This window comes from Artemia sp. Qi Xiang Cuo, unplaced genomic scaffold (genome assembly GCF_049724085.1).
Source record: "Artemia sp. Qi Xiang Cuo unplaced genomic scaffold, ASM4972408v1 HiC_scaffold_3023, whole genome shotgun sequence".
NCBI lineage: Eukaryota > Metazoa > Arthropoda > Branchiopoda > Anostraca > Artemiidae > Artemia > Artemia sp. Qi Xiang Cuo.
The window spans coordinates 710,102-776,632 of NW_028300418.1; the positions used below are offsets into that span (position 1 = coordinate 710,102).

The 66,531-nt window shown below is 32.7% G+C and overlaps 1 long non-coding RNA gene across 2 annotated transcripts; it reads right to left on the reverse strand.

Annotated features, from left to right (window-relative positions):
- Positions 1–50,771: 50,771 nt before the first annotated feature.
- Positions 50,772–59,996, reverse strand: LOC148938697 (uncharacterized). Of its 2 annotated transcripts, none has more exons than XR_016143646.1 (3): positions 59,640–59,996; positions 57,965–58,049; positions 50,772–50,881 (listed from the first exon to the last, which is right to left on the reverse strand). It is a non-coding gene; the product is annotated as an uncharacterized LOC148938697 (long non-coding RNA). The 2 variants fall into 2 exon arrangements; XR_016143647.1 differs by lacking the exon at positions 50,772–50,881 and adding an exon at positions 52,564–52,679.
- Positions 59,997–66,531: the final 6,535 nt, after the last annotated feature.

A 66,531-nucleotide genomic window follows, 5' to 3' on the forward strand; every position in this document is an offset into this window, starting at 1 on the left:
GAAGGGAACCAAATCCGTATTAGAAGCTTATTGTCAGGATCATCCCAATTCTTAGGATACTTATTTACCTTTCGTTGAGAATGTATTAAATTCTACTATTTCTTCCACAACTAAATATTCACCACATCACGTAATTTTTGGTAGGCAGCCTCTTTCGTTTTTGGATATTCAACTATCATTGCCTTCAATTGACTATTTTGACAATTATGAGGATTATATGGTTAATTTAGTTAGGAATTTATTCCCGATTTACAGGATTTGTGGTGAACAAATAGGAAAACAGAGAAAATCTCAAAGAATATAATACAATAAAAATGTTGTAGTACTACCAGTTTTTTGAGAAGGGGACTTAGTTTATGACCAAGATAAGGCTCAGAATCCAAGGGAAATAAAGGGTTTAAAGCTTAAATTTCGTGGACCTTATATAATTTTAGAAGTTTTAAAAGATTCCCCATTGTTGGTACTTTCAGGGACTTCTGTAAAAAGAACAGTGAACGGTCGTCTGATAAAGCCTGTAAAGGATTCAGAAACTTTCTTACGTTTGAATCCTATTTTTAAGAAAAAATTGATATGATTAATAAATTTAATATTGCTAATAGTAAAGTAAAATCTAATGACGAAGAGAAAAGCAGCAACGGTTATAGCTTACGTCAACGTCCGGGTGAGAAACTTCTGGTTGTTCAAAATTGTCTTGAGCAACCAGCAATAACAAATAAATCAATATCGGAGGAATCAAGAATTTTAGAGTTGGAGTTAGAGAATCGTGGGCATAGGAGAATCGATTCAACATCATCTGTATACCAGCTTCCAGTGGAGACTCCAGTAGTAACTTCAGAAATAATGGAGGATAGCTCCGTTTCTAGCGAACAACATGAGGTTCAAATGGAGCCTAGTCTAGTTAGTGTAGAAGTAGATAAAGGGGAAATAGAGGTTAAGGCAGTTATTATAGTTGAAACAATTATAGAGATAAGTAGAGTAAGATGATTGTAGAGATTAGTATCTTATTGCAGTACAAACGGTGTTGGGAATTGATGTTAAGTCAAAATGAGGATGTAGCTAGTTTTTATGCTGATTAACTGGACAGGAGAAATGCTTTCTTTGAAATAGGAAAAATAGAAAGATAAAAATGACAAGCGAAAGATGTGTGACCAACCTTTCTCAAATGATGTATTTACTTCCTTTTGATATCTTATGAATAGCAAAATAACCGAATAATTTGGAAAAAAAAGAATTAAAGCTTTGGTAAAAGGAAAGTAAAAGAAAATCTCATTGTGTTTCTGTTGAAGATTGCCATTTTTGTTTAAGTGTTCTGTTCAAATTTAAGTTCTCTTAAAAGATATTCTGATGATGTGCAAATTTTCCTATTAGGTGTAGCTATGCGACTTTTATGCGAACTTAGCATGACAATATAAAGTGAAATGAAAGTGCCAATTGGAAAAATATAATATCTTGTGTCTTGTTGATTCAGTTTTAGTGTCAGTATTTTATTTTATGTTCTTGTTAAGTGAACCTTTGTTTGAGGATAGAAAATCGTTTTTTTTTTTTTTTAAAACAAAAAAGATTTTTTAAAGACCAGGGAAAATATGTAAACTTTGGAAGTGGGTTTTTCTAGGTTGAAACCTATAAATAAAATTGTATATATATGTCAAAAGGTCCATTTCCTAGTTAAATCTCATTTCCTTGATAGCTATATTAATTCTGAATATTCCGTCAAAAGGTCCAGTTCCTAATCAAATCCCATTTCCTTGATAAATATATTAATTCTGAATATTTTCTGTAATTTTTTGAAGTTGACAGATTAAAATAGAGCAGTTCTGTCAAATGTCCCAATGTGTATCTGCATATTGTGCTGAATATAAGTTACCAATTTAGATTATTTGAGTCAGTTCTAATTCTGTATCCGTCCTCGCCATATGTATAGTCACTGTATTATATGTACAAATAAATATTTTATACTCTAAACATAAACTATGTGACGGTTAGAGATTTTAGACATCCTCCACCGGTAGAATCCAGATAATAGGCCAACGCTACCATAAGGCCCCAAGAAAAAGAAGTCTTACTTCACAGAGAAGTAGATAATTCACAGAGAAGTGAACACAGAAAGTTTACACCCTCCTAATGGGCAAATATATAGCCCAAATTTGTTTCTAAACTATTATATATTCATCCTATTTTATTTTATTTCATTAGCTTGTATTAACCAAACTTGAGTTCTTTCGCGGTGCCCGCACAATGCATAAGTACCACTTTTTTTTTTTACTGCGATCCAAAACAGAAGTTAACTTAACGTTCACGCACAATAAAGTATGTGACATCACAAACAATTTGCGAAGTCACATTGGAAATCCTTGGCTGGTATGTCTGATTGAAAGGAAACTTCTCTGACTGTTCTAGAAAATACAAAAAGACTTTATTTACAAAAAAACAAGCTTTTATTTGTTCAAACCGAAATTATAGGAAAAAGTAAAGAAATAAATTCACAAAACTGTTGTTTTGTCGGAATTTTCAATACGGAAAATTTTTCTAGCTTGATCCAAAACAGAAGTGAACTGAATATTCAGGAACAAAACAATATGTAACGTCGCTTAAAAATAGGGCGATGTCAACATTGAAATCCTTGGCTGGTGGGTCTGATTTAAAGCAGATATCGGTACTCTTGCATTATGCGGGCCTTTCGGGTTAACCACTATAGAGTAGGCAAAATTAAACTATTATATATTCATCCTATTTTATTTTGTTTCATTAGCATTAACCAAACTTGACTTTTAAGAAAGGCCCGCATTATGCAAGAGTACCCAGATATCTCTGGTTGTTCGACACAATGTCGGTACTTTTAAATTAGTTGGTTCCCACGCGAGAAGTCAAGTTTGGTTAATGCTAATGAAATAAAACAAAATACGAGGAAAATAAAATAGTTTAGAAACAAATTTCGGCTATATATTTGCACACTAGGGGAGTGGGGGTAAAGCATAGCATATATTAAATACGTAACCTAACCTAGGGACCTTCCCCCCCCCCTAAACCAAAAAAAGTAGTTTAAATGCTGTAAAGGCAATGACAAACCACGGTTTGCGATCCAATTCTCTATTGACAGATACCCGTTTGACTAGTTTCTTTTAGGATCTTCCCTTTTTTAAAAGACAAAATTTCTTTTTAAAAAAAGACATGTTGCGTAAACGAAAACTTTTATTATTTTAGTTTTGGAATTTTTATGAGAAAGTATATCAAAATTATGGAAAAAATTTTCGACTGTTATTTGAAACAAAAATGAATCAAATATTCACCCGTAAAATAAAAATATTTTGTTGATTGACGTGAAATCTGACAACCGAAACGATTTGGGGCTCCTATCAGAATTTAGTTCGATTCTGGTAATAATACAAATTCGTCATTGTGTTAAGGCATCTAAAGTAGTTGCACCGATAGACAGTCCTCCTCCATCACACCCTGTGTAAGCTTCTAGTTCATTAGTCTTATAATTAAACTTCAAAGTTTTACATCGTTGGTTTTATAATTTCGTTAGAATCGACAATATTTGTGAGCTGTTCTGTAAAACTGTTCAAAATTAAAACTATTAGCAACATAAGCAACAACAAGACATTTTTCTGCTTCTTAAGAAGCGAAACCAAATGCTTATTGTTTAAATCAGAAGAAAATATGTATGTCGACATATCTAGATATCATTATTTACGACTATTATTTCAGTTGATCTATTCCTTTACAACTGAACAATTTTGTGTACTGTTTGACTTTTCTTCTTGACGTCAGTTGCGACCTTAAAATTGATAAAGGGATCGATCCTATAAGGATTTTAAAGTTTTCAACTGAATCAAGCCAGTACTAAGAATAAAATAACAAAAGATTTGAAAAACGAGAATAGAGTTTTCTAAGACCAACGAAAATACTGGACGAAACAAAATGGATATTTCGGGAGGACAACCACTTTCCATCTTCAGCGTTGTAAAAGAAAGTTTCAAAAAAATACTTTTTCCATTTTCTAAGCAAAAACGCGAACGAAAAAAGCCAGCTAAAATGAAAAAACAAAACAACACGGAGAACAAACAGAAACAAAAATCTAAATTGGAAGAAATAAGAAAAACAAAATAACGACAAGGAAAAATAAAACAAAAACAGGTGTAGTCAAAATTAACAGAATTAAAATCAAAAATCCCAACTCAGAAACCTATCCAAGGCCAAAATCCAACGACTAACATTAAAATAATGCTCAGGGACTTTGCAATGCTCAACCCTCAGAATACATTTTTAACCTTAAAATCATAATTTTCAAATTCTGAGGAGGAAGTCTAATCGTGTTCCTCCCTTATTCCTCTTGTAAACAGATACACTATAATTTTTTCTAAACAATGACCCTGACGACAAAATAACCTATTTTAGTCACAAATTTTTGGATGTCATCTGTTTCAATCGCTACAGTTGGTATTCAGATACGGGGCATTTAGAAGTCATCCAGCAACAGTCCCTTAATGAGGCCAGAAACTGGCACAATAAATTTCGAAAGCCCATCAAAGATAGGCAACCAGTTAGAGACAAGCCGCTCATAATTAGTCAGCAATTTTATTGTCATCTTTTTCTTCTACTTAATTTCCCACACCCAACTTCCCTACGTCTACTGCGCCCCTTTTCTCCTTTTTCTGTGTTCATTTTTAATTTTCCTCTGTTCTTTATTCCCCTTCCAGTAGCTATAGTCTAATTGGAATGTTAATAGGGGAGTCATTTCAGTTATACGTAGTACTTTCTTAACTATTACTAAAACTGCTATTAACTATTATTAAAACTGCTATTACTAAAACTTTTATGATAAGTTTTATAATTAAATTATATTATGACAAGTCGAAATTGTAAAATCTAAATTTGGAATGAATATGGTTAATTAAGTTATGAAACTTTTGTCAGGTTTGGTTTTAACAATCAATGCAAACAAACATACAATAGATATTAATGTAAATTAATAAATAAATCTTAAAACGAGTGAAACTTAAATTGAATATGAAAATCAAGCTTGAAACGAGCAAAAATCACCACAATGTTTGCATTGATTGTTTATTCTAAAACCATGTCATAATTTGACCAGTGACATGACCAATGGTTTAATGACATATACCATGTCATTATGACAAATTTATTTGTCATAAAAACCAATTTTATGACAACTGTTTTCTTTTGTACTTATTATTGAAAATAAACATTAAAATTATTGTAACATTTTGAACTGATGAGCTTTCAGCAACTAATCAAGGAGGCACACTTGTGTCTCTATAAAGAGGCGACCCACCACAATGTTAAGTGATTTCAGGTCCTAGAGGTCGCAGAGAGACGGTAGTAATCGCATTTTGTAGCCCAAGCTCAAACTAAGAAACTTGCAAAATTTCATCCTCCTCCGACTTTATCTTCATGGGGTAAACTGGGCCGGAAGTTTCGACCCTCCCACCACAGCCCCCCTTTAACGTTGTCTGACTGGGCTGAAATTTAGAGGTTAAGCTTTCCTAGGGCCCGGGAGCTTATCCTCGAAATTTCAGCTCAATCCGATCACTCCTTCCCTATTTTCAAAAAACCAAATATAGCCACTTAAAGTTCATTTCTCTTTTTTTTTGTTATCCACGCCTACAGGCCACAGTTGGTAACTGATCCGGGTGAATGAGGACTCATTCGAAGCAGAATTCGACCTGTTAGGGCCTTTTGATATTTTCAGACCGAAAAAATTATCCCCCGAATTTACATTTACCAAAAACCTCGTTTTCCTATAAGAGCCCGCTATAAGCGGGCTCTTATCGTTTTCCTATAAGAGCCCGCGAAAACGCGGGCTCGTTTTCCTATAAGAGTCCGTAAGCGATTTCTGGTCCTAGCGGTCGCAGAGAGAGAGTGGTAATCGAATTTTGTAGCCCAAGCTCAAACTAAGAAACCTGTAATATTTCACCCTCCTCCGACTTTATCTTCATGGGTAAAAGTGGGCCGGAAGTTTCGACCCTCCGACCACAGCCCCTCTTTAACGTTGTCCGATTGGGCTGAAATTTAGAGGTTAAGCTTTGCTAGGGCCCAGGAGCTTATCCTCGAAATTTCAGCTCAATTCGATCACTCCTTCCCTGTTTTCCAAAAACCAAATATAGCCACTTAAAGTTCAAATTTTTTTCTTGTTATCCACGCCTACAGGCCACAGTTGGCAACTGATCCGGGTGAATGAGGACTCATTCGAAGCAGAATTTGACCTGTTAGGGCCTTTTGATATTTTCAGACCGAAAAAATTATCCCCCGAATTTATATTTACGAAAAACCTCGTTTTCCTATAAGAGCCCATGTTAATATTTCCCACCACAGCCCCCCTTTAACGTTGTCTGATCGGGCTGAAATTTAGAGGATAAGCTTTCCTGGGGCCTGAGAACTTATCCTCGAAAATTCAGCTCAATCTGATCACTCTTTCCCTGTTTTCCAAAAACCAAATATCAAGTTTTGTGGGGATTTGCTTGCGTCAAAAATAGATTCCCCTTACTAAAAACGATTACAATTGTGTCTCTTTAGTACAGCGGTTGATACTCCTGACTGTCAGGCGGAAGATCCGGGTTCGATTCACCGTCAGAGCAAATTTTTTATATACTGAATTTAAAGTTTAAAAAAGAAACTCAGTTTTTGTTTTTAATTATTTGAAAAAAATTACATTTTCTAAAGAGTTAAAGAGGCTGAGTTACAAGGTCAACCTTTAAAACACCCTGTCGAGAAAGAAAAGAATAATACACAATCATCTAACAGTTAGTCAAGCAATAATAAGTAATAAACTGTACAAAAACGTGCAGAAATTATTTGAAAAAACTACGTTTTCTAAAGAGTTAAAGAGGCTGAGTTAAAAGGTCGAACCTTAAAACGTACAGGGATTAAGAGGCACAGTTGGGGGGCTGCCGCCCCCAAACCCCCGCTTTCGCAGCCTTTAAATAAAAAAAAATTTTAAACTGAAAGTAAGGAGCGACATTAAATCTTAAAACGAACAGATATTATTCCGTATATGAAAGGGGCTGTGCCCTCCTCAACGCCTCGCTCTTTACGCTAAAGTTTTTATTGTTTAAAAAAAGAGTTGTGAGAAAGTCAAACTTTAGCGAAAAGAGCGAGGCTTTGAGGAGGGCACAGCCCTTTCATATATGGAATAATTTCTGTTCGTTTTAAGATTTAATGTCGCTCCTTACTTTCAGTTTAAAAAACTTTTTTTATTTAAAGGCTGCGAAAGCAGGGGGTTTGGGGGGCGGCAACCCTCCAACTGTGCCTCCTAATCCCTGTACGTTTTAAGGTTCGACCTTGTAACTCAGCCTCTTTAACTCTTTAGAAAACGTAGTTTTTTTCAAATAATATCATTATACATCAAATACTCAGTTTAATTTTTTAGCTCTTTTTAAAGTTGTTAAAGACGAATATAGTTATACAAAAGTACGAATAAAGACGAATATAAATATTCAATTTCAGTTTCACTTGTTTTAAGATTTATTTATTAATTTACATTAATATCTATTGTATGTTTGTTTGCATTGATTGCTTATTTAATTTCTGTTCGTTTTCAGTTTCATTTATACTTCAATAGGAAAATATTTTTTTTCGTTTTAAGCTTGATATTCATGATCAATCTAAGCATTACTCGCCTTAGGATCTATTTATTTATTTATATTATTACTTGTTGTATGTTTTTGCTATGATTTTTTATTTAATTTCTGTTCGTTTTGGGTTTCATTTATTCTTTAATAGTATTTCTGGTCGTTTTTAGTTTGTATTTTAAAATGTAATTTTATATGCTGAGAAAAATTGCCTTTAATTTTCTTTGAAAAATTTTTTTTTCGGAAAGTTTTTTTTTAATTAATAACATGAAAAGATAACAAACCCTGTCAAAGGCAAAATTAGAAATAGTTTTTGGGTTTCAAAGCCCAGTTTAGACTAACATTTTTATATTTTCAGAAGTTTTACTATGAAAAATACTTTGCAACATATGGTAACTAATTGTAAAACCAAAATTTATTTATTTAGAAGCATTATGTGAACCGAAAGAAAATTCTAACCCGACTACATAGTTTCAGGGTTGCCAACTTGCCAACTTTTCGAGTGAAATGCACCTTTTTTTTTTCATTGCACTCCTTCACACCACGGACCGGATTTTCACTCTTTTTGCCCATTATTTGCCCTTTGCACTCTGTTTTGCACACTTTTATGAAATAATGATAGAAAAAGTATCTAGCGAAATTAAAATTAAACTATGTAAGTGTCAAAGATAAAACAGCTTGCCAGTATGATCTCTGTTATCTATATTTGGGGCCATGGGCGTAGGGAGGGGGGGCAGCTTCCCTCCCCCCCCCCTAGACCTTCAAATTTACATTAGATATGGCTGAAAAAGCAGATGGTTGGAAAAGCAGTTGATAAAAGGCCCTCCATCACACTATTGACCCCCCCCCTAGACAATATACTGCCTACTCCCATGCCTGGGCCGTCCCCCAGGCATCTTTCTCGTTTTTTCAACCATTTACCAAGAAGTAGATCAAAGCGTAGATAACCAGTGAAAACGTCGTAAATTCAAATCAAGTTTCATAGAAGGAAGTTGAAAGCTGTTGGGCCCAACTGTTCTTCATGAAAATTGAAAAATGAGTATGAAGCATGAAGTAGGGCGATGTAGAAGCAACAACCAAAATGAACCTACTAAAGTCTAATCTCAAACTGATAAAATTCTGCAAAGACTTTAGGCCTCTGCACCATTTTAAAGTGTAAATTATTTGAAAAAAACTACGTTTTCTAAAGAGCTAAAGAGGCTGAGTTACAAGGTCGAACCTTAAAACGTACAGGGATTAGGAGGCACAGTTGGGGGGCTGCCGCCCCCCAAACTCCCCGCTTTCGCAGCCTTTAAATTTAAAAAAAAAGTTTTTTAAACTGAAAGTAATGAGCAACATTAAATCTTAAAACGAACAGAAATTATTCCGTATATGAAAGGGGCTGTGCCCTCCTCAACGCCTCGTTCTTTGCGCTAAAGTTTGACTTTCTCACAACTCTTTTTTTTAAACAATAAAAACTTAAGCGTAAAGAGCGAGGCGTTGAGGAGGGCACAGCCCTTTTCATATACAGAATAATATCTGTTCCTTTTAAGATTTAATGTCGCTCCCTACTTTCAGTTTAAAAAAACTTTTTTTTATTTAAAGGCTGCGAAAGCGGGGGTTTGGGGGTGGCAGCCCCCAACTGTGCCTCCTAATCCCTGTACGTTTTAAGGTTCGACCTTGTAACTCAGCCTCTTTAACTCTTTAGAAAACGTAGTTTTTTTCTAATAATTTCTGCACGTTTTTGTACAGTTTATTACTTATTATTGCTTGACTAACTGTTAGAAAATTGTGTATTATTCTTTTCTTTCTCGACAGGCGCTCACACACAGAACCAACTCACGCACAGAGAGGACAAACACACAGAGACGACAGACACAAAGAGACAACTCACACGCAGAGATGACAAACACACAGAAACGACACACACAGAGACGACACATACAAAGACACGAAACACAAACAGAGTCATAGTGAGAGAAATATCCAAAAAGTTGGGTTTATCTAGGTTCACGGTATTCATATCAAATTGAGCATAGTCACCTAAGAAAGAAACGTATTGACTGCATGCAACCTCCATATGGAGATATAGTCGTCTTAACTTACTTGACTTAAGTCCCAACCGGCCTTTGTGGCTGTATTGGAGCTTCTTCTTTTCTGAGAAAGTGATGAATATGGCAACGGTAGTTCGATCTATCTGGCGCTAGACGGAATAGCTGGGGGAGGTTATGGGCCGGGAAATTATCGGTCCATCTCCTATGAGGTTGGTCGCAAAAGCGCGTGCCGTGAACCTGTCCTTCAAATTTGATTTTTGGAAGCTGGTTGGCCGACATTCACTGGATATGGCCAAGCCAGTGGAGATGTTGGCTTCTGACCTGGTCCATGATGCTGCGGGGACAACGGAGTAGTTTTCGGAGGTCTTTAATTAAGACTCGGTTAATGTTGGTAGTCCCCGGAATGCATCTAAGGCATTTAATTTCAAATGTGGAGATTCTTCGCTCATCATCAGCTTTTAGTGACCAAGTTTCACTTGAGTATAAAGCGATTGGGATTATAAGAGAGTTTAAATGTCGCACCTTTAGATAAGTTGACGGAGTCTTGTTTTTCCAGATTAGCAAGAGGTTCTTGAAGCTGGCGCTTGCCCGGCCGAGTCTTCGTTTAATTGATTTCAAGCACAGTTATCAGAAGTTAGGAGGCTCCCTAGGTAGACGAAGGAGTCAACATTTTCTACTGGCTCTCCTTTTATTGTTAGCTGAGCGTTTCTTAAAGCAGGGTCTCCAGACACTCGCAAACCTTGGTTTTGTGACCATCCCAAAGGCCTCAGTTGTTGACACTAGCTCGTCATAGTCCACCAAGCCTTAATTGTGAAAATGCACTATCTCAGAATAGTGGTTTTAGTTCACCAGACTGAATGATTGAAATTCACTAGTTCCGAATTGGGGTCTTAATCAGTGTTCAGATTGGAGCGTTTGGATCCGACTATCTGGGCTTTATTTGTCAAGGCCTGAATGCTAAGCGATGGACATGAGCACGATTGGGACCCCATTGTGAAAATGGAAAACAAAAAATATATTGTTGGTATGTGTGTAGAGCATGGCATGGTTACCGCTTGGGCAACAGTCTAACCGTTGACGGTTTTAGGTATCCGTGAATAAGTTCTAAGGCGAGAGTGGAAGTTGGGACAAATTTTTGGAAGTGCCCACCTCACCTGCCCAGAGTCTCAAGCATGTGACCCTAAATTTGAAAAAGTGGAAATTGGCTAAAATTTTCTAAACTGAGCTGAGACAATAAATAGATTGAGACGCTGATTGAGAAAATCAGTGAATAGATTGAGACAGGAAAATGATTGGAGACACTGGGCATCCGTGAACAAGTGCTAAATTGAGAGAGGAATTTGGGGCAATATTTGGGAGCGCCCACCCACCCCGAGTCTCCGGTAGGTGACCCAAAAATTTAAAAACCACACAGAGACGATAAAAACACAGAGATGAGACGCATAGAGAGACGACACACACACAGAGACGACAAACACACAGAGACAACACACACACAAAGAGACGACACACACACACATACACACACACACACAGATACGAAACACACAAAGAGACGACACACGCACAGAGCCAACTCACGCACAGAGAGGACAAACACACAGAGACTACAGACACAAAGAGACGACTCACACGCAAAGAGGACAAACACACAGAAACGACACACACAGAGACGACACATACAAAGACACGAAACACAAACAGAGTCATAGTGAGAGAAATATCCAAAAAGTTGGGTTTATCTAGGTTCATGGTATTCTTATCAAATTGAGCATAGTCACCTAAGAAAGAAATGTATTGACTGCATGCAACCTCCATATGGAGATATAGTCGTCTTGACTTACTTGACTTAAGTCCCACCCGGCCTTTGTGGCTGTATTGGAGCTTCTTCTCTTCTGAGAAAGTGATGAATATGGCGACGGTAGTTCGATCTATCTGGTGCTAGACGAAGTAGCTGGGGCAGGTTATGGGGCAGGAAGTTATGAGTCCGTCTCCTATGAAGTTGATCTCAAAAGCGCGTGCCGTGAACCTGTCCTTCAAATTTGATTTTTGGAAGCTGGTTGGCCGAAATTCGCTGGATATGGCCAAGCCAGTGGAGATTTTGGCTTCTTACCTGGTCCATGATGGTGAGGGGACAACGGAGTAGTTTTCGGAGGTCTTCAATTAAGACTCGGTTAATTTTGGTAGTCCCCGCAATGCATCTAAGGGAATTAATTTCAAATGTCGAGATTATTCGCTCATAATCAGCTTTTAGTGACCAAGTCTCACTTGAGTATAAGGCGATTGGGATTACAAGAAAGTTGAAGTGTCACACCTTTAGATAAGTTGACGGAGACTTGTTTTTACAGATTAGGAAGAGATTCTTGTAGCTGGTGCTTGCCCGGCCGAGTCTTCGTTTAATCGATTTCAAGCTCAGTTATCAGAAGTTAGGAGGCTCCCTAGGTAGACGAAGGAGTCAACTTTTTCTACTGGCTCTCCTTTTATTATTAGCTGAGCGTTTCTTAAAGCAGGGTCTCCAGACACTCGCATAACCTTGGTTTTGTGACCATCCCAAAGGCCTCGGTTGTTGACACTAGCTCGTCTTAGTCCACCAAGCCTTAATTGTGAAAATGCACTATCTCAGAATAGTGGTTTTAGTTCACCAGACTGAATGATTGAAATTCACTAGTTCCGAATTGGGGTCTTAATCAGTGTTCATATTGGAGTGTTTGCGTCTGAATATCTGGGCTTTATTTGTCAAGGCCTGAATGCTAAGCGATGGACATGAGCACGATTGGGACCCCATTATGAAAATGGAAAACAAAAAATATATTGTTGGTATGTGTGTAGAGCATGGCATGGTTACCGCTTGGGCAACAGTCTAACCGTTGACGGTTTTAGGTATCCGTGAATAAGTTCTAAAGCGAGAGTGAAAGTTGGGACAAATTTTTGGAAGTGCCCACCTCACCTGCCCAGAGTCTCAGGCATGTGACCCTAAATTTGAAAAAGTGGAAATTGGCTAAGATTTTCTAAACTGAGCTGAGACAATGAATAGGTTGAGACGCTGATTGAGACAATCAGTGAATAGATTGAGACAGGAAAATGATTGGAGACACTGGGCATCCGTGAACAAGTGCTAAATTGAGAGAGGAATTTGGGGCAATATTTGGGAGTGCCCACCCACCCCGAGTCTCCGGCAGGTGACCCAAAAATTTAAAAAACATACAGAGACGATAAACACACAGAGATGAGACGCATAGAGAGACGACACACACACAGAGACGACAAATACACAGAGACAACACACACACAAAGAGACGACATACACACACATACACACACACACACACACGCAGATACGAAACACACAAAGAGACGACACACGCACAGAACCAACTCACACACAGAGAGGACAAACACACAGAGACGACAGACACAAAGAGACGACTCACACACAAAGAGGACAAACACACAGAAACGACACACACAGAGACGACACATACACAGACACGACACACAAACAGACTCATAGTGAGAGAAATATCCAAAAAGTTGGGTTGATCTAGGTTCACTTAGAGTGGCGCGCCACTCTAAGTAAACCTGGGCCGAACTCGGTCGAACTGGACCGGAGACTCTGGGCGGGTGGGCGCTCCCAAATATTGCCCCAAATTCCTCTCTCAATTTAGCACTTGTTCACGGATGTCCAGCGCCTCAAATCACTTTCCTGTCTCAATCTATTCACTGATTGTCTCAATCAGCGTCTCAATCTATTCATTGTCTCAGCTCAGTTTAGAAAATCTGAGCCAATTTCCACTTTTTCAAATTTAGGGTCACATGCCTGAGACTCTGGGCAGGTGAGGTGGGCACTTCCAAAAATTTGTCCCAACTTCCACTTTCGCCTTAGAACTTATTCACGGATGCCTAAAACCGTCAACGGTTAGACTGTTGCCCAAGCGGTAACCGTGCCATGCTCTACACACATACCAACATTATATTTTTGTTTTTTGTTTTCCATTTTCACAATGGGGTCCCAATCGAGCTCATGTCAATCGCTTAGCATTCAGGCCTTGACAAATAAAGCCCAGATAGTCGGACCCCAACGCTCCAATCTGAACACTGACTAAGACCCCAATTCTAAGCTAGTGAATTTCAATCATTCAGGCTGGTGGACTAAGACCCCAATTCTGAGCTAGTGAATTTCCACAATTCAGGCTGGTGGACTAAGACCTCAATTCTGAGCTAGTGAATTTCCACCATTGAGGCTTGTGGGCTGAGACCCCAATACTGAGCAAGTGGATTTCCACCATTCAGGCTGGTGGACTAAGACCACAATACTGAGCTAGTGGATTTCCACCATTCTGGCTGGTGGAATAAGATCCCAATTCTGAGCTAGTGAATTTCCACCGTTCAGGCTGGTGGACTGGGACCCCAATTCTGAGCAAGTGGATTTCCACCATTCAGGCTGGTGGACTAAAATCCCAATTCTGAGCTAGTAAATTTCCACCGTTCAGGCTGGTGAACTGGGACCCTAATTCTGAGCTAGTGGATTTCAACCATTCAGGCTGGTGGACTAAGAGCCCACTTCTTTGTTAAAGATGGACCATTTTCTTAAGAAAACACTTACATTATAAAAAAAAACTAACTGTTCCTTTATTACCTAAGTAAAACGACAAAAAAATCAAGAATTTATGCGCAGTTTTAACTAGCTAAGGCTATATTTGTTAAAGATGCGCCATTTTCTTTGATTTTGAAAATCGTTCATTTTTATAGAAACTGCAATAATTTCACGGGAACCATCTTTTAGCGTATTTTAAGCTTAAATGAAAAGTATTCATATGAAAATTAAATTGATTTTGAAGTTCGTTCATTCTTATAGAAACTGCAATAATTTCATGGGGACCATCTTTTTGCGTATTTTAAGTTTAAATGAAAAGTGTTCAATGAAAATTCAATTTGATTTTGAAATTCATTCATTTTTATAGAAACTGCAATAGTTTCACGGGAACCATCTTTTAGCGTATTTTAAGCTTAAATGAAAAGTATTCAATGAAAATTAAATTGATTTTGAAATTCGTTCATTCTTATAGAAACTGCAATAGTTTCATGGGAAGGATCTTTTAGCGTATTTTAAGTTTAAATGAAAAGTATTCAATGAAAATTAAATTTGATTTTGAAATTCATTCATTTTTATAGAAACTGTAATAGTTTCACTGGAACCATCTTTTAGCGTATTTTAAGTTTAAATGAAAACTATTCAATGAAAATCAAATTTGATTTTGAAAATCGTTCATTCTTATAGAAACTGCCATAGTTTCACGGGAACCATCTTTTAGCGTATTTTAAGCTTAAATGAAAAGTATTCAATGAAAATTAAATTGATTTTGAAATTAGTTCATTCTTATAGAAACTGCAATAGTTTCATGGGGACCATCTTTTAGCGTATTTTAAGTTTAAATGAAAAGTATTCAATGAAAATTAAATTCGATTTTGAAATTCATTCATTTTTATAGAAACTGTAATAGTTTCACAAGAACCATCTTTTAGCGTATTTTAAGTTTAAATGAAAAGTATTCAATGAAAATTAAATTTGATTTTAAAAATCGTTCATTCTTATAGAAACTGCAATAATTTCACGGGAACCATCTTTTAGCGTAATTTAAGCATAAATGAAAAGTATTCAATGAAAATTAATTTTGATTTTGAAAATAGTTCATTTTTACAGAAACTGCAATAGTTTCACGGGAACTGTATTTTAGCGTATTTTAAGTTTAAATGAAAAGTATTCAATGAAAATTAAATTTGATTTTGAAAATCGTTCATTTTTATAGAAACTGCAATAGTTTCACAGGAACCATCTTTCAGTGTGTTTTAAGTTTAAAAGAAAGGCAATAAATGGAAACTGATTTTGATTTTGATGTTGGATGAAAATTTTATATAGACTTTATAGAAACTTCAATAGTTTAAACGAAATAATTTCAAATTTTTATAGAAACTGCAATAGTTTAAACGAAAAGTAGTAAATGAAATTTAATTTTGAAATACAGTAATTTTTATAGAAACTGCAATAGTTTTACGTGAAACTTCTTTTTTCGTATGTTAAGTTTGAAAGGAAAGTATGAAATGAAAATTCATTTTGATTTTGAAGTTCAGTCATTTTTAAAGAAACTGCAATAGTTTCACGGGAACAATATTTTAGTGTATTTTAAGTTTAAATGAATAGTATTCAATGAAAATTAAATTTGATTTTGAAAATATTTCATTTTTATATAAACTGCAATAGTTTCAGGGGAACCATCTTTTAGCGTATTTTAAGCTTAAATGAAAAGTATTCAATGAACATTAAATTTGATCTTGAAAATCGTTCATTTTTATAGAAACTGCAATAGTTTCACGGGAACCATCTTTTATCGTATTTTAAGCTTAAATAAAAAGTATTCAATGAAAATTAAATTGATTTTGAAGTTCGTTCATTCTTATAGAAACTGCAATAGTTTCATGCGGACCATCTTTTAGCGTATTTTAAGTTTAAATGAAAAGTATTAAATGAAAATTAAATTTGATTTTGAAAATCGTTCATTTTTATAGAAACTGCAATAGTTTCAAGGGAACCATCTTTTAGCGTATTTTAAGCTTAAATGAAAAGTATTCAATAAAAATTAAATTTGATTTTGAAGATCGTTCATTTTTACAGAAACTGCAATAGTTTCACGGGAACCGTCTTTTAGCGTATTTTAAGTTTAAATGAAAAGTATTCAATGAAAATTAAATTTGATTTTGAAAATCGTTCATTTTTATAGAAACTGCAATAATTTCATGGGAACCATCTTTCAGCGTGTTTTAAGTTTAAAAGAAAGGCATTCAATGAAAATTAAATTGATTTTGAAATTCGTTCATTCTTATAGAAACTGCAATAGTTTCATGGGGACCATCTTTTAGCGTATTTTAAGTTTAAATGAAAAGTATTAAATGAAAATTAAATTTGATTTTGAAAATCGTTCATTTTTATAGAAACTGCAATAGTTTCACGGGAACCATCTTTTAGCGTATTTTAAGCTTAAATGAAAAGTATTCAATGAAAATTAAATTTGGTTTTGAAGATTGTTCATTTTTACAGAAACTGCAATAGTTTCACGGGAACCGTCTTTTAGCGTATTTTAAGTTTAAATGAAAAGTATTCAATGAAATTTAAATTTGATTTTAAATCGTTCATTTTTATAGAAACTGCAATAGTTTCACGGGAACCATCTTTTAGCGTGATTTAAGTTTAAAAGAAAGGCATTAAATGGAAACTGATTTTGATTTTGAGGTCGGATGAAAATTTTATTGAGACTTTATATAAACTACAATATTTTAAACGAAATAATTTCAAATTTTTATAGAAACTGCAATAGTTTAAACGAAAAGTAGTAAATGCAATTTAATTTTGATTTAGCGATTCAGTCATTTTTATAGAAACTGCAATAGTTTCACGAGAACCATCTTTTAGCGTATTTTAAGTTTAAACGAAAAGTATGAAATTCAAATTAATTATTATTTTGAAATTCAGTTATGTTTAAAGAAATTGCAATAGTTTCACGGGAACAGTCTTTTAGTGTATTTTAAGTTTAAATGAATAGTATTCAATGAAAATTAAATTTGATTTTGAAAATAGTTAATTTTTATAGAAATTACAATAGTTTCAGGGGAACCATCTTTTAGCGTATTTTAAGCTTAAATTAAAAGTATTCATTGAAAATTAAATTTGATTTTGAAAATAGTTAATTTTTAAAGAAACTGCTATAGTTTCAGGGGAACCATCTCATAGAGTAATTTAAGCTTAAATAAAAAGTATTCAATGAAAATTAAAGTTGATTTTGAAAATATTTAATTTTTAAAAAAAACTGCAATAGTTTCATGAAAACAATCTTTTAGCGTATTTTAAGTTTAAATGAAAAGTATTCAATGAAAATTAAATTTGATTTTGAAAATCGTTCATTTTTATAGAAACTGCAATAATTTCACGGGAACCATCTTTTTAGCTTATTTTAAGCTTAAATGAAAAGTATTCAATGAAAATTAAATTTGATGATGAAAATAGTTCATTTTCACAGAAACTGAAATAGTTTCAGGGAAACCATCATTTAGCGTATTTTAAGCTCAAACGAAAAGTATTCAATGAAAATTATATTTGATTTTGAAAATCGTTCATTTTTATAGAAACTGCAATAGTTTCACGGGAACCATCTTTCAGCGTGTTTTAAGTTTAAAAGAAAGGCATTAAATGGAAACTGATTTTGATTTTGATGTTGGATAAAAATTTTATAGACTTTATATAAACTTCAATAGTTTAAACGAAATAATTTAAAATTTTTATAGAAACTGCAATAGTTTCACGAGAACCTTCTTTTAGCGTATTTTAAGTTTAAACGAAAAGTATTAAATGCAAATTCATTTTGATTTTGAAATTCAGTCATTTTTAAAGAAATTGCAATAGTTTCACGAGAACCATCTTTTAGTGTATTTTAAGTTTAAATGAATAGTATTCAATGAAAATTAAATTTGATTTTGAAAATATTTCATTTTTATAGAAACTGCAATAGTTTCAGGGGAACCATCTTTTAGCGTATTTTAAGCTTAAATGAAAAGTATTCAATGAAAATTAAATTTGATTTTGAAAATCGTTAATTTTTATAGAAACTGCAATAGTTTCACGGGAACCATCTTTTAGCGTATTTTAAGCTTAAATAAAAAGTATTCAATGAAAATTAAATTGATTTTTAAATTCGTTCATTCTTATAGAAACTGCAATAGTTTCATGGGGACCATCTTTTAGCGTATTTTAAGTTTAAATGAAAAGTATTCAATGAAAATTAAATTTGATTTTGAAAATCGTTCATTTTTATAGAAACTGCAATAGTTTCACGGGAACCATCTTTCAGCGTGTTTTAAGTTTAAAAGAAAGGCATTAAATGAAAACTGATTTTGATTTTGAGGTCGGATAAAAATTTTATAGAGACTTTATAGAAACTTCAATAGTTTAAACGAAATAACTTCAAATTTTTATAGAAACTGCAATAGTTTAAACGAAAAGTAGTAAATGCAATTTAATTTTGATTTAGTGATTCAGTCATTTTTATAGAAACTGCAATAGTTTCACGAGAACCTTCTTTTAGCGTATTTTAAGTTTAAACGAAAAGTATTAAATGCAAATTCATTTTGATTTTGAAATTCAGTTATTTTTAAAGAAATTGCAGTAGTTTCACAGGAACAATCTTTTATTGTATTTCAAGTTTAAATGAATAGTATTCAATGAAAATTACATTTGATTTTGAAAATAGTTAATTTTTATAGAAATTACAATAGTTTCAGGGGAACCATCTTTTAGCGTATTTTAAGCTTAAATGAAAAGTATTCAATGAAAATTAAATTTGATTTTGAAAATCGTTCATTTTTATATATACTGCAATAGTTTCACGGGAACCATCTTTTAGCGTATTTTAAGCTTAAATGAAAAGTATTCAATGAAAATTAAATTGATTTTGAAATTCGTTCATTCTTACAGAAACTGCAATAGTTTCATTGGGACCATCTTTTAACGTGTTTTAAGTTTAAATGAAAAATATTCAATGAAAATTAAATTTGATTTTGAAATTCATTCATTTTTATAGGAACTGCAATAGTTTCACGAGAACCATCTTTTAGCGTATTTTAAATTTAAATGAAAAGTATTCAAGGAAAATTGAATTTTATTTTAAAAATCGTTCATTTTTACAGAAACTGTAATAGTTTCACGAGAACCATCTTTTAGCGTATTTTAAGTTTAAATGAAAAGTATTCAATGAAAATTAAATTTGATTTTGAAAATCGTTCATTTTTACAGAAACTGTAATAGTTTCACGAGAACCATCTTTTAGCTTATTTTCAATTTAAATGAAAAGTATTCAATGAAAATTCAATTTGATTTTGAAAATAGTTCATTTTTACAGAAACTGCAATAGCTTCATGAGAACCATCTTTTAGCGTATTTTCAATTCAAACGAAAAGTATTCAAGGAAAATTGAATTTGATTTTGAAAATCGTTCATTTTTATAGAAACTGTAATAGTTTCAGGAGAACCATCTTTTAGCGTATTTTCAGCTTAAACGAAAAGTATTCAATTAAAATTCAATTTGATGTTGAAAATAATTCATTTTTAAAGAAACTGTAATAGCTTTTTGAGAACACCCTGTGAGCGTATTTTCAGTTTAAATGAAAAGTATTCAATGAAAATTAAATTTGATTTTGAAAATCGTTCATTTTTATAGAAACTGAAATAGTTTCACGGGAACCATCTCTTAGCGTACTTTAAGCTTAAATGAAAAGTATTCAATGAAAATTAAATTTGATTTTGAAAATCGTTCATTTTTATAGAAACTGAAATAGTTTCACGAGAACCATCTTTTAGCGTATTTTAAGTTTAAATGAAAAGTATTCAATGAAAATTAAAGTTGATTTAGAAAATCGTTCATTTTTATAGAAACTGCAATAAATTCACGGGAACCACCTTTTAGTGCATTTTAAGCTTAAATGAAAAGTATTCAATGAAAATTAAATTGATTTTGAAATTTGTTAATTCTTATAGAAACTGCCATAGTTTCATGGGGAACCATCTTTTAGCGTATTTTAAGTTTAAATGAAAAGTATTCAATGAAAATTAAATTTGATTTTGAAATTCATTCATTATTATAGAAACTGCAATAGTTTCACGCACCTTCTCCTTTAGGCAGATCCCGTTTATTTTCGATTCTGAGTATTTTTGGTTTTTCCTCCAAAATTTACCCCCCCTCCCCGGCCCGCACAAATGGGGGAACGAAGGGCCTCTGAGCCTTGACCTTGAGGCAGATCACGCTTTATTTTCGATTCTGAGTATTTTTGGTTGTTCATCCAAAATTGACCCCCCCTCCCCTGCCCTCACAAAGGGGGGAACGAAGGGCCTCTGAGCCTTCCCCTTGATGCAGAGCATGCTTTATTTTCGATGATGTGTATTGTTGGTTTTCCGTCCAAAATTGACTCCCCCTCCCCGCTCCCCTGCCTTCAGAAATGGGGGAACGAGGGGCCTCTGTGCCTTCCCCTTGAGGCAGATCTCATTTATTTTTGATTCGGAGTCTTTTTGTTTTTACCGCCAAAATTTACCCCCCCCTCCCCGGTGCTCCCACCGGGGGGAACACAGGGACCGTTGGATCCTATTTTAAATTGACAATACTTATCAAACATCACTTGTGTATTATACAGACCACATCGGAAAGGTAAAGTTATGTCAAGTCACAATGTCATTCTATCATCGTTAGCCATTTTCAAAGGCTGATGTTGTTTCAAATTTATAACAAATTACCTGAGTTAACAGCTCCTTCGGGGTTACCTTAACTGCTAATCAGTTTAATCCTTTTTTTCTCCACTGATACAATCCAATCACTAATTACCACTTTTTTGCAAATGCTAAACAAAAAAAAACCTGTCTGCTTTTCAAAATGTTTGTATAAATTTTGATATTGTTTGACATTTTACTAAATTTTAAGGTTTTCTTTAGTTTCAAAATGTTTTTTTTGTCATCAAGTCGAACAATAAAGCAAAAACGAAAACAACTACAAAAATTTTTTTTTTTTATCATGAACCCTTTAATCACTAATTAGAGTCATTGACACTCCTATTATTCAAAGCATTAAATTAAATCGTTCATAGTATCCAATTTGCAAATCTCATTACCCCTTTTTAAATGTCAATCAAATAATTCTGAGTATAGTGTCCAATTTTTTAATAACAAAAAAAAAAATAAGCAAATAACATTGGGAATTGCTATTGGGCCAAGCAAATAGCATGCTCAGAATAACATGGTCCTATGGCAGTCTCAGAATAACATGGTCCTATGGCGGTCTCAGATCAAGTTATCAAAATATTTGAATATATTAAGTTATAGGCAATACTGGTTTAGAAAAACTAGAATAGTGACATAATTTCAAGAGCTTCTATAGAATAATGTTGAAATTGCTATACCTCCGAGCAAATCCAGAAGGTCATGTGAGGGAGCTCTGAATCTCTTTGAAAAGGTGTCGAAGGGCATCAGAATAACGTAGAAATTCCCAGGGGCGCAAGCAAATCCAGACGAAGCATACTACTGTCGCTGGCGCTTTACTGAAAACCAATTTTATTACAAATATTTTCTTTTGTACTTAATATTAAAAATGAACATTAAAATATAGTAAAATTTCGAACTGATGAGCTTTCAGCAATTAATATCATTATACATCAAATATTCAATTTAATTTATTAGTTCTTTCTAGAGTTCGCTAGATAAGCAACCGTGTATTGTAGGTCTTTGTGAGACATTTTTTTCTAGCAAGTCACTGCCATGGGATTTTTCTTTCCCAGGATATATTTGCGAGCGAAGAGAACGGACCACAATGGAGCGGGGAGGTCTAGGCCATTTGATTAATGAAGGTACCCAATATTGGGTTAGGGATGACCTTTCCCTGGGGCTTGAAGGTAGGAATCGAAACACTTTTAATTGAAATAAAAAATGAAGGGGAAAGGAACTTGATTTTGGGATTAATTTACAAAAATCCGTCATGTGATATTAGTTTTTTTCTTGATGAATTTGAACCATTGTTAGATAAAATTAATAATGAAAATAAAAACAAATTTATGATGAAAGATTTTAATTTAAATTTACTAGAGAGAGCGAAAAGCTCAACTTTTGTTTATATGGAGGTGTCACGTGATAGTTTTCCTCTTGTGACTATTCCAACTCGGATTTCGCATCTCTCGGAATTTTTAATTGGCAATATTTTAATTAAAGGTGAATTGTTTGTAAGATCCCAAGCAGATGTGATTGTGTCCGACGGCTCGGATCACCTTCTTTCAATAAGTAATATAAAGCTTAATCAGTCAAAGGAAAATAAACGAAATGAAAGGGCTTCGTTTTACCGTGAAATGAATAATAAAAACCTAAAGAGTTTTGAAAATATGATAGATGAAACACTTTTCTTGCTTTTAATAAAGGAAAAGTGTTTAAATGCTGCATATAACTTCTTTAGTAAGATATTGACGAATGTATTGAATGAAACATGTCCCTTGCAAAGAATAAAACCTAATAGAAATTTTCCTAATAAACCATGGATAACAGTAGCAATTTTAGTTTTAACAAAGCAGAAAAGCAAACTGTTTGTGAACTATATAAAGGATTCTTCAGATGATAGTTTTATAAAATTCAAGAGGTTTTGGAATATGTTTAATTCAGTAAAACAAAATGTTCAGAAGCTTTATTTCTAAAATGGATTTCATGAAAATCAAGGGAATATGAAAAATACATGGAAATCAATAAATAAATTTTTTGGTAAATTTTATAGCAAGAAGAAGGTGAGAGTCATGGAGATAACAGGAGGTCGTATTACTGATTCTCAAGACATATCTGAATTTCTGTGTGGCTATTTTGCAAATAAAGGAAAAAGACTCTGCGATCAAGCGTGGGCTAAACTACGCACATCTGCGAGTTTTGGATCTGTCGTTGAAAGACAGCCTGCAAGTCAGAATTCCTTTGAGTTTGCAAGATATTCGGAACGGGAAGTGGCACAATTCTTGGCTACGATGAAGTCAGGCTCTAGCGGGATGGACGAGTTTTCCCTGAAACTCATAAAGGCCGCAAAAAAGAGTGTCTTACCTGTGTTGTCGCACCTCATCAACCTTTCTCTGGATCTTGGAGTCTTCCCGGAAGCAATAAAGATTGCAAGAGTGGTTCCTCTTCATAAAAGAGGGAAAAAAGATGACCCATCGAATCGATGACCTATATCTATTCTCCCATTTTTCCTAAGTTATATGAGAAAGTGGTACATGCCCAGTTAAGTTATTATATTGAAAAAAATAAAATTCTAATGGAAAATCAATTTGGGTTCAGAAAAGGGCTATCTACGGATATAGCAGTTCTGAAATTGGTTGATTGGATTAGTGATGCATTTGAAGCTGGTCTCATTCTCGCAGCTGTGTTTTTGGATATGAAAAAAGTGTTCGATACGGTGGACCACTCAGAGCTTATTCAAGCTCTTGACTCGATTGGGGTGAGGGGTTCAAGTCTGGAGTGGTTTTCATCGTATCTAAACAATCGGTATCAGATAGTTCAGAATGGGTCATTTTTATCTTCAAAAAAGAAAGTAGAGTGTGGGGTCCCACAAGGGTCAATCTTGGGACCTCTACTTTGCATTATTTTCATTGATCGAGTGAAAAACTACCTGTCTGAGGCTGGTGTCATCCTGTTTGCAGATGACACTTTGCTCTTTCTGGCAGCACCTTCACTTGATGTTTTAAATAATAAAATTCATAATGCAGTTTCTGAATTTCTAACTCTTTTTCAGCAAAATATGTTAACCCTAAACTTTTCTAAAACTTTTTTCATGATATTTTATAGACTTTCGTCTAGTGCTGGAAATGACCATATCACGGTGCAAGTAAATGTGATAAAGAGAGTAGCAACAACGAAGTATTTGGGGTTTTAATTGATGAAAACCTGTCGTGGAAAAACCATTTAAGTGCAATAGCTGAAAAATTAAGCAGAGGCCTTGAGGTGATGCGAAGAATTAAAAATTTAGTCCCAAAAAAGATCCTGAAAACTATTTATTTTTCTATATTTTACCCATATATTAGCTACGGATGCTCTATATGGGCAAGAAATTTTGTAACAAGTTTCAAAAGAGTACAAAAACTTCAGAATAGAGCTGTAAAATTATTATCTGAATTTGATGATTCTGATGAGGCTCCTGCTCATGAGCATTTTAAAAAGAATAAGTTAATGGATGTATCCCAAATTCGAGATTACCAAGTCGCGATTTTCTCGTATAAATATTTGAATCAGCTGCTCACCCCTGCTTTTGAAAATCTTTTTACTTTTAATAGAGACCGTCATGATCATAATACAAGAAAAGCTGATAACTTAACTCACGAGTTTAGGAGCACCACTCGGGCATCTTTTGTGATTCGCCATTATGGTCCCCATGTTTGGAATATATTGCCCGCGCGTGTGAAAAATGCGCCTAGTTTTCCGGCTTTCAAGTCACGGACAAAGAATTTTCTTTCATCTCGTTAGTGAATTTGGTGTTAAGCCCACTCCAGGCTGTCGTTCTATTTAAGATATTTCCCGGATTTAATTTGCTTTTTTTTTTGCTTTTTTTCTATCTACTTCTTGTCTTTTCCTCTTTCTCTCTTTTTTCCTTTATTCCTTCATCATATAAGTTTCTTGTGTGTTGAGTAGCAAGGTATGAATGTTGTTTTAATTAGATGAGAGTGATAACCTCGCTTGCCCTTTCAAGCTTATTGCCTTTCTTGGCAGGCGAAAGGCGAATAGTGTTTGTTTTCTTTTTTAATAAATGTATATCTCATCTCATCTCAGTTGTTCAAGACGAGTATAGTTTCACTACAAACAAGAGTTTGGATATTGCCCCGTTCCTTAACTGTGTAAATAAAAACTAAAAGCCTACTGCGTCATTGGCGCTCCACTGAAAACGAATTATATTACAAATATTTCCTTTTCCAGTTCTTACAGCATTGAGAATAAAAATAAAATTAGAGTGAAATAAATTCTTGAACGGATGGATCTTTCAACAACTAATATCATTTTTAGTAAAATATTCGGTTAGATGTCGTATACGCCTACCAGTACTGTTTAAAACGCAAGCAGTTTTTAGTGAAGCGCCAGCGCTGCAGTAGATTTTACACTAATAAAGTGAGAGAAGACGGCAAATCCCGAGTCCATGTTTAAGAAGAATTTTGTTCATTTTAGGCTTTATTTGTACATTTCACTTATATTTAGCTCATTTTAAGGTTTAATTACTCATTTATAATAACATCTATTGCATGTTTGTTTGCATTGGTTGTTTTTTTAATTTCTGTTCGTTTTAAGTTTCATTTATACATCAATAGCAAAATATTTTCTTTCGTTTTAAGCTTGATTTATATTCAATCGAAGCATTACTCGCTTTAAGATCTATTTACTTATTTATATTAATACTTGTTGTATGTTTTTTCCTATGATTGTTTATTTAATTTCTGTTCGTTTTGGGTTTCATTTATTCTTTAATAGTAATTTCTGGTCGTTTTGAGTTTGAATTTTAACAGGTATTTGTATCTGCTGAGCTTAAATTTAAAATGGCCTTTACTTTTCTTTGAAAAACTTATTTTTCGGAAAGTTTTATTTAATTAATAATAGTAAATGAAGAAAATTTCATGCTATTCATAGTTGTATCTTTGGTAATTATTATTTGGGGATAACCTGACCCCCCTCCCCCACCACAGTCCCTGGGGAAAGGTCTGTAGTAAAGTGTGTAAAGTTTGCCAATTGTTAACGTGTAGCATTTGTTGTTAGAAAGTATACCGCTACTTCTTTTGGGGGGGATTTCCGCAATGGCGATTTTCCACGGGGAGAATTTTCCAGGGGCTGAGCTCTCCAGAGGGAATTTTACACTCGAGGAATTTGCCAAAAGTTCTATACAAAATTAATTTTTATTTGTCTTACTATTTCATTGCCGACTCAATTTTTCATGTGGACATGTTAAGGGGAATCGTCAGGGCGAAATTTTACCGGTCTGGAATTGTTTAGAGTATCTTTCAGTAGTGGGGGAGGGTAGTTTACACGAGAGAAATTCTTCATATGGGAGTTTTCCACGAGATAAATATTCCGCCCTAGCCACCTCAACCTTTCTCTCACTATAGCCCTAGAAAGCGGGATTGAACTACACTTTTCGTGCAGCCTACTGTTTGAAATACGGTCAGTCAGCTGGGTACCCAAAATAATCCGTAGGCAAATTTTCATGATAATATCTAATAAATCTTCCTCCGTTTTTGGAGTGCCCATGCTTCAGAATCATATTTGACGACTGTCATAATTGTAGATTTAAATATTATAACTTTCGTTAGCAGACATATCTTCCTGTTCTTCCAAACTTTATTCAACTGTGATAAAACACACTGAGACTTGGCTATATAACATTTCCATGGCACCCACCGTTCTTACTAATAATACTACCAAGATATGTTAAGCTGTTCACTTGATCGATCTTTTGGTAACCCAACATCACATTTTCATATTCACTTATTCCTAGCCTTAGCGAATTAGTTTTCTGAAAATTATTTTTCAAATTTATTTTAGTACTCTGACCTCGCAAAATCTCTTAAAGTATATATATTTTGCATTTATATCATTATATAATTTTCTATTATATATCATTATATAATTATATAATTTTATACCAATTTAATTTTATTTGGGTTTCTAAAAAATTCCTTAAAAGTGACTGTGAAAATATATATCGGGATTTTATTGTTTATATATCGCAGCGTTAAAATAATTAGGAGAAAAATTCCGGGAAGACCACAATTGTTAGCAAAAAATAAACAGGTAAATAATCCATTATTGATAAAGTGTTGTATTCACTTGACCAAGGTACATTCGTTCAGGTCAGGATGATCTGAAAAATAGGAAAAAAAATTCTAAATTGTTCCTGATGATTACTTGTTACTAAGAGAAAACTTCCGAAACAAATATTTAATAAGGAATTTAATACACCTCGATAATTACCTCGAAGGATCCCTCCATGGCCATCGTCCACGAGGCATACCACGAAAGTGATAGATAGAGAACTTCAACATTAACAACGTGAAGATAGCCTAATTATCAAGTATTGCACCAAACAGAGCAATGCACTGAACACTTACTCATGAGCTGGAAAAAGGATTGGCCCCAAAATGTCCCACGAGGATGGCCGGGACCTAACCTAAGCTAATACATCTTTAGTGATGATTCATAAAAATATGTCAGAAACCTCTATTTCTTTCAAGGCACCGGCATGCTTTGATAGGTACCGTTGCAGAAGCTCTTCAAAGAGCTTAACGTAGTTAAATATTTTTCCTAAGGGGAGGAGGGAAAGGGGGAGCTGACCCACTGATAAGCCATCGCCTAGTTTCTATTGAACCAAATGATAAAACAATTTTTTAGAGGAGCGACATTGAGTTTTCTATGAAGTCCAGTTTCCCTCCCTCGTCCATGTTAATTGAGAAGCCATATATCACAGCGAACTTATTCCAGACCCTTTTAAATATTAATAACATAATAACTGAGGAATAATGAAAGCCCATGGAGAGTTAAGCAATTTACAATAAAATGCACTTTCTTAGACATCAGCCAACACCCCATCCCTTCCCCCTACACACAAAGGCTGACTCAAGTGCTTAAAATGACTGCTCAAATACAACGTCACCCTATTAAATACTATAAAACTCTACTGTAAGTGCGAGGGGTTCGGGAGGGGGCAGCCACTAAACCAAGATAAGTTTTATAGTGGTTTAATATACCAACTGCCCTGGTATACCTTTGGCCTTTGCTATACCAAATGCCTTTGTTTTTCAATAGTAGTTTTGGGTGGGAGGTGATACAATAATTAAAACTTTAGTAACACCGGCAGGAAATAGTCCACGTAATATCACAAAAGGAGATTAATTTACAGAGTAAACTTCCAGATATGAAAAAAAGGAATTTGCATGGTGATAAGTAATCAATGAAATTGAATTCAATTTTTTTTTTAAGTATTTTCAAAACGAACAATGAAATATTAATTTAAAAATTCCACTCCACTTTTTATGTGGAAAATAAGATAAGCGTTCAGGTAACAAGATAAGCAGGAGAATGCAAAGATGTAATTAGAAATCTTTTCATTCACAGATATAATTGTTAACAGGTGGTCGATATTCAAATTTTTTCACCATATTTTGGATTTTTAAAATTGCGCATTAATCAAAGATAAAATAAATTTCAGTCATTCCTTTTCAAAATTTCTAAGTAAAATTCTGAGGAAAATGCCTAATGTGTCTAAAAGATGTCTAAAAATTCTAAAAAGTCTAAAAATGTCAAAAAGGCTAAAAACGCTGAGAAAAAATCTCCTAAAGGCAAGCCAATCATTATTTATGATGGATCTTATTGACAAACCTGGGAAATTTTGAAATAGTCGTAGACTTTAAACCAAGTCTGCTGCCTATACGGTTCGAGCGGTTTTTATTTTCGACATAAAAGTTTTTTTTATGTCCTGATGATCAAGAGGCGTAGCTTTGTCTCATCTTAGGACTCTCGCAAATGTTGCACAAAAAAACTCACGTGATAAGAAAAAGAAATAAAATCAGTGTATTTCCACTGGTGCATTGTATAAACCGAGAAATTGCATTATTAAGCCACTAATCTTTCATTTTTCTCTTATGGCGGGAAGGGGGGGGGGGAGGGGGCGGGAATCGAGTCTTTCTGCTCAAGAGAGGTCCCCCTTAACGGTAGTAGAATGTATCTATGGAACTCTGGGACTTTATGTTCCTTCCTATGCTATTATAGGACTTTATGTTCCTTGCCACATTTTCAAAGAAGATTACCAGACTGGTTGGGAGATTACATTCCTTGGCATCTTTTCAGAGCATGTACTTATGCAACGTGATTAAACACGCTTTTACAATCGGAATTCATTGATTGACATTTGCAAAAAAGGGGTAATTAGTGATTGGATAATTTTTAAACATGAAATCTCTTAGTAAAATATTTTTTGGAGCGGGTACTTGACGATGGAGAAAAAGGGTTAAGGTGATTAGCAATTACGACAGGGATTCCCCGCTGTTTTTTTTTTAAATCGGAAACTAAAAATTTTCAAACTTCAAATTTAGGAATTGTTTTGATTGAAATTTTTGCAAAATGGGATAACTATGAAGGACACTAATTAATGTTTTGAATAATAGGAGTGTGATTAATTCTAATTAGCGATTTGATAATTTTTTAAAATTAAATCTCTGAATAAAATATTTTTTTGGGGGGAGATGGGTTGATTGTGTACTGTATAATAAACAAGTGATATTTGAACAGTGTTTTCAATTCAAAATAGAGTTTAACGTTAGAGTATACTAAATAGTTGGTACTTAGAGAGATTCACATGGCAAGAAAAGAATTTTAATAATGAAATTCAGAACAAACCTTAAAAATGCTTGAAAATCAAATAGTAAGGTGTATGGGAGTACAAACCATCAAGGATCATAAGCACCAACGACCCTAACCAGCAGAGACATCAACTCCCCAAAGGTCCCTTACCCCCAAACTTAAAGGGTGTCCCCTCCCTCCAACTTTTTGCCCCCCCCCCCATTTTTTGGTGATTTTTTTTAACATGATATATTTTTTCAACTTTTTTTTACATGTCTTCGAATGAGATGAAACAAACTTAAATTCAGTAGTGTTTTCTCGTGGTTCACCTTGTCACAGTTACATTCTCTTGATTTTTCAAAGTTTATTTTGGATTTCTTTGTTGAAATGGAAGAGTTGGAATATTTCAGTAGTGTTTTGTTGTGCTTTAAATCGTCGCTCTTTAATTCTCTTTATTTTTCAAATTTTATTTTTGGATTTCTTTAATTTAAATTCAAGAGTTAGACTATTTCGATAGTTTCTTGACTTGGTTTGCCAAGTCATCCTTAAGATTACTTAATCAGGTGAACTTCATTGTGGATTTATTTCGTTGAAATGAAAGATTTGGATTATTTCAGTAGTGTTTTGTCGTGGTTGACCTTGTCACAGTTACATTCTCTTATTTTTTAAAAGTAAATTTTGAATTTCGTTCGTTGATATAAAAGAGTTGTAATATTTAAGTAGTGTATTGTTGTGATTTTTATTGTCACAGTTACATTCTCATGATTTTTAAAAGTTCATTTTGTATTTCTTTCGTTGAAATGCAAGAGTTTGAATATTTCAGTAGTACCTTGTTGTGCTTTACCTTGTCACAGTTACATTCTATTTATTTTTCAAAGTTCATTTTGAATTTCTGTCGTGAAATGCAAGAGTTGGAATATTTCATTAGTGTTTTGTCGTGGTTTACTATGGCAAAGTTAGATGCTTTTGATTTTTAAAATTTCCTTTTAAATTTCTTTCATGAAATGCAAGTGTTGGAATATTTCAGTAGTTTTTTGTCGTGCTATAACTTGTCACAGTTATATTATCATGATTTTTCACAAAGTTCATTTTTTAGTTTTCCTCTTGAAATGCAAGAGTTGGAATAATTAAGTAGTGACTTTTTGTACTTTACATTGTCAAAATCGTATTCCTTTTATATGTCAAAGTTAAATTTTGGTTTATTGCGTAATAATATAAGAGTTGAAATAATTCAGTAGGGTCTTTTTGTGCTTAACATTGTTACAATTACTTTTTCCTTATTTCTAAAAGTTCATTTTGAATTTCTTTCTCTAAATGAAAGATTGGAAATATTTCAGTAGTGTTTCGTAGTGGTTTACCTTGTCACAGTTACATTCTCTTGATTTTTCCAAGTTCATTTTGAACATTTCTCATAAAATACAAGAGTTAGAATATTTAAATTGTGTTTTGTAGTGCTTTTACTTATCACAGCTACATTCTCCTGATTTTTCAAGGTCTAATTTTTAGTATTTTTGTTTAAATGCAAGAGTTGTGATGTTTCATTATCGTCTGTTCGTAGTTTTCAATGTCACGTTTACATTTCTTTGTTTTTTTAAATTTCATTTTTGATTTCTTTTGAATGGATGTATGAGTTTGTATATTTCATCTCTAGTTTTTTGTTCTTTGCATTTTAAAAGTTACAATCTCCTGAGTTCATAATTTTATTTTTGATTTTCTTTTATGAAATTAAAGATTTGGAATATTTAAGAAGTGTCTTTTTATGGTTTAAACTATCCCAGTTAAATTCTTTTGAATTTTCAATGTTCGATTTGGATTTCTTCCGTTAAAATGCAAGAGTTGGAATATTTCAGTAGTGTTTTATCGTGGTTTACCTTGTCACAGTTACATTCTCTTGATTTTTTTGAAGTTCATTTTGGATTTATTTCTTTGAAATGCAAGAGTTGGAATATTTAAGAAGTGTTTTGTAGTGGTTAAAATTTTAACAGTTATATTCTCTGGATTTTTCAAAGTTCATTTTGTGTTTCTTTCCTTGAAATGAAAGAGTTGGAATATTTCAGTAGTGTGTTGTCGTGGTTTACCTTGTCACAGTTACATTCTCTTGATTTTTCAAATTTCATTTTGAATTTCTTTCGTGAAATGTAAGAGTTGGAATATTTCAGTAGTGTCTTGATGTGCTTTACCTTGTCACAGTTACATTCTCTTGATGTTTGGAAGTTATTTTGGATTTCTTTCGTTGAAATACAAGTGTTGGAATATTTCAATAGTGTTATGTCGTGGTTTACCTTGTCGCACTTACATTCTCTTGATTTTTCAAAGTTCATTTTGGATTTTTTTTTTCGTTGAAATGCAATATTTGGAATATTTCATTTGTGTTTTGTCGTTGTTTACATTGTCACAGTTACATTCTATTTATTTTTCATATTTCATTTTGTATTCCTTTCCTGGAAATGTAAGAGTTAGAATATTTCAGTTGTGTTTTTTTGTGGTTTTCCTTGTAACAGTTACATTCCCTTGATTTTTCAATGCTCATTTTTGGATTTCTTTCGTTTAAATGCAAGAGTTAGAATATTTCAGTAGTGTTTTGTTATGGTTTACCTTGTCTTAGCTACATTTGCTTGATTTTTCAAAGTTCATTTTGGATTTCTTTCCTTGAAATGCAAGAGTTAAGTGTCAAGAGGAATACCATTTTTCGTTAAGTGTCAGAGTGAATAAATTCATTATCAACATCCTTTGTCAGATATGTCGGATAAAATTGACAAAATCTAAGTATCAGAGTGAATATTTTTTTATCAACATCCTTTGCCAGATACATCGAATAAAATTGATAAGATATAAGTGTAAAAGTGAATAAATATTTCTATCAACACCCTTTGTCAGATACATCAAATAAAATAGACAAAATCTAAATTTCAGAATGAATAAATTCATTATCAACATCCTTTGTCGGATATGTCGGATAAAATTGACAAAATCTATGTAACATTTTGATTTTTTTTTTTTTAAAAATCATTTGCCAGATAAATCAAATATACTTGATAAAATACAAGTGTAAAAGTGAATAAATATTTCTATCAACATCCTTTGTCAGATACATCAAATAAAATTGACAAAATCTAAATTTAAGAACGAATAAATGCTTTAACAACATCTTTTATCAGATATGTCGGATAAAATTGACAAAATCTAAGTATCAGAGTGATGAAATTCTATATAATCATCCTTTTCTCGGATACATAGGATAAAATTGACAGAATCTAAGTGTCAGTGTGAATAAATTTTTTTTATCAACATCCTTTGTTAGATACATCAAATAAAATTGACAAAATCTAAATTTCAGAATGAATAAATTCATTATCAACATCATTTTGTAGGATATGTCGGATAAAATTGACAAAATCTAAGTATCAGAGTTATTAAATTCTATATCAATATACTTTTCCCGGTTACATTGGATAAAATTGACAGAATACAAGTCTCAGTGTGAGTAAATTTTTTTTATCAACATCCTTTGCCAGATACAGCGAATAAAATCGATAAGATATATGTATCAGAGGGAATAATTTTTTTTTATAAAAATCCTTTGTCAGATACGTCAAATAAAATTGACGAAATCTAAATTTCAGAATGAGTAAATTCATTATCAACATCTTTTGTCAGATATGTCGGATAAAATTGACAAAATATAAGCGTCAGCGTGAATAAATTTTTTTTATCAACATCCTTTTGTCAGACACATCAAATAAAATTGACAAAATCTAAATTTCAGAATGAATAAATTCTATATCAACATCCTTTGTCGGAAATGTCGGATAAAATTGACAAAATATAAGTTTCAGAGTGAATAAATTTTTTTGTTATCAACATCCTTTGGCAGATACATCGGATAAAATTTAGAAAATCTAAATTTCAGAATGAACAAATTCATTATCAACATCCTTTGTCAGATACATAGGATAAAATTGACAAAATCTAAGTGCCAGTGTGAATATTTTTTTTTATCAAAATCCTTTTATCAGACACATCAAATAAAATTGACAAAATCTAAATTTCAGAATGAATAAATTTTATATAAACATCCTTTTTCGGATATGTCGGAATAAATTGACAAAATATGATTATCAGAGTGAATAATTTTTTTTATTAACATCTTTTGGCAGATACATTGGAGAAAATTGACCAAATGTAAGCATCAGAGTGACTAAATTATATATCAACATCCTTTTCTCTGATACATAGGACAAAATTGACAAATTCGAATTGTAAGAGTGAATAAATTTTATTTTTATCAACATCCTTTGGCAGACACATCAGATAAAGTTGACAAAATCTAAATTTCAGAATGAATAAATTCATTATTAACATCCTTTGTCGGATATGTCGGATAGAATTGACAAAATATAAGTGTCAGAGTAAATAAATTTTTGTATCAACATCATTTGTTAGATACATCAAACAAAATTGACAAAATCTAAATTTCAGAATGAATAAATGCTTTAACAACATCCTTTATTGGATATGTCGGATAAATTTACATAATCTAAGTATCAGAGTGACTAAATTCTATATCAACATCCTTTTCTCAGATACGTAGGATAAAATTTACAAATTCTAGGTGTTAGAGTGAATATATTTTTTTTCAACATCCTATGGCAGATACATTGGATAAAATTGACAAAATTTAAATTTCAGAATGAATGAATTCATTATCAACATCCTTTGTTGGATATGTTGGATAAAATTGACAAAATCTAAGTATCAGAGTGAATATTTTTTTTAACAACATCCTTTGTCAAATACATCAAATAAAATTGATAAAATATAAGTGCCAAAGTGAATAATTTTTTTATCAACCTCTTTTGTCAGATACATCAAATAAAATTGACAAAATCTAAATTTCAGAATAAATAAATGCTTTAACAACATCCTTTATCGGATATGTCGGATAAAATTGAAAAAATCTAAGTATCAGAGTGACTAAATTCTATATCAAAATCCTTTTCTCGGATCCATAGGATAAAATTGACAGAGTCTAAGTGTCAGAGTGAATAATTTTTTTTATCAACATCCTTTTCTCGGATACATAGGATAAAATTGACAAAATCTGAATTTCAGAATGAATAAATTAATTATCAACATCCTTTGTCGGATATGTCGGATAAAATTGACAAAATCTAAATTTCAGAATGAATAAATGCTATAACAATATCCTTTATCGGAAATGTCAAATAAAATTGACAAAATCTAAGCATCAGAGTGACTAAATTCTATATCAACATCCTTTTCTCGGATACATAGAATAAAATTGACAGAATCTAAGTGCCAGAGTGAATAATTTTTTTTATCAATATCATTTGTCAGATACATCAAATAAAATTGACAAAATCGAAATTTCAGAATAAATAAATGCTTTAACAACATCCTTTATCGGATATTTTAGATAAAATTGACAAAATCTAAGTATCAGAGTGACGAAATTCTATATCAACATCCTTTTCTTGGATATATAGGATAAAATTTACAAAAGCTAAGTGTTGAGTGAATAATTTTTTTTATCAAAATCCTTTGCCAGATACATCGGATAAAATTGACAAAATCTAAGTGTCAGAGTGAATAAATTTTTTTTATCAACATCCTTTGTCAGATACATCGAATAAAAATTGACAAAATTTAAATATCAGAATGATAAATGCTTTAACAACATCCTTCAGCGGATTTTTCGAATAAAATTGACAAAATCTAAGTATCAGAGTGATTAAATTCTACATCAACATCCTTTTCTTGGATACATAGATTAAAATTGACCAAATCTAAGTGTTAGAGTGAATATATTTTTTTTACATCAACATTCTTTGCTAGTTACATCGGATAAAATTGACAAAATCTAAGTGTCAGAGTGACTAAATTCATTATCAACATCCTTTGTCGGATATGTCGGATAAAATTGATAAAATCTAAGTATCAGAGTGATTAAATTCCATATCAATATCATTTTCTTGGGTACATGGGATAAAATTGACAAAATTTAAGTATCAGAGTGAAGATGCAAAGTCGACATAGCTTTATTTCATTTTTGAAGGTTAATTTAGACGAAGTCACGTGCGTGCACGCGCTATGTTGATAAAAAATTTTTTTCACTCTGACACTTATATTTTTTCAATTTTATCCGACATATCCGAAAAAAGTTTTTGATACTGAATTTATTCATTCTGAAATTTAGATTTTTTCAATTTTATCCGATGTGTCTGCCAAAGGATGTTGATAAAAAAAATTTATTCACTCTAACACTTAGAATTTGTCAATTTTATCCTATGTATCCGAGAAAAGAATGTTGATATAGAATTTAGTCACTCTGATGCTTACATTCTGTCACTTTTATCCGATGTATCTGCCAATGGATGTTAAAAAAAAATTATTCACTCTGATACTTATATTTGTCAATTTTTTCCGACATATTCGACAAAGGATGTTGATATAGAATTTATTCATTCTGAAATTTAGATTTTGTCAATTTTATTTGATGTGGCTGACAAAAGGATGTTGATAAAAAATAAAAAAAATTATTCACACTGGCACTTAGATTTTGTCAATTTTATCCTATGTATCTGAGAAAGGATGTTGATAATGAATTTATTCATTCTGAAATTTAGATTTTGGCAATTTTATCCGATGTATCTGCCAAAGGATGTTGATAAACAAAAATTTATTCGCTCTAACGCTTAGAATTTGTCAATTTTATCCTATGTATCTGAGAAAAGGATATTGATATAGATTTTAGTCACTCTGATGCTTAGATTTTGTCAATTTTATCCGATGTATATGCCAAAGGATGCTGATAAAAAAAAATTTATTCGCTCTAACGCTTAGAATTTGTCAATTTTATCCTATGTATCTGAGAAAAGGATACTGATATAGATTTTAGTCACTCTGACACTTATATTTTGTCAATTTTATCCGACATATCCGACAAAGGATGTTGATATAGAATTTATTCATTCTGAAATTTAGATTTTGTCAATTTTATCGTCTATATCCGATAAAGGATGTTGTTAAAGCATTTATTCATTCTGAAATTCAGATTTTGTCAATTTTATTTGATGTGTCGGACAAAAGGATGTTGATAAAAAAAAGTTTATTCACGCTGACACTTATATTTTGTCAATTTTATCCAACATATCCGACAAAAGGATGTTGATAATGAATTTACTCGTTCTGATATTTTGATTTTTTCAATTTTATTTGATGTATCTGACAAAGAATGTTCATAAAAAAATTTATTCACACTGACACTTATATTTTATCAATTTTATTCGATGTATCTGGCAAAGGATGTTGATAAAAAAAATTTATTCACACTGACACTTAGATTCTGTCAATTTTATCCTATGTATCCTAGAAAAGGATGTTGATATAGAATTTCATCACTCTGATACTTAGATTTTGTCAATTTTATCCGACATATCTGATAAAAGATGTTGTTAAAGCATTTATTCGTTCTTAAATTTAGATCTTGTCAATTTTATTTCGTATATCTGACAAAGGATGTTGATACAAATATTTATTCACGTTTACAATTGTATTTTATCAATTTTATTCCATGTATATGGAAAAGGATGTTGATAAGAAAACATTCACTCTGATACTTAGATTATGTCAATTTTATCTGACATATCAGACAAAGGATGTTGATAATAATTTTATTCATTCTGAAATTTAGATTTTGTCAATTTTTTTTTATGTATCTGACAAAGGATGTTTATAAAAAATTTATTCACTCTGACACTTATATTTTATCAATTTTATTCGATGTATCTGGCAAAGGATGTTGATAAACAATTTATTCACACTGACACTTAGATTCTGTCAATTTTATCCTATGTATCCTAGAAAAGGATGTTGATATAGAATTTAATCACTCTGATACTTAGATTTTATATTCGCTTCGTTTTTTCAGTATCTTCATTTGGCCTATAAAAACCCCATTTTTGCTCGTTTTTCTTTCTTTATGTAGATTTTATAAATTTTATCTAACATATCCGACAAAATGATGTTGATAATGAATTTATTCATTCTGAAATTTAGATTTTGTCAATTTTATTTGATGTATCTGACAAAGGATGTTGATAAAAAAAATTTATTCACACTGACACTTAGATTCTGTCAATTTTATCCTATGTATGCGAGAAAATGATGTTTATATAGAATTTAATCACTCTGATACTTAGATTTTGTCAATTTTATCCGACATATCTGATAAAGGATGTTGTTAAAGCATTTATTCGTTCTTAAATTTAGATTTTGTCAATTTTATTTGATGTATCTGACAAAGGATGTTGTTAGAAATATTTATTCACTTTTACAATTATATTTTATCAATTTTATTCGATTTATCTGGCAAAGTATTTTGATAAAAAAAATATTCACTCTGTTACTTAGATTTTGTCAATTTTATCCGACATATCCGACAAAGGATGTTGATCAAGAATTTATTCATTCTGAAATTTAGATTTTGTCAATTTTATTTGATGTATCTGACGAAGGATGTTGATAATGACTTTATTCACTCTGACACTTAAAGAAAAATGGTATTCCAACTCTTGCATTTCAAGGAAAGAAATCCAAAAAGAACTTTGAAAAATCAAGAGAATGTAACTGTGACAAGGTAAACAACTACAAAACACTACAGAAATATTCCAACTCTTGCATTTCAACGAAAGAAATCCAAAATGAACTTTGAAAAATCAAGAGAATGTAACTGTGACAATGTAAACCACGACAAAACACTATTGAAATATTCCATCTCTTGCATTTCAACGAAAGAAATCCAAAATGAACTTTGAAAAATCAAGAGAATGCAACTGTGACAAGGTAAAGCACAACAAGACACTACTGAAATATTCCAACTCTTACATTTCACAAAAGAAATTCAAAATGAAATTTGAAAAATCAAGAGAATGTAACTGTGACAAGGTAAACCAAGACAACACACTACTGAAACATTCCAACTCTTGCATTTCAAGGAAAGAAATCCAAAATAAACTTTGAAAAATCAAGAGAATGTAACTGGGACAATGTTAACCACTATAAAACACTACTTAAATATTACAACTATTGCATTTCAACCAAATAAATCCAAAATGAAATTCAAAAAAATCAAGAGAATGTAACTGTGACAAGATAAACCACGATAAAACACTACTGATATATTCCAACTCTTGAATTTCAACGAAAGAAATCCAAAATGAACTTTGAAGAATAAAGAGAATGTAACTGTGACAAGGTAAAGCACAACAAGACACTACTGAAATATTCCAACTCTTGCATTTCAAGGAAAGAAATCCAAATTGAACTTTGAAAAATCATGAGAATGTAACTGTGACAAGGTAAACCACGACAAAACACTACTGAAATACTCAAACTCTTGCAATTAACGGCATAAATTCAAAATGAACTTTGAAAAATCAGGTGAATTTAACTGTGAGAATGTATACCACAACAAAACGCTCCTGAAATATTGAAACTCTTGCCTTTCAAGGATAGAAATTAAAAATGAACTTTGAAAAATCAAGAGAATGTAACTGTAACAAGGCAAACCACGACAAAACAATAGTTAAATATTCCCACTCTTTTAATTCATGAAACAAATCCAAAATGAAACTTGAAAAATCAAGAGAATGTAACACTGACAATGTAAACCACGATAACACAGTAATGAAAATTTCCAACTCTTGCATTTCAACGAAAAAAATCCAAAATGAACTTAGAAAAATCAAGCAATTGTAACTGTGACAAGGTAAACCACTACAAAAAACTACTGAAATATTCCAACTCTTTCATTTCACGAAAGAAATTCAAAATGAACTTTGAAAAATCAAGAGAATGTAACTGTGACAAGGTAAAAAACAACAACAAAACACTACTGAAATATTCCAACTCATTCATTTCATAGAAACAAATTCAAAAATAAACTTTGAAAAATCAAGATACTGTAACTATGACAAGATAAAGCACAACAAAACACTACTGAAATATTCCAACCCTTGCATTTCAACTAAAGAAATTCAAAATGAACTTTTAAAAACTAAGAGAATGTAACTGTGGCAAGGTAAACCACTACTAAACTCTACTTAAATATATCAACTCTTGCATTAAATGAAATAAATCAAAATTTAACATTGAAAATACAACTGAATTTAACTTTGAAAATGTATAGCACAACAAAACACTTTTTTAATTGTCATGTTCTTCTTTTTCAGCGAAAGAAATCCAAAACGAACTTTGATAATTCAAGTTATCATAACTGTTACAATGTCAATTACAAGAAAACGCTTCTAAAATATTCCAACTCTTGCATTTCAAGCAAAGAAATTCAAAACGAACTTTGAAAAATTAAGAGAATGTAACTTTGACAAGGTAAACCACGACAAAACACTACTGAAATATTTAAACTCTTGCATTTTATGAAAAAAATTCAAAAGGAACTTTGAAAAATCAAGAGAATGTAACTGTGACATAGTAAACCACGACAAAACACTACTGAAATATTCCAACTCTCTCATTTCAACAAAAGAAATCCAAAATGAACTTGGAAAAATCAAGAGAATGTAACTGTGACAAGGTAAAGCCCAACAAGAAACTACTGAAATATTCCAACTCTTGCATTTCAACGAAAGAAATTCAAAATGTACTTTTAAAAAATAAGAGAATGTAATTGTTAAATGTTAAACAACTCAAAAAAATACTTAATTAGACAAAAACTTGAATTTAACGAAAGAAATTCAAAATTAGAAAAGAAAAATAAAAATACATTGTGTCTGTATATGTAAGCTACGAAAAGATAATTTTGATTCCAGCTCGTTAATGTATACGAAAGAAATCAAAAATGAGGATTGAAAAATCAAGCGACTTAAGCTCTGATTAGTCATACCGCGCCGAAACAACACTGAAATATTCAAAATTTTTCATTTCAACGAAAGAAATTAAAATGAACTTTGAAAAATTAAGAGAATGTAACTGTGACAAGGTAAACCACGACAAAACACTACTGAATTTAAGTTTGTTTCATTCGAAGAACAGTAAAAAAAAAAGTTGAAAAAATATATCATGTTATAAAAAATCAAAAAAAAATGGGGAGGGGGGGGGGACAAAAAGTTGGAAGGAGGGAGCACCCTTCGAGTGGGGGGGTGAGAAACCTGGGGGGGGTTGATGTCTCTGCTGGTTAGGGTTGTTGGTGCTTATGATCCTTGATGGTTCGTACTCACAAACACCTTAAAACTTGATTTGCAAGCATTTCTAAGGTTTGTTCTGAATTTCATTATTAAAATTCTTTTCTTGCCATCTACATCTCTCTTAGTATCAACTATTAAGTATACTATAACGTTAAACTCTATTTTGAATTGACAACACTGTCCAAACATCACTTGTGCATTATGCAGTACACAATCAACCCATCTCCCCCAAAAAATGGTTTATTCAGAGATTTCATGTTAAAAAATTATCCAATCACTAATTAGAATCAATCACACTCCTATTATTCAAAACATTAATTAATATCGTTCCTAGTGACCAATTTGCGAATTCCTTATCCCTTTTTGCAAAAATGTCAATCAAAACAATTCCTAAATACGCAATTTGACAATCTCTAGTTTTCGTTTTAAAAAAAACCATCGGAGAATCCCCGATCGTAATTGCTAATCACTTTAACCCTTTTTCTCCATCGTCAAGTACATGCTCCAAAAATATTTTATTCAGATATTTCATGTTAAAAAATTATCCAATCACTAATTACCCCTTTTTTGCAAATGTCAATCAATGAATTCTGATTGTAAAAGCGTGTTTAATCACGTTGCATAAGTACATGCTCTGAAAAGGTGCCAAGGAACGTAATCCCCCAACCAGTCTGGTAATCTGCTTTGAAAAGGGGCCAAGGAACATAAAGTCCTATAGTAGCATAGGAAGGAGCATAAAGTCCCAGAATTCCATAGATACATTCTACTAACGGTGAATAATTATGCAACCAAAGAAAAAATGTTCATTCTCTGTTGTAGTTTAGCTATATGTGTGACTCTTTTGGCGCCTAATCTTACGGCAAATCGCAAAAGCCCACGTAGCCCCATTTTTATGGGGAATGATTTCCACACTAATAATGGCTCAAAGTGGCAATTATTTGTCTTCGAATTTGTTCTCTGAAAAATCCATAAACCTAATTTATCTTCAAAATTAGCCAAACCATGGCTCTCACAATGGGATACGACAGATATCCCGCGGCCCTATCATCACTATATATATATATATATATATATATATATATATATATATATATATATATATATATATATATATATATATATATATATATATATATATATATATATATATATATATATATATATATATATATATATATATATATATATATATATATATATATATATATATATATATATATATATATATATATATATATATATATATATATATAATTTATAATCAAAATATATTAATAATACGTTTGGTTTTAATTGGGTACCAAGCGGGCCTATTTGTTAGTTTTCGATGGGCTGGTAGCTTTCAGCGAATAAGGAGTTAGATATTTATTCATAAGGAATATTTTGACCACGAATTTTGCGTATATATTATGTGCTGAAGTATGTTTTCGTAATGTGCCAAGTATTTATTTTTAATTGGTCTTTAAGTACCTTTTAGTTTTCGAAGGTCACACATTTTTTCCATCTTGGTGTCAATCCATATTTTCCAGGGTATAACGATATTTTATATTTTGTTGGCTTATAATAGCCTACAAAGCATAACGTAAACTTAACCATTTTCGTATTTTCCCAAGAATTCATAGCAAACAGGGTATTTTCCAAGTTATAATCAACAATTACATCAATGATGCATATTGCTTTTTCCAAATATAAATAAACAAGCAGAAAGAAATATAGTGGAAATATTTTCATTATATTATACTTTTTCTCCAGTTATTAGCTTATTTTAATGTTATTATTATGATCCTGGCAAGAATCATGGCCTTTGAGTACTCTCTCCTTGTTCAAAGTTCAATAGAATAGCTTTATAGATTAAATAAAACTCGACGTTCACCCTATATAAGATAAAATTTTTTTCTGATTTTTATTTTATTTTATCATTTAAAAACTGTTTTGCCTTATTTAATTAAAAAGAAATTAAAAAAAAAAAAAATTATTTTAAAAACGCAAAATAAAAAATTATTTCCCACACAAAACCCATTTTAACAAAATTTGAATTTTGAGATATACAATTTGTTCAAAAATTTTCAAAATATAATAAGAGAAGATCTTTAGGGTACTCAACACCCCCAGGAATCTGGGGACAAAGGCTGTAACTTTTGGTCTGGGGACATAAGCTACAATATAGGGGCATTTACGGAAGGGGTGGTCATCTAAACTTTAGAGGAGGATCATTTGATTGTAAATCTTAAATTCTTAAGCTATTTTTTAGTTGCAAGATTGAATAGAGGGCAACTAGCCCATCCTCCTCGTCCATCATTTTCCAAAACATATCAAATCAGGAGTTTGATGCAGTAATTATAGTGCAATTAATTATAGTTATTATAACATGACTATAAAAGTGCATATTAGAGGAAACAGATTCTTATCCCTCTGTGTGTTATGGTTCAACTTACATGGTGTTTATAAAGACATGTTAATTTAGTTTAATATGAATCAGTAATATATTGAAAACCATTCCACTGGTGGCATTTATTTAATAGTAGACATGTATTTGACTACAAAAGTAGTGATAGAACACACTTAAGGCAGCTACATGTATTTTAAATTTTATATTACAGAAGACATCAATATTTTGACTTTAGAAATCTTGACTTGAAATAAAATAAAAAATAAATAATTAGCGAATTTTCACATAAACAAGAGAATCAAGTAAATAAGAACAAAAAAGAAAAAAACTAACAAAGAAAAAAATGTGGGTTAACTGAACAATTGTAATAAAAAGCCATCCACCAGTGAGGCTATCACTCCATAGTTCTGGATTTGAGAAGTCAGAAATCGTGACCATGACCCCTCTACTTTTCAAAGGTACAGCCCCGACTCCAATTGGTATCCAATCACGTTCGACTTATAAAAAAAAACCAGAACTGCCCGGTGATTATAAAAAAATTTTTACGTCAAACCTCCCCTTTTCGCGAAGATATTTAGGGACTAAAATGTACCCTTTGAAGGCTCTCCTTCTCCCCCTACCTATAAAACAATCAGAAAACACACCAACGGAAGTTCAAGTAACTTTTTTAATTTCAGTCTGTGTAATTGTCTGATTCTTAAATATAATATTTGAGATTGTGATACATAAAACAAGTTTTGTGTGGGAGTTTTCTGAAAGGGTGGGAGTTTCAGGAGGATTTTTCATGAGAAGAATATTTTAGAACAGAAGGAGGGGGGAAGGCTTAGACGTTAAGACCCCTTCTCTACTTTAATTAGCACTTCTCAAATAAAACAAAAATAACAAAATTAAAATAAGATATTTAAATATGGAAAACCATATTTTATATGAGGGTTTTTTTTTCCCAGGGGGGTTTTTCCATGCAAGAATAGGCTTCAACACATTGACACGTAGACAGTAACAGGGCGAAGGAAACCCTCTTAACAGACATAAAAAAAGGGAAATAAATCTGCCTTTCAGAGTTTGTGACGTCGGATTTTCTTTGCTTTTGTGACAACAAAACCGAGCTTTTTTATTAGTCATCTTGACTGTCATTTATATCATAAATTGTATTTTAGCCATTGTAAGTACGGAGGTTGAGTTACACCTCAGTTTAGTTATACAAGTGTTCAGCTGCAAAGGGGTTCAGTCACATAGCGATTTAGTTAAATGGGATTGAGTTCCACGGGGTTGAGTTGCATAGGAGGTTGAATTACACAAGAGTTCAGTTATACAAAGGACCATTTGCACGGGAGTTCAGTCACACGGCAGTTTAGTTAAATAGGGTTGAGTTGCACGAGGGCTCCGTTAAATGGGGTTAAGTTGCACGAGGGTTCAGCTACACGAGGATTCAGTAACACGAGGGTTCAGTTACACGAGTATTCAGTTACACGGGGTTCAGCTGTATGGGGCCCCAGTTGCAAGAGGGTTCATTTACACGAGGATTCAGTTACACAGTATTCAACTTCACGGGGGACAAATGACGAGATGGTGCATTTGTACGGTGGTTCAGTTGCTTGGGGTTAAGGTACACAGTGTTTCAGTTACAATGGAAACTAAAAGTATGAAACTGCTTCCGCTGTGTTGACATCTATTTGGTGTTTTCACTCTTAGTATTTGCAAGTCAAAAGTCCCTGTGTGTAACTTGAACTTTTACAGACCTTCCATGTCCCTGGACTTTCCTAAGTGAGATTACTGACGTTGGTTCTTGATAATTTGATTGTAGGATTTGAATTATAGTTTTGAACAGTGAAAGAAATAAGAGGTGAGATTTTTAGTTCAAATAGCTCATGTTTGCCACAAAGGAACCTCCTTAAAAATAAATAGATGTCTCACCTTTCCTGCGTTAAAAAATACCATTCACTAGAACCCCCCCCCCCCCCGACTCCTATGTCTAAATCAACTACACATCTTAAGGGGATACAAGCCCTAAACATCCTTCAAGCTAAAAGTACCGGTGAAAGTTTTTTCTGTATGGTATGGCCCTTCGCCATAAGTCCTATAAACCAAAGCCCATACTAAGCTTAGATATTAAACGCTCCTTAATAAAAATAGCAGAATATCTAGAAATAGGATAATTTAACTCTGGCAATCTATTCTAATAGACTGCATTAATGTTTAAAAACATAAACTTTAGCAATAAATTTTTCTCAAACGTCTTATTTAAATCATGCTAATCTATCCTTCAATCTAGCTGCTTACTTGTTGGGGACCATTTTTGACCATCTCTCTATTACATCTTCTTTCGAACTGCACGGTTTCAAAGAACAGAACGATTATGTAATTCCTCTTAGGCTAAGAACCCGTAGTGATTAGGCTAGAATAAGTTAATCTACTTGTAGATATTTGCCAGGTAAAATATCAATACTTCAGTGTTTCTATATTGAAATCATATTATATTTCCTGTTCAACTTGTAGTCAAAGTATATATGTTGTAGTCTCAATTTAACTCTGATTAGCGTTCACAGTTTTCATTGATCAATAGAACATTAAAAGTAGTCTAAGAGACTTAACCCGGAAGTTTATGTAGAAAAAATTCGACTATATCTGTTTGTGATTGGAAATCAAGCCGTCAAACCTTTGAAAATCCATGAGGGTATTATTTCAGGCTGTTCTTAAGCCCTGGTCTTGTTGCTTCTTACCTCGAAGCAAAATTTTGGTTCAATCTCTGGAAGGATTGTGACCGTCCATCGACTGACGATGCGAATCCGTTTTGTTTCTGTGATTAATAGGTATTTATCATATTTTATAACCCCAATTAGCAGAAACTAATAAACGAATTTTTATCGATCGCAAATACATTATTGAATTGACATGACGTTATTGAGCTAAAATATGACAATAGGCGTTGATTGCCATGTCCTAAAACTACAGTGACATACTTCAATATAAAAGATGGGCTGCTCGTATAACTTACAGCCCTTTCCCAAAGGGCTGGGGGGTTCAAGCCTATAACCATAGCCATTTGGACACTGTTGAACACAAGGGTTCGCAAAAAAGGTTGATCGGAAGCATTTCGAATCTCAGGGCGGAGGGGGGGGGGGCTGCTAACCGTCTTATTACTCTTGACTTCTAAAAATAGATCTAGAACTTTCGATTTAAGTCGAATTAACATTTCAGAAAGTTTATATGATGATACCAGTCAAGAATAACCTTATACGAGAACACTGTCCAGGGTTCCAAAGTTACAGCCACGTTCTTGGGGGTAATTTGAAGTTTAATCAAAACTTGAGCCAGACACATATCATTTCTTAACATTTTGATTATTTTTGAAATAATGGTCATGTCAAACATTTGACTGGATGCACTTGGAGAAAAGAGAACTGGGAGGGGGCAGGTGGTGTCCAAAGATCAAGCTTGGAAAAAAAAAATACGCATCCGTCATCTTTATTCTGGCAAAGAGCGCAAAATTCTGCATGTTTGTAGATAGGAGCTAAACTTAATAAGGATTCAACTAGACTTAATAAGACTTATATATATATCTGAAATTAATATACAAATCTAAGTCTGTTGATATAATTATATTTATGATTGTATCATTTTTTTGATTTACTGTTTTTATTGAGCCTCGTCTATACTCATTTACAGTTCACTGCTTAAAAATGTTTGAAACACAAGAAGTATTTTTAAAACACAAGGGATAAGTTATAGTCTCATTCCTCCCTAATTGATACCCTGGTATCGGAATTCTAGTCCTTAAGTTGAATAGAAATCTCCCGAGCTAAGCTGTTTCACCAAATAAGGTTCCCAAAATTTGGATTAAGCACTAATTCTTTAAATGACCGCTAACTATAGATTATGTACTATTGATAAACAATTTTTTTCAACGAATAATATGTTTAATATTTTGCAAAATACTCGTTCTGTTTCCACCAGTGGTATAAGAACTAAATAAAATTTTAAATCGTACTATTTGTTTTTGAAATCACATATGTTTCTATTTTATACAAGTTGACAATCACGTTCAAATATATATGGATATATCCAAGTTGATTCTTAAGATTTACTACGAATTTGTTTAACCATAGTCTTTGTGAAATAGTTTTGGACCGAGGGCACCATGTCTGAGACCTTGATTTCTTGTGCGTTCCGCACAATCTGATTAAAAATCTGCGCTCTTTTTGAAAAGGTTCACTATCAGCCCCACCAAGGGACGACCCCCATTCAAGCAAAGTCCTCTGTCTATGCCTATGTGCAAATGTGAACCATTATCTTGGTAGTCATAGAAAAAATTAGGTTAGGTTGAATAGCACCCAGTTCAGCCTAATTTTACTGAGCCCACTACAACCAGGGAGCCGGATGTTATTTAGTACATCGATTAAGAATCAACTGTTCAAGTTTTATAGCAAAAATAAGAAAAGTAAACGATTTTGACCTTAAAAAAATGTGACGATCTAAATAAGTAAATGAATAACCGCTTAAAAAAAGCGTCAACATGACATAAATGTTTTCCAATTGGCTACTTTGGGGTCAATTTGAACTAGAGCTATTCGTTAGGTTCAAAAAGAGACTGATGAAGGATGACGTAAGCATACAGTTACTGTATTTAAAAGCCAAAATAAAAAATAATTTGGTTTGCTTGAATATTACAAAGATAGTTTATAGGAATTCATTTTTTCCATGGGCTCTTAAGGTCTGGGCACTTGTATCCATGGACAGAACCTAATGTACCCCGCTCTTGAAACAGGCGATGGAAAAGAACCATTTACGGCGAGATTTACAAAACAAACAATCATGGACACAAAGATTAAACTGAAGTTTATTAATAGTTGGTATAACAAAATGGCAAAAGGAGTTTGACATATTTAGCATGTCAATTATTTTTTAATGACCAAAAAAAAGAAAAAAAAAAAAGAAGAAGAAGCATTAATTACCAAAAAAATTACAAATTATAAATTATATTTTTTGAAATTATTAATGAAAAAAAGCCTTAACGGGTCCCGAAAAGACACCAGTAATATAGAGCACAAAAGTTCTGTCCGGGAAAAGTCTGAACCTTTACAGGTTGTTCAGTATTGGGGGCGTTTTTTCGCTCATCAATGTACTAAAATATAAAATATTTTTTCATACAAAGCTTAAAAGGTAAATTTTTAACAAATATATTAAATATGTTGTCATTTTTTTTCAAACATATTTAATCATTCTGCTTTAATAAGCGGTCTGAGAGGATTGATGTGTAGATAATCAAAGTTTTCTCATCTTTCTTTTTTATGGCATTGCTAATGTGCCATTCGAAATTTGTTCTAACCTGCGTAATCATTTAGTTATAATACAATTTTTGAGCTAAAAAACGACCCTCTTTTCAAAAAAAATGTCATGGATGAGTTATAATATTATAACGGATCCTGTTTTCAAACGGTTGAGCGTTATGTTTACCTACCTGTCAAGGTCTTTCTGTTATCTCTCTGGGTTAGAATGTTCGAAGGGACATCTTATTTCCGGAGAATGGTTTTGAATTAGTTAAGTGCCCAGAATGCGTAGTCTTGTGAGATAAATACCTAGTTTTTATATTTTAATATGAGTATAATAGTTAATATATTTTATTAACATAAAATACTCATAAAATCTGTGCGATAGATAATTATATCTTTTCCATATGATACAGATTTATTCAGTTAATAACAAGTACAGAATCTGAGTACCTCTATCACTGCACATCAGCTATTTACAATCTTTGAAGGTCCACGAAACACTTTTAATCCTCATACAGGTTCGGTCGGATAGTATTTTTTATCAATTTTTATGTTTCTTTATATAGGTGCAGTGGCTCCAATGGCCAAAGGGCAAGCTACAGGACATCTTTGTAATGAATTTTTGCAGGTTTTTGGTTTTACGCACATTGTCTTTTGGTATTTTCTAATACTATTACAGCCCTGAAAAACTAAAATGTTTATCTTGTCACCTAAAAGAAGGCTAAACCAAATGTTAAAAAAAACAATTTATGGTGGCTATAGGAACATTGCACAATTTGTTTGTCTTTCGAAGAAGATGTCCGAAGTGTAACAGCGTCAAAGAACGATTAAAACGCACCCCATTACCTATATTTATAATAATGGTTAAATAAAAAAGCTTATATGTATAAGTCTAATGATAAGGACTGAAGAAAGTCCAGTAAATTATATAAAACTAAGAATTACGGGTACTTGATCGATACGCCCATTGGATAGAATGTGAGTTTCACAATTATTTGATATGATTATTTCTAGGAGGAGGAGCTTACTTAATTTTGGAGCAACTTATCCTAATCGATCTATGGGTCAGTTACGATATTGATAAATGCGTAACCATCATTTCTTTGGTGGGCTATAGAACTTCTGTTCCAAAAACTAAATGCAAGGGAAGAGGGCGTGGCTTGTTTAGGTGACTTTCATAGTACCTATTGAGTTACAACAGTTAAACTGTGCTGCTCAACCGAAGTGTCTTGTCCCAGTGATTTACTAAGTGGTAAACCACCGAGTGCGCCGAACAGCATTTACTGTAGAAATATTACTGGAATCATCCGTACTTTTACCTGTCAAAGCGAACGTATATGTGATATTTCGCAAGAGTCAACACATACAGCTCATAAGAGTGGTAGTTTCCGCCATTAGTGAAACTAAGATGTGTTCGAACTCATGCGAGTAAAATGTAAATAAAAGAGCCTGCTTCTTGCGAAAGTTCCTCATTTGTATAGGACTGTAAAAATGTATTTTAAACATACGTATTTACACATACACCGTTTAACTCTTCTAATTTCCATGAACTGACGTCTATATAATAATAAGACGTCTATATAATAATAAGACACATTTTATATAGGTATACTTTAATTGTTTGATTTAGTTCAAATTGTTGATTCAGTTTTTTTTTGTCTTGGATAGAATTACTAGTTTCGTTGGTATTTGATTTTTTCCAAAAGCTTACCATAAAAAAAAATTTAAAAATAAAGTTATATTAATATGTAATAAATTTATTTATAAAGCAATTAAAATTTTATAATTTTCGTAACAAGGAATTTCAATAAAAGGTTTCAACCAGTCAAAACTAAGATTTTTAGATGGAACTTGTCGTTTAATCATTTTTTAATACACTATTGCCCCCTTGGTCCAAAAACTTGCGTATGTAAGGTACTCCGAGCCGTTTTGAATAAAATTTTGGGACATCTGGGGGGACCAGATGCTAATTTACTAACAAATGCTTGATCACCTAATTAAGACACTCTGCTTGTAAATTTTAAATCAACAACTGGCTCAAAAGAGGTGTCCGTCCTACAGATCTTCGATAAAAAAAACATATTAGAAAAAATATCAGACTGACACGTTAGCCTAAGCAACCCACAAATTTCTTAATTATATTTACATACACGAAGTTAACGTACATAAAAATTTCTACAACTTGGATACGATTAATAAGAAGAGGTCTGAAAAAATTAGATACGAAGTTTAGTCTTGTTTTTGTGAAGCGAATTTTAAGGACTTTGAAGTAAATTTCGGTAATTCTAGGTAGTCTATGCTATTTTATCCAGTTGTTATGTTAAGTCAAGTTTAGGAATTTCGAGTAGTATATGCCATTATTTCAAGTGATTGTGTTTAACTGACGTCTTCTATAACAAAAATCATGAAAATAACAGCAAATAGACTACGTTCAGGATGGTGGGCTGGTGGCATCTGAAATAGAAACAAAGAAAATAAAAACTTATATAAAAGCTCTCTCCTACGGTTTTGGTATATGAACACAAAAGGCGACATTTTTACATAATTCCATAGCTGAGATTCAGATCTTTCAATCTGCCGACTTGCATTTACAAAACTTTTGGTACATGATTTTAGATTGAAAATACGTAGAAAATTGGTGGGCAATGGTTGGAAAAATTAAATTTTTCAATTTTTTATCTAAGTTTGGCTCCTTCCAAAAGGAAAAGTATAAGCAATATCACAATTTAGATTCAGTGAATGAATAGACTTGATACGAATGAATTCAATGATATGTGAATCTTGTCCCTTTGATGCATGTTACAGATGCAGGCGTTTCGTAAAACAGCTTGTTTTAGAAAAAACATATAGAATTAGCTTTTCAAATCTTCTTTAAATAGCCAAAGCCATGAGTTTATTTCAGAAGCATTCAGTTCGATCATTCCTCCTTAATTGATGCATTGTGACTTAAATACATCTATCAAATTTTCCAAGTCTTTGTTACTAAGAGAGCTCAATATTTTTTTTTGTGCAACCATATGGTAAGTCAGCAAGGTTGTTTAAAAGAGAATACAAACTTCCAAGACCTAGTTCAAGTAACTCTTTCCTTTCAATACCCTTTCTGAATTGACTTTTTACTATGCCAGCATACAATGGAAATTCTATTGTATAGTTTGTCGATTTCAAAGCCTTTACTACATTTTCATTCCTCATGTACACTGCCAAAGATTTTTCTCCTTTTGTCAAAATGTCATAAAAAGAAATAGTACAATCACAAATCTTTTCATTTTTCATTTTTTCCAGTTCTCTCACACATTGATCCTGAAAATCACTCCCATCATCATCATAAAAAACAATACAGTTCCTTATTTTATTTACTTTTAACAAATTTTGTTTACTTACATATAAATTTGCCACTATCATTTTAGCTATGTGGCAGACAAGATATTCATCAGCTACTCTAGATAGAGCTCTGAGCCAACCAATGCCAATTTGGATACCCAAAGACACATTAGTTAGAATTACACCAAGAGGTGTACGTCCATTCAGACACGTAATATTTATGTCAGACCCAAATTCCAAAAGGGCTGCAATAGCTTCTATACATTGTCCATCACAGGCATAATGAAATGCTACCATCGCTTTCTTCACTTCTTGTTACGACATTTACTTTTTTTTTCTTTTTTTTACAAGGGATATGAATTCAAGAAACTAAATTCGCTGCTCTTATTTTAGAACTATCTGCTGAACTTTACGACAAAAAGTCGACGACCTGAACTGCTTCTCATAATAAGAATGAAAATTATGGCCTAGAAACCTAGTTTTGTAGCTTCAATGGAATGCAGCTTGGAATTTGTAGCTTGGAATGCAGAGTAGTTTTCATTGCGTTTACGATATTTCTACTATTGTTTTTTGGGGTTTAGGGGGAGGGGGGTACCTAGGTTAGGTTAAGTATTTAGACCTACTATATGCTTTGCTTTACCCCCCCCCCTGGTAAAACTGGTAAAACTTACTTTTCATTTGGAGATTAACAAAAATATGGAGGTATAAAAAAACACACACAAAATGGAGATTAGTTAACCTAGCGCCAGAATCCCAGGCTTATGGTTCATACAAGAGGACAAACAAAGAGAAAGACAAACTTACAAACTGTGATGCACTCTTTTCAACGATTTTGCCGCTGTGTTCATTGTTTGGAAAACTACTATATTGATATCTATTTGTTGCAACTGCTTTTCGTACCTCTTCTTTCTTTTTAAAGCCCGCAAAGCAACTGAAAAAGAGAAGTAAGAAAGCTGCAACTGACATTGTTTAGTCGTTATATCAGGAAGGTAGTCACGGGGGAGAAGGGTCACCAGGGGCCCCCCTCCCCGACAAACAAGCAAGCAAAAATGACGGAAAAAAAATTAAAAGAAGAAAAATAAAAGATAAGAAACAACTGGGCAAAAAGTGACATTAGGTGAAAAGCCTAGCAGGATAGGGTCCTACCATTCACGCTATGAGAAATGAAAGTAATGGCACGGAAAAAGAAGAAAAATAAAAAGCAAAATTATAATTTTTTTGTACCTAGGCCCAAACCATAATATTATCCGTGTGTTTTTGTCAGTGATTAGGGTTTAAGTTATCTTTGTTTCTGTGTATTTTGTTTTGTATTTTGTGTATTTTGTTTCTGTGTTTTTTGGAAGGGGGTGTAACACACCCCCCTCCAAAAAAATCTGGATACGTTTTTGACGGTGGTGGCTAATTTCGGCAAGGATAATTCAAGACGTTATGTATGACATTTTATTGGAAAAAAAAAAATCAGATTTCACCCTCTCAAGCAAAGTAATTTCTGGCAATCGGTTTGATCCATTTTTTTCTGCCTAATTTGGCTCCTTAAAATGCTAGAAGTTTGCCTTCTATAAATTTATATAAATGCTATATAAATTCAACAAGTTCAAAGATTTTCAACAGAGATGTGAGACGAAGGCCTGAGAAATTCGATTAACGTTAACATTCGGTTTCATGTTGGGGTGCCCATGGAAGAATTCAAGGCTTAAAAACATTGGCAATACCTAGAGTCTCTTTTTTTAATAGTTGTAGTCCCATCACATTAATTGATTGATAAATTTAATATTTTTATTTTAATCAAACGTTTTTTGTTTCTTAAAAAATATAATGTCTTAATTCTGTGTCTCTTAAAAGATATTTGATTATTATGTACTTACTATTATTATGTATATGTATGTAATAAGCTTGAAAATTTGGGTTTTCTTTTCTAAGGTTTTTGAATTGTTGCAATCCCTTGCCAGACAGCGAATAATTGTTTGTAATAATTGAGTTTTCGTTTTTTGGGCCTTGCTTGGTGACATTAAGTAACTTAGTAACTTAAATAAGCTTAATGACACGTCGATTTTATTGTAAATTACAAAAAAAAAAGCTATTTATAAGATTTTCGAACGGTATTTTTTTTGTAAAGAACAATAAAGATAGTTCTATGGCAAATTAAATATTTTTTATTTTATTATGACGGCTTTAGCCTGATGGAACTGAAATTGAAAACTATTCAAATTTTTTTTTTCATTTCTGAAAAACCAATAGAGATTAGAAGAAAATAAATAGGCGTTATCATATCAAACAATTTTGTAATCGGATTCAAATTTTTTATTTTCTTTTGTAATGTTTTTGAATTGTTTTAATCCCATGTTAAAATATAAACAAATATTTTTTAAATTAACACTCACTTTAATATCTTTCAATAACATGTATTGCTATCCTATGTCAAAATATACTGAATAATTTTTTTAATCAAAACTCTTTTCCTTGTTATAAATTTTAATGTCTGTTCATACTCATTGTTATCGAAATATTTTATTTTTGAATCTAATCAAATTTCTAACAAATACATGTACGACTAGGCTTAAAAATTTTTTTTTGTTTTTTGAATTGTTGTAATCCCTTGTTAAAATATACAAATATTTTTGCAATTATCAGTTTTGTGCTTTTTACGGAACTCAGTTCTTTTTGCGCTGTTGTCTAATCAATGATGTTGTATGATACAGAATCTCTAAGATCTAAGGCCGAAAAATGATAATTTTACGGATTTTTTATAACTTTTTACGGGTATAACGTATCTGTATTAAAATAATAAATTACTTAAAGTTCAATTTGTGATTACCATTTTTTGCTCTTTAAGAACTTAAATGCATTTTCATACTGCAGTTTCATCAAAGATATTTGATTATTGAAGCAAGACCGATTTCTAACACCAATTTTCTACTAATCTTTAAACCTAAGCTTTAGTTAAAATTAGTGTGGACTAAAGATATAGTTATTCAAAAATATTGTAGCATTCTACAGGGGCGTAATTTGCTATGGGGCAGGGGGGCAACTACCCCAGTCAGACCTCAGTTTGTCACCTACCAAGACCCCGCTTTGTCCGCCCATCTGTAATTTTGTTTGTTTCAAAATATTTTCAAAACCAAAATGAATCTGCACAATTCGAGCATCAAAAAAAGCAGATTAGATGGTTAAAATTTTTATTTATCTTTACTGCACTATTCAACGTATTTATAGTAATAAACACTGCCTTTATTATAATACATAGATTAATTTTTAGTGCTTACTATCTTTTTCACGTGATTTTGTAAATTTGGCTTCAAATTAGAATGTCTCTCATAGATTGTGATGAAATTACGCCACTGGCATTCTACCATAATCGCTTCACAGGTGGGAAGTTATAATTAACGTAGAACACATATATTTACATGTCTTATTTGTAGTTCCAATTCCAAGGTGTGCCTCTATTGCGGCTTGAGCATGCCCATTTTTACAATTTTTATTATAATTTGACCTTAGTGCTACCCTGGTGCTTAACAGCTTTATTAGTTTCGTCAAAAATTATTTCAAAGAATTTAAAACTGCTTTTCGAAAGTTCGTTTTCAAAACAATCTAAGGTGAAATGTGATAACTAAATTCTAGTAAGTGCTTCAAAACAATTCTTATATCCATAAGATTTTAATTGAAAACATTTGTGGAAGGCTTTTGGTGAAAAATAATGTCAGTTTTACTTAACGCGCGAGGTTCCGATCGAATTAGTCAGTGATATTTCTGGCCTATCGTGTGCCAATGAAAAACCTTGATTAGCCCCCCTGCTTTGTACCCTGAAATTTTTGGGCCAGATTTTAATAAAATTTCATTTAATAACAAACTTATTTTCAATTATTACTATCTTAGTTTAATTGTTACCATTAGGTAATATTTCTTGTAATAAATTTTTGTTTTACTAATCAGTTGATAATTCATTTTTTAATTATTTATCCTTCTTAAAATATTGTTATTTAATTTTATTTTATTGATTTATTAGTAATTAATTAATTATTTTAATTTATTGACTGCATCCTCCACTCTATTAAAAAAAAAAATTCCAAATTATAAATTGAAATTTTCAAATACCGGGTTTATTTTAGTGTTTTTACTCTATAAAAGATCGACAGAAGTGTGGTCACTTTCCTCTGGATCTTCTTCAACCTCACTTGTTTTTTATCTTCCCTCCGTATTGCAACACACACACTATTCGGCTCATCTTCTACAAACTTTTTATCAGTCATAATATATTTCCTGATAAAGAGGTCTAAATCAATCTGTCTAATATTGTTTTTCTGGGTTTCATTCCACTCCCGGGTTTCCTTATTCATTTTGTCGAATGCACACTGGTTCTCAATATATATCTGCCTCCAACTACCCTTCTGTGTCATTTACAAACAGTCAATTGATTCGAGGAAAAATTTCTGGTCGTTAATTAAAAATTTGCTGTCAAACTTACTAAGAGTAAAGGTAACCAGACATTGTGCATCAATCAGTATTCCCCTCTTTATGAATGTTAAAAAAAAAATTGTAGAACTGTAAAAAAATAAATTAACAATACGTCATTTATTCTTTGACAATAACGTCAAGAGCTTTATCTAAAATGAATTAATTTATAAAAAATAATATAATTTAACAAATTTTTAAAAAAAAAAAAAAAAATAAAATAAAAAAATAGAATCCTTTTTCCTTAAAACAAAAAAAAGAAAATTAGTAAAAAAAAAAAAAAAAAAAAAATTAACTACGTCATGAATTCTTCGACAAAAACGTTAGGAGCTTTATCCAAAATTAATTTATTTAGTCATTATCTTAGAATGTAAAATTTTCACCATGACGTCGCAGAATATACTTTATCGTAAAAAGCTTAATTTATTTTCAATAATTATTTATGTTCGTTTTGAGATTTATCAGGGGTATTGTTTCGGGGGGGGGGGAGGCAAGAGGGGGAGGGGGGGGCAGTTGCCCCTCCAAATACTTTATAGAAAATAACTACTATATAGCCCATGCTCCTCGACTATCCTGATATGGACCCCTCTTGCCCCCCCCTCATTAAAAATACTGGAGCTACTCCCCGGTCTCTTATTACAATCTTTCTGCTCGTGTTAGGTTTAAACCTGGCTCTGTGATTTGAAGAATTTTTTGGAAAATCATCTTTTATTTAATTCTCTTCACCGTTTCTTTATGCTCACTTCAAAATAGTTTTTATGTAGTGGAGTAATAGCACGCAGAATGGATATGCGACTACATAGTTACTGCAAGAGGGATACCAATAACAGCACCAATTTTCAAACAATTCATCTTTTTTCACCGTTTCAACGAAACTACCTGCCCTCTTTAAACAATTGCTCAGTATCATCATGAGCACTTGCGACACTAAGTTAAGCTAAAAATAAAACCCTAGCTAAGTTTATGCTCAGCCGAGCAAATCTCTATGGAGACACCAAAACATGTGAAAAGAGCTACAAGAGGCTTTTTTTTCTTTCTAATATTTCTATATGTATTTTATAATACAAGCATAATAAGTCTATTCTCAGACAGTTCGTGTTGTGCTCCATTTATCTTATCGCATTGACCTTGAAGTTTTGTTGGTTTTTTGTTGTTGCTGTTTTTAGTAGGCTAGCTCCTTGTATCATTTAGTCATTTTTTGTTCTTTTTCAGTGTTGACATACTTATGTTATCAGCTATGGATTTCAACAAATATATTAATTAACATACGCTTAAATGACGTGCTTACATGTTCGCAATTGATGAAAACCACAATTTTAGACATGCATTTAATATCTTTTCCAAAGATTTTTGATAAATTTTAAAAACCCATTTTTTAGCGCTGAAACACTGGCAATAACTGACACTGATATAAAAAATACTTGCAGATTAATTTGCGACACAAAATAACACCTTGTTATCTATCGTCTCTTCCAATAATCCACTATTAATTATTTCCCGATAGGCATTGATCTTTTTTTTTTTACTTGAAAAATAAAACAAAAAAAATACCGACATAACCCGCCGGCCTCAAATTAAAATGTAGCGAATAATAGTATTTTTTTGATCAAAAATGTGTTGGAAGTCTATGGTGCCAGACATAAGATCCAAGACGTTAAGTGTCAATTTTCGGTATACTTGAACGTATTTTTTTAATTTTTTTTTAGCAATGAGACACTGGCAATTACGGACGCTTTTACACAAAATATTCAAGTTTGCCACTCCTACCTCTTTCATTATCTTCAACGTCTCCCACTTCTCTCTGCTTTTCCTCAGAACTTGACGTGCCGTAACTCGACTGACGCCATGACCCCTGAAAACAAGAAGATAAGGAACGATGGTAGAGCAGAAATTAGCAATAATCAAGTTCAAGTTCCGTTTATTTCAATAAAGAGCAATAACAAAGACAAAATCCCAAATGGCTCAATGGCCCGTTATTTGGATAATCAGCACCGAAATATGAAAACAGCCCCGTCACTAGAGGATGTTTAGAAGAAAATGTAAGAGCACTTCCCTTAATAAAAAAAAACATCCAGGGCATTCTCTGGCTCAATAGCCAAATTAACCCCCTTTCTTAAAATAGAATAATAAAACATTAAAGAGCAGTACATTTTCACTATATTTAAAATAATGAATTTAATTTAATAATCTTAACTAGTAACACATTTATAACTAATACCAAAATTTTATGAAGCAATAATCATGATCATACATCCATGGTGAAAAATACCCGAATCACAAAATGATAATTGCTAACCCAGGACTGGTAGTCCAAAACGTACTAAAACCTAATTGAAAACCATCGTAAGTTTACTATTTTCCCCTACGACAGTTTTCCAATTCAGACCCGGACCACCTATGACAAAATACCAGGAGATCCCTAAAGAGATCTTGCGGACCTACGAGAGTTCCCTAAATGGAGCTACCGTACCTACACAGACGAAAAGATAGAGTACAAGTTCCATATCTCTTTTCCAAGAATTCTAAATGAAATTGGTTATCTAGCTTAAGGGCAAATTTGCAAACGCTTTTCTTTTTCTTGGTTAACATACGATATATATATTATTGTTCAATATTTATGGATTTTTTTTCAATGTTTTAATATTAATTATTCAACATATCTGTCATTGATCAACTGGCTTCCTCTATCAACTTTTACTAGAATACCATGGACAGTGAAACCTGATAGTTTGAATTGAATAAGCCATAGAAGCACATATATATAAAACTAAATAAAAATATGTTAAAATAAAAATGATTACTAAATAGAAAAAATAAAAAGTCACTAAATAAAAATATGTACGGTACATGTTTCTTTAGTTTAATTATAGTTCTATATTATTGAAGTTTTAACCAAGGTCTCTTGAAATTTATAGCCATAAAAGAACAATTCTTGTAGAATTACTTCTATAAATTAGTAAGAAAAAAAAAAAAAAAAAAAAAAAAAACCAGTAACTTAAATAAGCTCATTCAGCAAAAGAAAATTCCGGAAAAAAAAAAAAATAATAAAAAATATTTTACCCTTTTTTATTCCCAATTAAATTTTTAAAAAAAAAGGACACTACTTGGTTTATTCCGGTATAAACTTGATCCAATTTTAAACTTCTTTAAAAATTAATCAGCGTTTGACAGCAAAAAGGTTAGCTTTTTTTTTTATATCGAGCGCCATTTTTAGGGAATATTCTTTAGAACGCAAAAAATTAAGATTAAATAAAATACTATGACACTAAAATCTCAGAAAACGTAAACAATTAAAGTATACGGAGATTTTACTGAATTTTCTTCAGCTTTATCTATTGGTGTTTGAAAATGCTTAAGAATTATATCTAGTCAGCAAATTTCCAAACTTAATACTTCTCTGTTAAAAAAAACTTGAAATAAATGAACATACAAAGAAACTTACATGTCACGGTCTCCATCACCTCTGATTCTTCTTGTAGGGGGCACATAGAGTCCAACACCTAAAAATTAACAAAACTTATGCGAAGAATGTAAATAGATACATAAATGCGCGTCCATTTTTTAGGGAGATGTGAGGGGGTCAACCATTTTTCTAGGGCCAAGTGTACCATTATAAAACAGAACGAGGAGGATTTCTAACTTACACTTCCCTGTCCAAGTCTCTTTATCAGATTCAGATCGGTTTTATTAATACTTTACACTTAAATGACAAATACTCATAAATACATTTAACAAACAAATTCTGGGCCATAATCCATAATAATTGGCCCTCTAGGTCAATCCTGTTGAGGAAACATTATATCACACTGTTATGTATATCACACAGTCGCGGTTCTCCTTATGCCTGCCAGCATGAACTCAAATTACCTCCATACTTTACAAATACCAATAATAAAACTTAACTTAAATTTCAAATTCAACGGGATAATACAAGATCTGATATAGCTTATAATTTTGTTACAAAAATAAAATTATTAATTTAATATTATAATTTTTTTTTATCAATTTTCATTTATTTTTAATCATAAAAAATCATATTAAATTATTTACTATTATTAAGGCTTCTTGCTCAGATATTAAAAAAAAATCAATTTGAATGAAGCAAGACTAGGTTTTCGTCTTAATTTCTGTGGTAGACCATTCCATATTCGTGAACATAAAATACTCAAAGAAAAATAAGACCAAACGCATGGCGTAAACGGAACAACCAACAGGCTATCCCGTGATCTTCCCTGACGTGTTTCAACTTCTGAAAAAATTCCTGAAAAGCATTTTGGTAATAGAGAATGAAAATGTTTCTAAACAAAAACTGAACAATTAAACACTTCCAAACTATCTAGAGAACATAAAGAATCCTTTTCTTTAATTAGGTTTAATACTTTTTTTATTTATTTTATTAATAATATTCTTATGAACTGTAAATGTCTTTTTTTTTCTTTACATTTCTATTATCAAGAAAATCTCTGGACGGAATAAAAAAACAGGTGAGAGGAAAAATTTCATGGAAAATGCTACAGCAAGGCAGCTTCAAGAGATATACATAGTAAATTTTAAAAACTAATAACTTCATGAGTTTCGAAATAAAAGAACAAAATAATAATTACAAAAATGAAGAAATATTTTCCATTATTTCAGTAACATATCTTTGCATTAATTAATTTTTTTTCCAATTATTAGAGTCGAGCCTTCAATCCTGTCTTATGTCCAAGCGTCTTCCCATTGTATATAGAAGACTTTAGTAATAAAAATGCATTTTTATTATTATTATTATCATTATCAATTTTTTATTATTTAAAAATTTTTTTTTTTTTATTATTTTTTATTATAATTTAATTATCAACAATTTTTTTCTTCCGAAGGCTATACAAACATTTTTCCCTACATTTTAGTGCAATATATAAAAAAATTTGAACGCTGATAATATATATATATATATATATATATATATATATATATATATATATATATATATATATATATATATATATATATATCAAGGAGGCACACTTGTGCCTCTATAAAGAGGCGACCCACCACAATGTTAAGTGATTTCAGGTCCTAGAGGTCGCAGAGAGACGGTAGAAATCGAATTTTGTAGCCCAAGCTCAAACTAAGAAACTTGCAAAATTTCATCCTCCTCCGACTTTATCTTCATGGGGTAAACTGGGCCGGAAGTTTCGACCCTCCCACCACAGCCCCCCCCCCTTAACGTTGTCCGATTGGGCTGAAATTTAGAGGTTAAGCTTTCCTAGGGCCCGGGAGCTTATCCGCGAAATTTCAGCTCAATCCGATCACTCCTTCCCTGTTTTCAAAAAACCAAATATAGCCACTTAAAATTCATCATCATCATTTTTTTTTTTTTTTTATCCACGCCTACAGGCCACAGTTGGCAACTGATCCGGGTGAATGAGGACTCATTCGAAGCAGAATTCGACCTGTTAGGGCCTTTTGATATTTTCAGACCGAAAAAATTATCCTCCGAATTTACATTTACGAAAAACCTCGTTTTCCTTCAATAGCCCATGTTAATTTTTCCCACCACAACCCCCCTTTAACGTTGTCTGATCGGGCTGAAATTTAGAGTATAAGCTTTTCTGGGGCCTGGGAGCTTATCCTCGAAATTTCAGCTCAATCTGATCACTCCTTCCCTGTTTTCCAAAAACCAAATATCTAAGTTTTGTGGGAATTCGCTTTGCGAAAATAGATTCCATTTACTAAAAAACAATTACAATTGTGTCTCATTAGTCCAGCGGTTGATACTTCAGACTGTCAGAAGGAAAACTCGGGTTCGATTCACCGTCCGAGCAAATTTTTTATATACTGAATTTAAACTTTAAAAAAGAAACACAGTTTCTTTCTTAAATTATTTGAAAAAAATTACGTTTTCTAAAGAGTTAAAGAGGCTGAGTTACAACGGTCGACCCTTAAAACGTACAGGGAGTAGGAGGCACAGTTGGGGGGCTGTTAAAGAGGTTGAGTCACAAGTTCGAACCTTAAAACGTACAGGGATTAGGAGGTGCAGTTGGGGGGCTGCCACCCCCCAAACCCCGCTTCAGGCACCCTGTACGACGTGATTTGAGTATTCAGGAATTAAAAGCCTTAACACAGGAGTGTTCTAAGAGCGGGGGGTTTGGGGGGTGGCAGCCCCCCAACTTCAAATCCTGACACGATCAGCTAACAGTTATTCAAGCAATAATAAGTAATAAACTGTACAAAAAGTGCAGAAATTATTTGAAAAAAACTACGTTTTCTAAAGAGTTAAAGAGGCTGAGTTACAAGGTCGAACCTTAAAACGTACAGGGATTATGAGGCACAGTTGGGGAGCTGCCACCCCCCAAACCCCCCGCTTTCGCAGCCTTTAAATAAAAAAAAAGTTTTTTAAACTGAAAGTAAGGAGCGACATTAAATCTTAAAACGAACAGAAATTATTCCGTATATGAAAGAGGCTGTGCCCTCCTCAACGCCTCGCTCTTTACGCTAAAGTTTGACTCTGTCTCACAACTTTATTTTTTAAAACAATAAAAAACTTAAAAACTTTAGCGCAAAGAGCGAGGCGCTGAGGAGGCACAGCCTCTTTCATATACGGAATAATTTCTGTTCGTTTTAAGATTTAATGTCGCTCCTTACTTTCAGTTTAAAAAACTTTTTTTTTTATTTAAAGGCTGCGAAAGCGGGGGTTTGGGGGCGGCAGCCCCCCAACTGTGCCTTCTAATCCCTGTACGTTTTAAGGTTCGACCTTGTAACTCAGCCTCTTTAACTCTTTAGAAAACGTAGTTTTTTTCAAATAATAGATATTTATACAGGGTTTGGAGAGGTCGGTTCGTTTCAAATTATAGGCTTTGTCCTATTTTTATAGGATTTCCTGGGCCCAAATACAGGCCAAATATAGGATTCGGAAGTCCTCGGGATCAGATCTGTGGTAGATGGCGTGGGATGCCTGGTCACATAAATTCGTCATTTAACGAGTTTTTGCATTTATTTTTTTTTTTTCAAATACAAACTATACAAATAGTAAAAAACAGTAAAAAATCAGATACACACAATGTGCCAATAATTTACTGATACAGGTCAAATATTTGGAATCAATCTTGCTGCATCTTGGGCCTCAATTTCGATATGAGGTCAGTTTTTCTCTTTGCAAGAGACTGCTCCATTGTCGCAGATTCTACCATCTGCTCTCTTTCACTTGTTCTGGACTTCACAGCTCCTTCAAGCAAAAGAAACAGCTAGATCAATGTCTATGGAACTCTTGGAGTTGGCCGCCTTCTTCCTTCTGTCGGTCGCTTCCTGAAGTAGAGTATCTGCTACTGCTCTCTTTTCTTGCTCTGATGCTCTAAGTTTTTTCCTTTTGCTTTCCAGGTCTTCTATTTATTTCTTTTTGTCGTGGACCTCCTGCAACTTCCGCTTGCTTTCCTCTTCGAAAGCTGCTTTCTCCTTCTCGGATAGCTCTTCTTTTTTCTTTTCATCTAGATATAGTTGATACCGAGACCATACGTAACGTGCAAGATCCAACAGCTCTTTTGTAATAACACCCCGTTCTGGTTTTCCTTCATAAAGCCTCGACGTGTCATATACCATGAGTCTCGCATCCAGAACGTGTTTAGATATCAAGGCCTGGTCTTCACCGAGAATCCTACCAGAACGCAAGAACCCACGCTCAACATCTAAGCTGCCATGCGCCAACGTCAGCAGCGCTTTGATAAGCTTGGCAAGTTCCAGGTACTTGCTGTGCCCGCACTCATTCATCAGTCCAAAATAATGGCTCCAAAAATTATCGATCCAAGTAGTGTCCTCATGGGGTTCAGTTTCCGTTCGCAAAAGCAGCCAATTAGCCTGGACGAAGTCTGAGCTTTCTCCAATCGCAATCTCACGTGCCACAGCCCCTATGCCTGCAATGCTTCTTGAATCCTTCATGTTGATCGGACTCAAACAGCCTAAAGCCTCTAGAAAACCATCCTTTTCCCGAGGACATTTCTTTCAAATATGGGGAATAACCGCAATAAAATGTTTTCACACATTGACATAGAAAATGGCCTTGTCTTTCAGTGTTGCTTTCTCACCAAAAGCTCGTTCCACATTTTCTGAAACTATGGGCTTTTTTGCAAATTTTTCAGCAAGGTTCAACATTTCTGGTGAGAAAATTTCAGTCTCGGTCACAAAATCTGGAGTAAAGACCCGTCCGCAAAGCGTCACAACTAGTCTTTTGATCTCTGAGTGCAGAACATGAATGAGAGGTTCTTCTTTCTGGAACAGTTGGGTGAAACTCATGAACAGTTCTGATGAGGCTAGAACATTGCAATTGTCACTGCTCGTTAAGTAAGCCAAGATGTGTTAGATCGATAATTAATTACAATTTTGAGCTGTTTGAACTTAACTAATGCTTTGGGTTGGGATTAGTAAGCTGCTTCTGCCTGGGCTATGCTGTTGTGTTGACTTAGTAGCCTATGTTTTGTTTTTTGTCATGTTGGGCCTGTCCGAAATGAGATCAGTATGTAGGCTAGCACTGTCTGCTTAATGAGACTGTGAGTTCTTGTCACTTATGCGTTTCCTGGGTGAACGCTATAAAAAGCTGATGCGAATACGGCCCAGTTTCGGACATATCCATATTTTTTCTTTTTATGGCCTTTTTAATCAGGCAAACCCGAGAACCTAGACAGAGATGCGTGATGAAAGAACGTATCCTACCATCACGCAGGCACTGCAGTAACTTTCCAAGGTATAGATCATTTTAATTTACGAGTGATATCAAGTCTGTTTGTACACTTACTCTATTATTGTTTTTCCGGTTCCGGCTTAACTTATTCTTTAATAGTAATCTGGTCGTGTCGATTTTTTATCTTAATATTTATTAAAATTAAAAAAGTTTTTTTTAAGATTAAATTAAGGAGTGAAATTTGAAAGATTCTAGTCAATAACCACCCCTAAATAAAGAATACTTCTCACTCTTTAAATAGACGATAAACTGCCTTCAAGCATAACGCAAATGTTAGTTAATTTTGGAAACCTTTACCAAATTCTAAAAAGAATATTAAGTTTAGTTTTTTACTTATTAAGCACAAGTTTATTGTCATCAATCCATTTGAAAATACGACTGCATGTATGGGAAATATCTATTTGAAGCTCATTTAAAGATTTAACACACACAGAAGTAGCGGCATCATCAGAAAACTAGGTATCTAGATAAACTGAGTTTGTAGTAAAACACAGATCGTCAACATAAATAAGAAAGAAAAGAGGGCCAGGAATTGTACTCTGAGGAACAGCCCTCTATGATAACAGTTGAAGTAAAGAAGAACTAGACTAATTAAGGGGAGACCTTTGCGTAATCTCGGAAATATAGGATTGTCTAAATAGAATAATAGTTCTAGTGACCCCCGAAGTTTTGTGATTAGAAAATCAAATCGCCGTTACCTTCCAGCTTTTTGAAAGTCCAAGAAGATGCGTGCATAAAACATAGAATCTTAGAATGATTTTTCAATTTTTTTCACTGTATGGTATCTGTCCTTGTTTTCTTACTTTCTTAGCGATTGTATTTATTATCATGATTAGACAGTGTGGTCTCAAAAATTATTCAACAGGCTTGCAAGAATTTCTCCTTGTTAATACAATCACTCACAAACTGGTTAATGATAATCATGGGATGCTGAATCCCATGTCCCTTTTGAAAGCCAAACTGAAGCTTTGAAAACAATTCTGATTTTTCAAAAAATATATATATATATATCCAATTATACGACGCTTTTTCTACAATTTTTGAAAACGCAGACAGTACTGAAATTTACACAATTGTGATATTGAGATCACACACTCACAAGGAAAATGTCCAGCCCCTCTGTCAAGAGAAAATTGAAAATTTTTTGACTACTTTTTGAAATCACTGTTATATCTGATTAGATTTTTAAATTAAACAGTAATGTTTTTAAGGCTCTAAATTTTACTTACACGCGATTTTGAAATTCCATTACACTAAAAATTTATGATAGGCTCTATATTTTATTTTTAATTAGTTTAGAATAAGGAATAAGGAGAACATTCCCCTCAGGCAGGGGTGGATTTAAAGCTTACACGGTTGTAGACCCAAGCGGTTTATCAAAATTTTAGGAGAAATCCTCAAAAATTTGAGGGAAACATCTGACAATTTATACTTGGCCATGGAATTCTTGTATTGTTGTATAATCACTTTTCAGTAAATAGATAGTGCAGCACCAGAGTCATTTTCAAAACCTGGTCCTTTTCCAAGATAGAAGCAGAAGCTTGTCCAGAATTTCACGCGCCTTATTCGTATGTCCATAATTTAATCTGCTATAAGTTTACAACCAACACAACTTAGTCAC